The sequence below is a fragment of the Peromyscus leucopus genome, chromosome 6 (assembly GCF_004664715.2).
Source record: "Peromyscus leucopus breed LL Stock chromosome 6, UCI_PerLeu_2.1, whole genome shotgun sequence".
In the NCBI taxonomy this organism is placed as follows: Eukaryota; Metazoa; Chordata; class Mammalia; order Rodentia; family Cricetidae; genus Peromyscus; species Peromyscus leucopus.
The window spans coordinates 72623966-72695367 of NC_051068.1; the positions used below are offsets into that span (position 1 = coordinate 72623966).

Consider the following 71402-nt stretch of genomic DNA (forward strand, 5'->3'; position numbering starts at 1 on the left):
CATGTAAGAGTACGAGTTCTTCCCATCTTGAGCAGGCTGGGAATAGTGAATATGATCTGTGTGTTTAATGTGCACTGAACAGCCACACACAGGAAGAATATGATTCACATATTTAGCATGCACATAAATAACCACACATAGAGATCTGGATGTTATTACTTTCTCTCATAACAGAGGAATGGCACTCTTCGTATATCATTATGATTTCTGATCAACATGATACTGTGAAATTATAATCTAAAAATGCAACACTCATACTCCCATCCCATCCTCACCAGGCTTCTAGGGCTGTGACAGAACTCACAAAGCACTTCTGAAAACACAGAGAAGTTTGGAAAAGAGGGAAAGTGATGCAAAAGTCCCCCACCTTCTCTCATTTCCTTTCCCTCCCTAGCCACCTGTTTCAAGGGTACTGCTAAGAAAGAGTAATTTAGGCAAACATCTAACTACATTACATTTTCCAGTTTTAGGACCTTTCTACCCCAGTTTCATCATTTAAAAACCACTTTGAAATGCATTATGATTCCTTCTTTTCTGACAATCTTTTACGATTGTTTATATGCAAATGTAAATGTACATTAGTAAGACAAAAGTCATTTAGATAAAAACACAGAAACTGGAAGCTAATGGGTTTTGTGGGCACTCTAAGTGTTGTGCATTGTCCCAGGCATCTCAATATATTGAGACTGGTCCAACAGACACATATGGAGCACCACCTAAGAGAAAGACCTACAGATAAAGATGTACTTGAGAAGAGATAGCCTGTTCATGGCCACAGGCCTATAAATAATAATTCACCTGTTCATGGCCACAGGCCTATAAATAATAATTCACCTCCCCTCTGAGAAATGTTATTGGAGAGGAAGGGGAGCTGATGAAGGCTTGCAGCTCCCATCATGGTGACGGGTTTTCTGCTGTGCCTCTTTCTACAAGCCATTTGATGCTTTCTGACTTGGTAGAGCTTTCCATGACTATAGACAGCAGATTGCCTGTGAGTGGGGAGGGGGATGAGGGCTGTCACTATGCCCCCTGACCCTTACTTGGGATCACAGCGAGGGGGTAGGAGTCCTGTGGTCCCCAGGCTTCTTCAGGCTGGCTGTAAAAGTTAATGAACTCTTTCATGGTGACTCACTTCCTCTCTCCTGGTGGTAGGATTTGCTTTAATATCAGCTGATAGATGGATGTTGTACATCTTGCTTGAATCAATGTTCATGGTCACTATCTCTGTCAAATACAAAGAACAAAGTCTAAGACCATAAAAATTTGCATCCTATAAAGGTAGGTGTGTGTGGGAGGGAATGATTGTTTTATTTTGTTTTGAGACAGGGTCTCATGTAGCCCAGGTGGGCCTCAAACTCTCTACGTATCCAAAGTTAACCTTGAACTTCTGACCTCCCTGCTTCTACCTCTCAGTGCTGGAGTTTTCAGCATGCACCACCGTGACCACTTAACACCTCCACGCCATGCTGAGGATTAAACCCCGGACTTTGTGCACACTAGGCGAGCATCTACAGACAAAGCTAGATCTCCAGTATGATCACTGTTTTAAAAGTAATGAGTAAGTCGGGCGGTGGGGGTGGGTGCCCTTAATCCCAGCACTTGGGAGACAGGGGCAGGCGGATCTCTGAGTTCCAGGCCAGCCTGCCCTACAAAGTGACTTCCAGGACAGCCAGGACTACACAGAAAAAAACCAGTCTTGAAAAACAAAACAAAAAAATCATGCTGTTTTCTTAGGATTTAGAACTGGAAAATAATCAAGGACCCCCCCCTCCCTTCATATGACCACTTCAGCCCTGCCATCTTTCCACCCGGTTTCATTTTTTCATTCTCTTAATATGCAACATTCTTTGTTCGTTTTCTCTCATTTGTTGCTCCTTATGTACTGCCTGCACCCTCGCTTCTGCTCGGCTGAGGTTCTTGCTGATGTAATTTTTACATATGAACCACAACGACAACAGCACTCGCGAAACGCTTCTAGCGGAGCAGACAGTGAAGCAGAAATGCTTCAGCAGTTAAAGTAGGTACCAAGTGAGTCCCTGTCACTCCAAAGCTGGCTACAGTTTGTCCTTGACTTCGAATGAAGAAGCAAGAGCCACCACTGGTCTCAAAATGGGAGTTTGTTGGTCACCACTGTTCCAACATCAGCCAGGAAAAACGGAGTCAGGAAATCATGCTGTAGATATGATGAGAGAGCCCCTGGATGACAGCCTTATTTCCACAGTGTACCACAGCTGTTAGCTGAGACCCTGCTGCTTGAAGATATAAGTAAATTCAGCTCAAATCCAAGTTCAACCGCTTTGCCCCAAACCTCTGCATGGTTCCTGTGACTCCTCAGGACTTACTTGAATAGTGTCTCTGTCTCCAATCTTGCCATGAACAGAAACACTTTCTTTTGTTCTATAGGAAACTTCCTACCACCTTCTTGGTCTGTGCTGTTTAGCACAGTAGCCCCTAGAGACACATAGATTTTAAAAATGAAATTTCATGGGCTGGGCATGTAGCTTAGTTGGTAGAGTACTTGCCTAGCGTGCGTGAGGCTCTGGGTTCAATCCCAGAATGCACTTGGGAGATGAAGTCAGAAGAACCAGAAGTTCAAAGTCATCCGCAGCTACAAAATGAGTTTGAGGCCAGCTTGGGATACATGAGCTCCTGCTCAAAAAAACGAAACAAAACAAAACCCTCCACTATTTCAAAGTTTAATATTCAATTTCTTATTCTCACTAGTCACTTTCCAGTTTGACTGATAAGCGCCCGTGGTAGAGGCTCCTTGTGGACAGCACAGATTGAAGTGTGCCCATGAGCATAGCGAAGTCTGCCTGACAGTCAGACTGATACATCATGAACTGGTGAGAGTCACCGAGTGTTTGGGGCAAAGGGGGAAAGATTATATTGTTTCATCAAAAACCCACTTTGATCTAATCCCTTTTCCTTTTCTTCTTTTGGTGTCGCGATTGAACCAGGCTCTCTCTCACCAGCTCAGCACCTGTTCTTGCACTGAGCTAGCCCTATATAAGCGCAATTAATCAGCTGCCTCTTGTCAGAAGTGTGCCCTTCATGATAGTGATGTAGCAATGAGTGTGTTTCTATTTGGAGGAGACTTTGGGGAGGCCAAATTGAATCACGACATTGACAAGGGTAAGAGGCTTCCAGTGGGCTTCAAGTGTAAGATCTCCCAGCAGAGGAAAGAAACAGCTCTGGTTAGAAAGCAAATGTTTCCAAAAGAAATTATTAAGTGACACTTTTCTCTGTGGAGCTTAAAAAAAATAAAGGTGTTTTGGGGAGGGGTTTGACCTCTGGTCTCTGTACATGCCTTTGTACACACAGGGAAGTATCTTCCTGTCCCCTTTCACCTGGTACCTACATCTACATATCCAGATCCTTGCACTTGGTCACATTCAATGTTTATTGAATTAACTAAGTAGTTCGTGTTTAAACATGACCAAATAAGAAGAGAGAAGAAGAATGCTGCAAACAAGAAAGACCTGAAAACTGGCATGGCGGCTTGTGGGCAAGCGGGCATGTGGTGTTGATGGAGCAGTGTCCCAGTGCAGGAAGCATGAGTGCCAGGGGCTAAGACATGGAGGGCTTGATCACTCATGCCCAAAGTCTGGGTAAATATGGGGCTCAATGGCAATTTTCTTTTTCTTGAAACATTTTTTTTTAATTTAAAATTTTTATTTTACATATGAGTGTTTTGCCTGCTATATGTATGTATGTGCACCATGTGTGTGCCTGCTGCTTGTGGAGGTCAGAAGTGAGTGAGGTGTCAGGTCCCTTAGGACTGGAGTCACAGGTAGTTGTGAATCTCTATATGGGTGCTGGGAACCCAACTCAGGTCCTCGACAAGAGCAGCCAGTGCTCTTCACGGCTGAGCCACCTCTCCAGCTCAGCTGTAATGTTCAACAGGTTTTCAGAGTCAAGAATTCTGAGAATACACACACTCAGATATTTGTGTGTTTGTGATTGGGGGGTGGGGCACATGCTGATGTGGCGGCCAGAGATCCATGTCAACTGTTCTTCTCAGTGACTTGTTACCTGATTTTCCTGAGACTGGCTCCCTCTTTGAGCCCTCGCTGGCCAGTGAGGCCCTGCGATCCACCTGTCCTCACCTCCCTCTGGGATGACAGGCACCTGGCCCCACACCTTGCTTTAGGGTGAACTGGGCTTGGTTTTCATGCTGTGCAGCCTACTCTTTACCCATTGACCCATTGCCACGAGCTCGAAATGACTGTTTTCTAATAAAGCCTAATTTTAATCAACACTAGGCCTTGGCAGCTTCAGCCTCTGTCAGCTCTCTATGCCCTTGGTGGATGCTGACTGATACTTTGGCTTCTATTCATATTGAAAAGAAAGCACTGCTAATCTTTCCAAACATCACAATTACTCACCACACTCCGCACTCCTTACATTTATTCCTCTAGCATATCAAATTCTTTGCTTCTGGAAGCTTCCCCCACTCCACCCCACCCCCAAAGACACACTTTAACAGTAATTTGGATGACTCTATTGATTACTTTTAAGTTGTTATAATTTAAATTTCACTATTTTGTGCTCACCCTTATGACTGCCTGGCCAGGCACAGAGTTCTAAATGGAAAGCCAATTCCCTTCACACTCTGAAAATCACTTCCTAAAGCTGTCTTCATTTTATTTCTCCATCTTGGTGCCATTTTGACTCTTATCTTCTTTTCTTTTGTGTGATTTTTCTTTTAAATAAAACAGAATCATATCATTTCCCCCCTTCCCTTTCCATCCACCAACCACTCCCATGTGCCTCCCCTTATGCCCTCTGGAAATCATGGCTTCTTTTTCTTTATCTCAGGTTGCTATTATACATGTGTGTGTGTGTGTGTGTGTGTGTGTGTGTGTGTGTGTGTGTACGAAACCTGCTCAGTCTATCTAGTGTCATATGTATGTATTTGTACAGATAATCATGACTAACTATTTGGTATTGGGTAACCAATTGGCAGCCTCATCCCCGGGGAAGACTGTTTCTCCCTCTCTCAGTGTTAAATTTTTGTTATTTTGCTTTATAGATGGGTGTTCTGCCTGCATGTATGTCTATGTACTACATGTGTGCAGTGCACAAAGCAGTCACTAGAAGGTGTCAGATCGCTTGAATTGAAGTTGCAGGCAGTTGTGGGTCTCTATGTGAGTGCTGGGAATTGAACCCAGGTCCTGCGCAGGAGCAGTTGGTGCTTTTAATAGCCGAGCCATCTCTCTAGTGTTCCATTCTGATTCCTGATTCTTGGTAAGTAATTGTGACTGAACTGTAACATTTTAGGTTTCTCACTTTCTAAATTTCATGTATGGTGTATTTATAAGCAGAATTTCTTTTAAATCACTCCTTTGTGGTCAATGAAACTTTTTAATTCAGATGTCTTTCTGACCCCTTATAGTCTCTGTTTTTGGAAGAGTCTCATGTAGCACAAACTGGTCTAGAACTCTGCCATGTAGTCAAGGATAGCCCTGAGCTTCTGACTCTTCTGCCTCAATCTCCTGAGTGTAGGGCTCACAAGTCCATGACACCACTTCTTTTTTTGTTTATTTGTTTCTGGGGATCAAATCCAGGCCTTGGTGCATGCTAAACAAGTACTCTGTCGTTGAACTTCATCCCTCACCTCACTGCCATGTAGCTCAGGTTGACCTAGGACTCATTATGGAGCCCAGCCTATCTGCAAATTCACGGTCCTGCCTCAGCCTCCGAGTTCCGGGATTGAGTGTGTTAGCCTCCATGTCAGACGAAGTTCCCTTTTACTCTTATGTCTCACAGTTGTGTGTGCATTCTATTGGTGCCTTGGTTTGGCGCTGACCAACGGAGGTTCCGGTGAGAGACCTCTCACAGTCCAGACACAGTAACTCACATGTTCTGACCTTCCTTTTGTCATCAGAAGTCTTAAAAACAGTGGCATACCGGTCAGAGCAGGAGTCCAGGCAGAGTCTGGGGTGGAGAAGACCTACACACTGTTTTGCAATGTGTTCCTTCTGTATCGGGCCTTTGGGACTTAAAAGGCTGGGAGTTGGCATCTGTGCTCCCCATTGTACAGTGTAGCAGCGCCTGTCCTATCCGGCTTTCTAAAGGGGCAAAGCATTGTGTACTAAACAGGTAAGCACACCTGGTAATAACCCCTTCATATTGGAATTAGGAGAGCATGGCTCCCAGAGGTTCAACACATGACCAGCACTTTATTATTTATTTATTTTGAATTTCTTTCAAGGCAGGTTTCTCTGTGAAGTCCTGGCTCTCCTGGAACTCAATCTGTAGACCAGGCTGGCCTCCAACTCACAGAGCTCTACTTGGCTCTGCCTGCCGAGTGCTGGGATTAAAGGTGTGGGCCAGCACCGCCCGGCTAATGACCAGTGCCTTATAGTGAGAGGGGACCAGAACTCAAACCCCAAATCAGCCAGACCCGATCAGAGGGGACCAGTCACCGGAGGAGGTGAGCTGGGGAAACCTTGGTGGATTTACACACAGGCTGGGGAAACCCAATGAGAGGCAGAGCAGCATCTAGAAAGCAACCTAGGCTTGGCGCAGAGAGCCCTGACTTCCCTATGACTACCACTCAACTACACTAGCCACAGCCCTTCTCTGCAGTAAGAGTTGAGCATCACTGTGGCCCTTTTCAGACCCACGGGCCTTTACAGAGCTGACTCTGTAATTTGAGATGAGCAATCTCTGGCACCCACAACACAAATCAATCCCTTATCCTCTTCACAGAAAAAACAAACCTAACGTCATCTATACATAGCTCTTTTTTCCCCCAAAACAATTGTGAATTTAGCAAAGAAATCTAGATTAGAGTGAGGAAGCCAGAGTTCTCCACACACCACAGATAAGCCTTGAGAACCCGGCAGATCACTGCTCTCTTGATATTACGTTTCTTTTATTTTTTTCCCTAAGGTTTATTTTTATTATTTTTAATTACATGTAGGTATGTGTGTCTGCATGTGGGTGTGTGCACATGAGGGCAGGTGCCTGCGGAGACCAGAGGCCTCAGATCCTCCGGCACTGTGGTTTTAGATGGTCGTGAGCTGCCTCACATGGGTGCAAAGAACTGTTCTAGGCCCCTGGGAAAACAGCGAGTGCTCTTAATCACTGAGCCAGCTCTCCGGGGGCCCCACAACTGGGCTTCTTAACTGTGCATGGGAGAAGCCTGTCCTAGCTGCCCATAGGGCATTTGGTGATGTGAGAAGGAATTTGCTATAAAATATTCTATCAGTGTAAGCTATTTTCCATAATTTGTGTGCACAAGATTTTAGTGCCTTCCGTTCCGCAGGAGAAAGGCAAACGGGGTGGGGGGTGGAGGGAGAGGGGGGTGGGTGGAGAAGGTGGGAGGGTGGGGGGGGTGTTTCTAAGGACCGTGATGCATGCTGGGAGGTGGAAACAGGCACTTGGGGAGAAGCGCCTATGTGGTCTTCAGTCAGAACCTAAAGTCAAATCTTTTCTGCAAGGATAGAAATCTAACTCTTCAAAGCAGAACATCTTTCCAGAAAAGAACGGAAGGTAGATAAAGGTCACCTACAACACAAAGAGACAGAAAGGAAAGGTAAACTACAAAACAGAGCCGAGCACAGCTAAGTGAAGAGATGGGAGAGGAAAAGGGCAGTTCTCAGACTACAGGATACTGTTAATTTTAATAACGTGGACATAAAAGATTTTGTTTGCACACAGGGAGAGGTTCTGCTCTTGGCTAGACAAAGCTCACTCTGTGTCCATTCTAAAGCTATCACTCGACCAGCTCATTTTTTGACTGTAGATAAGCGTGATTATTTGACTGTAGATAAGCGTAAATAACTCGTGACTTCAACAGGTCATTACATCCTGAGGCAAGAAAGTATAAAGCCGCAGGAGCCTGGGACCACTCAGGCTGAAGAAGGCAGAGTTCTCAGAGTGTTGGTTCCAACCAGGTAATCCTCCCTGCGGCGGGGACAGAGGGCTTTCTGTGAACACCTGTTATTCTCTGCCAGCTCCTCAGTGGGTCAGAAATTACAAGTCACAGCTCTGTTGCTTCGGCTGGGGTCTTTGTTGTAGTGACGTTCGATTTAAATTCTTTATTTTGAGCATCCTCTTCACCAACATGAATTGCTGAGTGGGTGTTTGCGCATGCGTGCGTGGCATGAGCGCATGCATGCGTGCGTGGCAAGCGGATGTTAGGGAACATCTCTGCGGAGTTCTCTCCTTCCATCTTTACATGGGTCTCCGGGATGGAACTCGGGTCGACAGGCTTGCACAGCAAGCAAGCCCTCGCCTGAGCCCTGGGTTGTTTTCTCTCTGCTCTGGCTGAAAGAGAGTTGGCTTCGGCAGCCAGGTGTGCTGGGTTCCGTGGTGGCTCTGTGGACTGGTAGCCGTGAAACTAAGGGAAGGTTACAGAATACAGTGAGCATACACGTCAGCAAAACACGTCACTGACACTTGCAGTGCAGTGTAGTTATGGAGAGGTAGTCAAATGAGATGACGTCTCAAATCCATTTAGAGTAAGGAAAGAAATGCTGGCCTCCACTCCTCCAGCCAGTCAGTCTGACTGTTGAGCGCCAGCCATTTGCATTTCAAAGGGTTTCAGGACCTTGACATTCTTTTTGAAAGGAACATTCAGCAAAGAAGTGCAGGGTTTGTGCGATAATTTAAAAAAATAAAAGCAAATAGAACAGGAGAGATGATGCCCCCTCTGTTACTGCCAGACCCAAGTGCTCATGGGGCTGCAAATTAGAGTTTCCAGAAGTCTCCAGTGTAGATATCCTATTGTATCAGCCCTCCTGGGTCATAGATTATTTGGGATTTCATTGTTTGTGTTCTGATCAGAAAGCATGGTTAAATAAGAATTCAATGATGCCGGGCAGTGGTGGCGCACGCCTCTAATCCCAGCACTCGGGAGGCAGCCTTCATTTTCCTGTTATTTCTGAAAAGCTACTAGGGTTTAGAATTACCATAAAGCTTAGGTAAGAATGAAAAGGCATGTGGATGCCTGTTTTAACCTCATGCCATGGCGGTGGCTACTGTTTGTCGTGGACATTCCAAAGATTATAAAGGAGACGACCGTGCACACGACAAAGGCGTTTTTAAAACTTGAACATCACTCCTGTCAAGAGGCCACTGAAAGATCCAGTGAGGCCCATAGCTCAGGGCTTGTTGAATGTGGTAGGCAGAGGGGTAGGGATTCCTGTGAGGAAGCAAAAACAAGGGGAGTCTTGGGGCGTTATGTTGGCCCTACAGTTGAAGTCCTTCAGAATTGTAAAAAAATAGAGAGAAAGAGATGAGAGAAAAATATGAACTCAGAAGTACTTTTAGTACCCCAATGGGAGGCATAAATACACACAAACAGTCTCACCAGTCATTAAAAGAGAACAACAAAATAGAAAAATGTCCAAAGCTATAAACTGATAATTCACATAAGAAATTGTAAACATGATATATAAAAAGATGCCCCACTTCATTGGCAGCCTTTAGGGACGAGCAGCTATTTCTTTCGAAATACCAAACTTAGTAAACAATATTTTTTGACAAACTTATTTTCATGAGATACGAGGGCAACAGCCTTGAGTTCTACCAATAGGATGGGTAGGCGAGCCTTTCAGCAGCCGGGGGTTCAAAACGACGACGGACTTAGCAGAATGAGTGAGTTCATACCAAACAGAGAAGAGAAAATGAACAAAAAACCGTGACTGCAAGAACATCCTCTGTGGCTGGTCTGTGTCTGAGGAGCAGCCGGGTTACAAGGCAGTGTGATTTAATTGACTTTAATTGACGTAAAACTATACTCGGTGCCTAGGAAGGGGTCTGTACGCTCTTCACTGAACGGCTTATCTCTGGGACATGGGCTCACTTCCCAGTTCTTGGTCTATGTTGATATTTTAATGATTCGTGGGTTTTTTGACAATGAAGGGGGAGACTAGCAAAGCTTTTTATTTAAAGTGATATCAGCAGGGTTAAGGACTCAGATCTAGTTGCAGCCGGTGACACAGAGCAAATGACCCAGGCCTTGAAAACCCCAGGCTTCTTCTCTCTAACTGTATGTGGGCCATCTGTTTACTTTACCTTCAACCTTAAAAGAAATCTCAGTACTGGAACCACTCTGTTACATTTCTGGGACTTCAGAAGGCCCCGTTATCACCGGGGAGGAAATGTGCCCAGGTCGCCCTCTGCTGTCTCTCCTGGAGATAACAGAAAATCTTCATGGTGTGGTTCCCAAACTATCTACTCAGACTGCTAAGCACTTCTGCCTGCTGGAGTTAGGGCTCTGACATTGGTTCTGGGGGGCAGGGGGGGGCTTGAAGGTTAGAATAAAATCTCATAAATTAAATGCTCAACATCTCTATGTTAACCTTGAGATTATCTTCATTGTAAAAGTTGCATCTACTTGGAAATCTACTTTAGATTTGTGATATCTCAATTCCAGCATCCTTCTCTCTGGTCCAAATTGCAGATCTAAGAGATACCAGAGACTTTAAGGGCAAACTGGAAAGAGCTCTGAGGGCCTTGGAATTAACGCATCGAAGTGTCATCTCCAGGGAAAGACAAAGATGGTTCCCAAAGGTGTTTGGCTGTTCCTCCTGATGAGCTGTGTAACTGGACCTGAAGTCCTGAGTGGTGAGTTCAGTCACTTATGGGAAGGCAGTCACAGCCAGCAAACACGGAGTACACACATCACCCCACCCCCTCACCTCCTCAGGTGTTTCAGGGAGGAAATATCAAAGAAGGAAAAATCTTGTGACTTGTCAAAGGCTCTACAGTCAAATAAAGCCACCCCAAGATGGTTGTAAGCCATACTTAAATTGTGGATCGTGGAATACATTTTGCAAGTTTGTTGTGAGTGATGGAGAGACTGTTTAAAGAGCCTGACAGGCATCAGACTGTCTGGAGCTGAGATCTATAATCACAATGTCTAAACATATATGCACTGTTCTCTTAGTTGAGCATATTACAAGGTCTAGTTTACCAGGGACCTGCAAACCTAGTTGCAGAGGTGGCCATTGCACACTCATAGAATAATCACCAAGGACAGGGAGCGGGCCAGTGACAGTATAGGATCTACAGTAGAGGAAACAGGACAAGGAAAGTTTAAGGATGCTGAGAAAAAAAAAATACCGTGGAATATTAGAACTGGAAGGAGATGAAATGTGGGCTCCTCTGACGTAACTGCTCTGTTGAATCAATGAGGAAAATGAGAGCAGAGAAAGACAGATTTGCCAAATGTCACACCGCCAGCCTATGTGGTGCTCTGGCCAGCTCCGAGTCTTGGACATCTCCCACAGTCCTTCATAGCCTCGCTGGGAGGTGGAGGTGGCAGTGTAAGAATTGCTTGCTTGAGCATCACCTCTCTTGAGAAAAGAGGCCACCAAAAGATCCATTGAGGCCTAAAACTTCTTGAATGGGCTTGGCCAAGGTGAGGAGTCAGGAGAAATAGTGCTTTGGGGTCATCCATTGAAGGCTGTGGTCCTGGCCATAGCCTGCTCTTGACACGGCTTTGTATGGTACTCACTGCCCCCAACTCCTCATCTGCCTCTAGCCACCAGTTCTCTCACCATTTATGGTTGCTCAGGACCCAGGAATTCAACCATTTCTGCACCCTGCAAGAATGTTCAGAATGCCAGGAGCTATCCCAGCCCCTGCTGAGCTGCCTTCCAGCTGTTCCTATATGCAGCTTTGGGGCTGCCCTGACCTCTGGTGTCCCTTAAGGGCTTGGCATTTACCCTGACTATGTTCTGAAGAATAAGATATGACTCTTCAACTGTTTCCCAGGACTTCACTAATCTCTTTGGTTCTCTCTCCAGGAGTAGACAGAGCCAAAACATATACCATGGGTTCTTTCATGGCTCTTTTCCAGACAGATCTTCTTCCCAGCTGTAGAAAAGCTTTCTGTTGATTGTTACATTCCTGAGAACCGTGCTTAAGACAGATCCCATATATTCTTTACACAACAGCTTATGGAAAAAGTCTAATCCTGCATTTAGAGGAGATTCAGAGAATTAGAAATTGATTTTCTCTTACAACAGAGGCTGATGGCCAAGATCATAACTCTGTTGTTCCCTCAATGGTTTCTTGCCCTGGCTGTGGCTGTCTGTGACTCAATGAGGAGAAACAGGGAAACATTTAGAGACAATGGGAACTACATCTGGTTAGTGTTTTCAGTGATATTCCACCTCGTTATCGTAATAATGGCGATGGTTTTTAAAAGTTATAATTCTACCTGAGTCTGAAGATGCATGCCTGGAATCCTGGCTACTCAGGAGAACGGAGCAGAATGATCTCAGAGCCCTGACCTGCCTCCAACACAGAGTTCAAGGCCAGTCTTAGAAGCTTAAACAGACCCTGTCTTGGGTTTAAAAAAAAAAAAAAAAAGGCACGAGTTAGGGTGTAGCTCGACATACCAATCCCCGTATCATAGAAGAAAACTGTAGTGCATTCAACCATTGCTGTGTGCTAGGTAGGCAGCGTGCTCACCACTGTGTATGCATTATGTATGCGTTATCCCACTAACCCTCCAAGCAACCCTGTGGGGAAGTATGTACTGCTAGTTCATTGTGCAGACACGGAACCAGAGTTAGAAGAGATTGGGAGGGACCACTAGAGAGCCAGGGAGGCTGGATGCTAGGACCTGTCCCTTCTTGTCACCCCATGAGGAATGTTGGCACTTTGGGTAGAGATGTGAAAGATTCTGGGCTGCTGAGACAACAGGGCCTTGCCCCAGGTCCCACTACACTCCTGGCTAGTAACCATTCTCTTCTCTCCAGTGACCATACTCATCTCTCCGGGAGAGTCTGGCTGTTAACTATGAGTAAATGTGAGTGGTTTGTGGTGCTTTTATTTATGTGTTTGTTTGTTTTCAGTGTAGCTTGACCATGGCTAAGATGGCTGGAGCCACACTGTCTAGGTCACATCTTAGCTCTTTCTTGTTTGCTGTGGGAGTGTGAGGCACAACAACTTCTTTCTGCCTTTTTTTCCCCCACGTCTGTGACGTGGTGGTAATATCAGGAACTACTTAATGAGGGGTGGGGTGGGTTCTAGAGTATTAGTAAAACTGCCCGGAGCAGGACCTGGTACCAAGGAGTGAGGGGTAAATGTGTGGCATGGTAGAAAGCATTACAGCTCAGGACCTCAGAAGCATTTCCAGCGGCTGAGATGTTGCCACCAGGGGGCGCATGTCGGTACCTGCGAGAAGGCTGGGCTAAGGTGAGAAAGGACGGGGAGGGGCAGAGGGGAGGGGAGAATGCGAGGCAGAGGGGCCAAGAGTGGCAGACAAAGGCAGGGAGAAAAGCAAAAGAGAGAGAGGAATCGAAAAGACAGAGAGATCGACGCAGACGCAGACGCGGAGGAGCAGAGAACCTGGTGGGAGAGGCAGTGTGGACTGCCTGGCTGGAGGCATCCTGATCTTAGGTCTCTACACTCTGACCCCACTGGATCCTCAGCTGTGCCCCAAGATGGCTGTTCTTGTGACCTCACGCCAGGGGAAGCGAATGCCGTGGTGGAAGAGAATCTTCCCCGTGTGTTTGCCCACAGAATATCAGGCCGATTCGCTACAGGTCACACGAGAGAACCAAGTGAATTGTGCGGGAGCAGTGTCCTCAGGGCTCTGGTACTTACACTCAGTTGCAGGTGCCTTTACACGATTGTCCAGTGGTGTGTCCAGTGGTGTATCCAGCCCCCAGGTCCTCACACTTAGGGTTGGAGATTTTTGGCTTCTGCTGCCTCTCTTCCTGCACATTCTCAGCAGCATTGGGTTAAAAGGTATGCCACCTGTGTTAGTTACTTTTCTCATTGCAGCTCGGGGGAAGGAAGCGTTTCTTTGGGCATACAGTTTGAAAGATACCGTCCGCCGCCATGGGGAAGGTGTGGTGGCGGGAGGGCGAAGTGGTCAGATGGCCAGGAAGAATAGAGTTGACAAGTCGTGAGGCTGGGCCACCCAAGGCCCGCCCCTAGGGATCCACTTCCTCCAGTGAAGCGCCACCTCCTAAAAGTTCTACAGGCTTTTAAAACAACGCCACCAGCGCTCAGACACAGGAGCCTACGGGGACATTTCATTGGTTTGGAAACTATACCCCTTCCCAATGCTGTGTTGACGGTCCTTCCCGACGTGGGCCCATTTCACTACTCAGCTTTTTCAGAACAGTAACTGATGATCAGCCTTGCCCTAGTTGGGGTTCACTATTGCTGTGACAAAACACCATGACCAAAGGCAAGATGGGGAGGAAAGGGTTTATTTGGCTCACACTTTCACATCGTGGTCCATCACTGAAGGAGGTCAGGGCAGGAACCTGGAGGCAGGAGCTGATGCAGAGGCCATGGAGGGGTGCTGCTCACTGGCTTGCTCCACATGACTTTCTCAGCCTGCTTTCTAACAGAACCCAGGACCATCATCAGCCCAGGGATGGTACCACCCACAATGGGCTGGGCCCTCTCACATCAATCACTAATTAAGAAAAACATTTGCAAGCCAAGCGGTGGTGGCGCACGCCTTTAATCCCAGCACTTGGGAGGCAGAGCCAGCCAGATCTCTGTGAGTTCGAGGCCAGACTGGTCTACAGAGCTAGTCCAGGACAGACTCCAAAGCTACAGAGAAACCCTGTCTCGAAAAACCAAAAGAAAAAAAGAAAGAAAAAGAAAATGTTTGCCTACAGCCTAATCTTATGGAGGCAGTTTTTCAACTGAGGCTCCCTCCTTCTTCTATGATGACTCTAGCTTAAGTCATAAAGTTGACATAAAACTAGGAAGTTGGCATAAAACTAGCCAACACAAAGCACAAAGCTCCTTAAAAAGCTTTGGTTTCCAAAGTCATTGTGTTCACAATTCAATTTCTATGGTCTAAAACAAAACAACAACAACAAAGGTTTGGTTCCTCAGGCTTTAGCGCCTTCCTATAATCTTAGCACACAGAAAGTTGAATCGGGAACATCTGTTGAAATCCAGCCTGGGCTACATAACAAGACACTCTTTCAATAACTTTTTTTTTTAAAGAAAAAGAAAAATATTTAGTGTCAGATTCAAAAATTAAGATTTCCTTTGCTTTTTAACTCTGTAATCATTTGTTGCTAAGTTTCTAATTTCTCATTTTTGCATATTCATAAATCAAAGGTCGGAAGGGTTCCTGGTAGAACATGGGTTTTTTAGGTGGTAAAACTGAATCTAAAGTGTAGCTTTTCTATTTTCCGGTGTGAGACTTTTTGCCAGGTTACCATTTCATCCTGTTTCATCTTCCTGAATTATTTTGATAAAAATAAAGGCTGAGTAAACTGCTTAGCCTGATGCCCAGCACGGGCCAGGCTGGCAATGGTGGCTACAGCCAGGGTCGCAGTGGAATAAACATTTTCCTTTTACTTAATGTAAAAGTGTGTTTCTTCTTCTAACAGTAGAAATAAATGAGGATCTTTGTTGCTTGGTATCAGTCTGTTTCAGGTCATCCTCAGAGCCCTTTTGTGACAGTTATTCTACATTGTCAACTAAACTTGGAGTCACCTAGGAGACACACCTTTGGGTTTATCCAGAGAGGGTTAACTTCAGAAGGGAGATTTAGCCTAAACGTGGACAGCACCATCCTGTGAGCTGGAGTCCTGGACTGAATACAAAACAAGAAAATCAGCTGAGTACTAGTGTCCACCTCACTCTGGTTCCTGCTTGGAGATGTAGCATAACCACTTACATCGTGTTCCTGATGCCTGGCCTTTCCTGCTTTGAAGGACTGTATCCCCTCAAACTACAAGCCAGAGCAAACCCTTTCCTCTTCCAGTTGCTTTTTTTCACAATAAGAAAAATAATTAATATGTTTCCCTTCCATTACTTAGCTTGGTTAGTGATTATCCATCATTCACAGATTCAATCATACGCGCAATAGATCTAGATCTGTAAGAAGCACTGTGTTCCAAATCAGCTGGGACTGGTGCCTGGGAGGATGCGGCTAGACGGGGCAAGGAGATTGAGCTGAGAAAGGCGTAAGGGCTAGCAGCATGGCCCAGTTGGTAGAGGGTGCATCTAACATGCATGAAACCCTGGGTTTGATCCCCCACTGCTTTGTAAAACCAAGAATGATGGCCATGCATGCCTGTGATCTCAGAGGCAGGAGAATCAGAAGCTCAGTCATCCTTCCCTACATAGTGAGTTTAAGGCCAGTCTGGGATACATGAGGTGTCAGGGGAGGGGGGGCAGAGGAAGAGGAAAAGAGGGAGGGAGGGGGAGGGACCACTAAGGAGCAGGGAGCTTATCTGAAATCAGTGTGGAAGCTCTGGAGAGTTAGAGGCAGTAGATGAAACAGTACAAAGAGTCAAGTAAATAAGTGACACACAGCCATCTGACCCGGGAGAGACCTTAGCACTGGGCTAGAGTGCAGGTGTGCAGCCACATTGTCCCAGGGCTCAGGCTGCTAGTCTGGCGTCCCCTGGGTCACTAGTCCCTCTGCTGTTCCACTCATCTCTGCTTTCTCAGCTTCCAGCTCCGGTACAGAGGCACTTGCCAGCTGGCCAGTAGCCAGCCCGAGCCTCCCTGAGTCACAGCCTCCTTTGCTGCAGGCCTCTCCCATTCCTGTTGCCCATGTTGTCCTACAGATCCCCTGTACTCAAGACAAACTTAGGGGCTTGCTATTTCTGCACACACCAGGCACAGTCCCGCCTTCGTGCCTCTGCCCAGCCCATTCCTTTTCTCTGAAATATTAATAGTCCCCTCTCCTCGCTGTTTATGCACAGCCCACCGTGATTACATTTCAGCCCGGTTGCCGTGTATCCCACTCTCTTCCAAAGAGGCTCTTTCTCCTAACAATGCCCCTGACTCCCAGTCTACATCTGTCCACTCCGCGAAGCCCTGCTGTGTCCTTCTGCCGGTTGCTGGAATTTGTCTACTGCAGTTACGCACCCAGATCTAGGGGAATGGTAACAGTTGAGTGGCGTTGACCCTCCAGAACACACATTGTGACCCAAAACTCCAATGGCTCCACAAGCGCCTTCATTCCTTCTCTGACAGCTGGGCCACGGTCATATTTGGGTTTCTTGGAATTACTGTTGGTTCAGAGTGTGGTTCAGTGCTCAGTACTCCCAGAAAGCTTGATTCCCCCGTCCCAGTAAATAGTCCTCTGGTAAAAGGTCCTTTGATGAAGGCTGGGAGAAGAGTAATAATAAAAATTTGGGGTTTAATTTTGTTTGTTCTCTCTTTCTGTTTTTCTGTTTCTCTGTCTGTTCTCTCTCTCTCTCTCTCTCTCTCTCTCTCTCTCTCTCTCTCTCTCTCTCTCTGTGTGTGTGTGTGTGTGTGTGTGTGTGTGTGTGTGTTTTGAGATGAGTCTCATATAACCCTGGCTATCCTCAAACTCACTATATAGCCAAGGATGGCTTTGAATTCCTGATTCTTCTACTACTTCCTCATCTGAGTGTTAGGATTACAGACATGCACACCACACCTGGCGTACACAGTGCTGAGACTCAAACTCAGGGATTTGTGTGTGCAAGGCAGGCATTCCACCGATTTACCTAGATCCCTAGCCCCACACAGTATATATATTTTTAGTAGTGCAGCAAGGTCCTTCTAAAATGGACTCTTCCTTTGCTTTAAGGCATTCCAAATTAAAAACAAGTATGATGTGTCTTATCATCACACCGAGTTTTGTGACATCACAATCTGTAACCGCCTTTTGTTTCTGTACAGCTGTCTTGAGACCCAGCTGTCGTCCAGGATGGTTTCTCTACAAGTCCCATTGCTATGGATACTTCCGGAAGCTGAGAAGCTGGTCTCAGGCTGAGGTGAGAAGTTGGAGCTGTTGGTTTCTTTTAGAGAAAGGGGTCAGCCAGAGCTGCAGATCATATTTGACTTAAAGTCAAGGGTTCTTCCTGGGACCCAAGGAGAAGAAGCCTTGTGGTTAAAATGGAGGGGGGATGTGCTCGTCTCCTTCAATTTTGTGAGCATTGATGATGTAGATGCTGTGTGTTCAGACCCTCAGTGGGCTTCATGGAGTAGGAAGCAGCCATGGCTCTCAGAAAGCCAGAAATACACATATCAAAGGAGCATGAAGAGTTGAGAGACTTGTGCAAAGAATAACTGAATTCCCCTATGAGACTTACCAGAGAGCGTGACGTGGAAATGCCTGAAACGGGTCTCAGGAACACTAGGCAAAAAGCCAAGAAATAGAAATGAGAGGTGTCCTCGCTTGACACAACACGCACATGCCTGGATTTTATTCTTCCCAGCGATGTGTAGGACATTTCCAAATATCTAAATAGCCAGTCCAAGTAAGTGGAGAATTGATGTTGTCTCTCCAGCTTGTGACAGATTAGCACATAGAGATGCAATGTGGCATGATCCAAGCCTAGAGTGGTCTCAAGTGTCCTGTGTGTTACTCACAAAGGAAGGGAAGGAACGAGGGTGGCGTACTCACCATGTGATACCTAGTGAGTATCGGGCTGTGTTCCCTGACTTCCAAAACTGTGAGAATGGGGCATGGTGGAATATTCCTGCAACCCTATCTCTTGGGAGCTGAGATAGGAGGTCATGACTAGTTTGAGGCCAGCCTTGACGACATGGGGATACTTGCCCTCAACAGACAAGTGACACGTGGAAGACCTGTGTGGTTGTAACAGCTAAACAGAAAATTTCATTTCAGTGCAAGCAAAAGTGATTTCCTTTTGATTAGACCAAGAGAAGTAGCAAAGAAAATTCAGGGAATGAAATGCCTTATTGAGTGGAGACCTGAATAACTGGGGTCAGACAGAGAGCGAGAAGAAAGATGGAGTGAGCAAGAGGTTGGGGAGAGGAGGGAGCGAGACAACCCCAGATTCTGTAATTACTAGGAAATTGTGCCTCAGAGAGGTGAAATGACTTGTGGAGGTCCCTGGGACTCCGTCTACTTCCTCTGGCCCTAAATCTCCTGCCCTGGCCTTGAGCTTTTGCTTCCTAAGACCTGACACTGTGGGGTTTAGATCCCTGTTGGGGGGGTGGGGGGCGGGGAGCGGGGGGCAGACAATCCATCCTGCTTGGCACACCAGGGCTTCAAGGAGAGAGCTGTATACTCATGACATCAATAATGGGAACTCTCCTTGCAGCTGAAGTGTCAGTCATATGGACATGGATCCCATCTGGCATCCATCTTGAATAAAAAGGAAGGCCAAGTCATAGCAAGGTTCATATTTGGCTATCAAAGAAACCTGCCTGTGTGGATTGGCCTGCATGACCCAAAGAAGGTAAGCCCATGTTTAGCTCATAGAGCCTCTTGGAAAACCCAAGATGCTAACCCTTTCCTGAGAAGTGGCCTCCTGGCCTACAAACAGGACGAAAGTAGTAGCCCTTCAGCCAAGCACCTCCAATGATCAAAAACAAGGCCTGAAGGTCAGGGACCCCATTCTTTCCCTCGGTAGAAGAAATAATTTAAACAGCTCTGTTTTGTGGAACTTTGAGTTAATGTCCTCCTAGATCTTCAGACACAAAAATTACCAATGTTTTAGAACCGTCCCCAAAAAGGAGAGAGAGACAGTGTGGGAGAGAGAAAGCATGCAAGCCAATCTTCTAGAAGATTCAGAGTAATTTCATTGCCTTTAGGTCTTGATTGAAGATAAGAACTTCCAGCTCACCTTTTTCTGAGATTCTGTCACTTTTTTTAAAATCGTTCATAATTCTTTCCTCTGGATCCTTGCTGTCCTCTCCCTCAGCACTGGACGATGAGAAGTACCACGGCACGTTGGGATTTATGGATTTGGGGTGGGGTGTCTCTACCTAATGGAAATGGGGTCACAGGAGGGAAAGGCCTGCTTCCTGATCCCGATGATGTAGCTGGAGACACCAATGCTTAGATATCTTATTCCATGAACATGGAGTCACCCTTCAGTACTTGCCTAGGAATCAAATCACACTTTGTCTTTTGAGTATTGCAGAAAACCAAGTGATTGCTTTTTGTTTTTGTTTCGCTATATAATATATACCAGATACTCAGTTATCTGTTTTAAGTGTTCTTTATTTGACTTGCACAATTTTTACTTTTAAAATATTTTTTATATTTTTACTGTCTATGTATGAGTATGTACCCACATGTAAGTGTGTGCCTGGTACCTGGGGAGGCCATAAGAAGGTATCAGGTACCCTGGAACTGGGGTAACATGGTTGTGAACTGCCATGTGGATGCTGGGAACCAAGCCTGGTCCTCAGTAAAAGCAACAAATACTTTTAACAGCTGAGCCGTCTCTCCAGCTCCTCCACTTTTTGAGACAAGAGTGTCACAGCTTACTGACCTGGAACTCCCTACATGAACCAGGCTGGCCTCGAAATCACAGAGATCTTCCTGCCTCTTCCTCCCCAGTGCTAGGATTAAAGGCCTGTGCCAACCACATCTGGCCAACTGTTTCATTTTTTTATGTATTTACTTTGTTGCCAATTAAAGCTCTGCTTTCAGAGACATGCTATATATTTACATCTATTTCTGTGAGATGCTTTTATACTTTGATTTTTTTTTTTTACATGTGTGACTAGGAGACACAAACGACAAACACATGTTCTAAAACTGTACTCTATCGCTAATAATCAAGGAAATGCAAACTAAAATGATATCATTTGACCTAGATTATCAACATTTTTCCTTATATCATGAATAATATCTTGAGGGTGTAGAAAAATGGTCCTTGTACCTAGTCAGTGAGCACGTAAATTTGTACAAGTGGGCAGTTTTTGGAAAGTACTTTGTTAATGGATACTGATAACCTCAAAACAGTCACATTGTTTGACTCACAATTCTGATTCTGGAATATATTAAAGGAGATAATTTTGAGAATACAGAATGATTTTCAACAAAATTAGTCACAGCAGTGTCTTTCATAGTAATTGGTAATTGGGAACAAAATATTCAGTAGTCAATAGAAGATTATTAAGGTAGACTATTGTAACTAGAGTTTTCCTGCCTTGCCCACAGTCAGGACAAATCTTTGTCACCCGCCAGTCCCACAGCTGCTCAGACCCAACCAAGTAAACACAGAGACTTATATTGCTTACAAACTGTATGGCCATGGCAGGCTTCCTGCTAACTGTTCTTACGGCTTAAATTAATCCATTTTCATAAATCTATACCTTGCCACATGGCTCGTGGCTTACCAGCATCTTCACATGCTGTTTGTCATGGCAGCAGCTGGCAGTGATTCCCTCTGCCTTCCTGTTCTTTCTTTTCTCCTCTCTGTTAGTCCCGCCTATACCTCCTGCCTAGCCACTGGCCAATCAGTGTTTTATTTATTGACCAATCAGAGTAATTTGACATACAGACCATCCCACAGCAGACTATGGTACATCCTTGTGTTAAATAAGGGTTTAGAAAACAACATGAAAGACTTGAACATATGTATTCTAAAGAGTACAGTATTTTTAGTACATTGATAATCGGGTTCCATCAGAAGTAAATATGCTAAAACATTAGTGACGTTTTCCTCTATCACTGAGTGGGGTGACTTTCCTAATTTTGATTCTTCAGACATTATATGCTTTGCCCCATGAAAGCCCATTTCACTGGACTACGGGCCTGATGTGGCTGTGGGAGGGTGGTCTGACTGAGTTGCACATTCCCTCCATTTCCTGTCATTGCAGAATCAGCTTTGGCAATGGATTGATGGGTCTACACAGGTGTACGATGCCTGGAATCCCACGACGAAGAGTGAAGCCAGGCACTGTGCTGAGCTGAACCCCAAGAATAGTAAGTTCCCTGTACCCCTTCCCTCCCTCCAAGCTGCAGATCTGTCCTTTAACCCATTAAGAGCAAAAGGGACATCCTTGTCCTGCTTCCCAATGCCGCTTTCACTCAGCAACACTGCTTACAGGACGGTGACCTTGACACACAGTCTATGAACCTTCATCCATCTGCGCCCATTCAGCAGTCTTTGCCAAATCAATGGAAGGAACTTTTTAACAGCAATGGAAGGGGGCATGAGGCACCAGACTATGACAGAGGCATCAGAGGCAAACAGCTGGAGAGGGGAATCTCTCAGGCCAGCAGAGCCCACACTGCTGCTTTGAAAGGCAAGTTAGGCAGAGCACAGGCAAAGCCATAGGTTTGAACTACTAAAACAAGGCGGCTGTGAACAGTTAGCACCGTGCAAACCACAGTGAGCTGCCTCAGGAGGCAGTGAGAAGACCACCACCAGAGTCAACAGGGGAAAAGGTGGACATTTTGTTTACATTGTAGTAGAAACTATGTTAGAAAAGAGACTGGAAGCCACAAAGATAACTGAAGAACGTTCCAACAGAACACCTTCCAGGGGCCCTTGGACCCTTGGCATGAGGCCCTCCATATCTGCCTTTTAGCCAGACCAGCTTTGGGGAAGCAGTTGACCAGATGTTTCCCTAGGCCCCTGACATCCCCATGGTCCTGGGCTTCTCGCTGGACGAAGTCCTCAAGTCCTGTTCTGTCAGCAGAATCCCACCCTGAAGGAGCCTGTGGCACAACCGTGAGAAGTGGGAGGCTGAGTCTTTTTATCCCACCCTTCCCCTTCGCTTGGCTTCGCTTCGGCTCCCGGCAATCAGAACACAGGCTTCAGACACAAGGAGACCCAAAGCAGGGGGTCGGGGAGGTGGCTCAGGGGCAGTAAGCTTGCAGGCGCGAAGATCTGAGACTGAATCTCCAGAACCCACATAAGGCTGGACAAGGTAGTGTGCGTGTGTGATCTCGGAAGATGGGAGGCGGAGATTCCCTGGAAGCTCACAGGTCGGTCACACACATGGGGCGGGGGGACACATCAAATTAGGTAGTTAGTTAAAAGCCCAGGGAAAGGTACAGGGCTAGTGAAAAGCTGGAGAAGGGTAGAGCTTAAAGAGAGAATCTTCATGAGACACCCCCGCCCCACCCCAGTGCTATCTTGTATCGGTAGAATGAATTTTTGTCTATGCACAGTCATGCATGAACTCTGCTCTCTGTGACAGGACCCGTTCCCGTTTCCTCGCTATTTAGGAAGGACTGCTGGGTATTTTGTCCCTCGTGTCCCTTTGTCATTCTTTTGGGGCTCTCTACTGGGTATCATCATCTGTTTTGTGACCCACTATTTACTTGGGGACTGCACACTAGCACAGGCCTATAATCCCAGTCCTTGGAAGGTTGAGGCAGGAGCCTCATCAAGTTCAAGGCCAGACTGGACTGCCGAGCGAGTTCAAGGCTAGCCCGAGCAATGTAATGAGACCCTGCGTTATAATATTTAAAAAAAAAAAAAAAAGGCGAGAAGAGAGCGGAGGCTATAGCTCATCAGTAGAGCAATTGCCGAGTGTCTTTGAGGGCCTGGGTTCAATCTTCAGTGCTACAAGGAAAAAGAAAGAAGGAAAAAAGACAAGCTATGTTCAGTCTGGCTTGGGTCAAGGGCAGGAGCTCTGTGTTCTGTGTGACCTTGTAGAAATACGGCATCTCCATCTTGCTGAACTGCCTGTCCTGGCGCAGACTTCTTCCTTCTCTGTGCCTCAGATTGTCTCCTTATGGAAGGGAGAAGGCAGAACCCTTGTCATCTTGATGTTTACACAGTGCCTTCATCTATGGGCTGAGCTCACTGCCTGGGTTGGGTGTGCCCACACTGCCCACCCCTCCATTCACAACACTTCCCTCTTTAGTGTTGTGGGAGGGAGGCAGGCAGGAGGAGATTAGAATGGGTACCCGCCTAGGTGGCCACCCATGGGTAAGCCACTCAGTCACCTGAAGCTGTTCTTCCAACTCTTCTCTGGGCTCAGTAGATGTACCAAAGGACCCTACACAGCACGTGTCCAGCCGGCCAACCTGAGTTCCGCAGGGCAGGTTCCAGGCTAGCAGGCTTGCGCCATGCTCTTGGTTCCATGCTAGGAATTACTCAACAAGCCTATGGTCCCCATTTCATCATGTTCTGGTGCTCCAACTACAGGCCCCTTGAATTAGGACATATGCACGACTACCCTTTGTGTCTCTGGAGTATGGGGAATAAGAGCAAGTGACAGGCTCAGACCTGCAGGCTAAGACCCAAGCAGACACCAGCTAGGGGGAAACTGAGCATTCTGCCACAACCTCTCCAGGATGACAAGGACTGAGGAATTCCATTTTGAGGACAGAAATAGTTGGACATCTCCTACAAATATATATTTCAGTCCCCCCAAAAGGTCCCCGGTTTCTGGCTCAGTCCTTCTTTCTAAGTGAGTAACCCATTGTTGGGACATGACTGGCTACAAAGGCTTGCAGGTCTTTGAAGGAGCTTCTCAGAAACTTGGAGCATCTCAGAGCTTGCCTGTGGAGTCTAGGAAAGCCACCCCCAGGTCCTTGATGCAACCATGTCAAACACAAAGAATGAGCTGGAGGGCTGGCTCAGCAGTTGTCTTAGTTAGGGTTTCTACTGCTATGATGAAACACCATGACCAATAGCAAGTTGGGGAAGGAAGGAAGTCAGGACAGGAATTCAAGCAGGGCAGGAACCTGGAGGTAGAAATTGATGCAGAGGCCATGGAGGGGTGCTGCTTACTGGCTTGCTCATCATAACTTGCTTAGCCTGTCCTCTTACAGAAGCCAGGACCACCAGCCCAGGGATGGGCTCCATCCACAATGGACTGGGCCCTTCCCCATGAATCACTAATTAAGAGAATGTCCTATAGGCTTGCCTACAGCATGATCTTATGGAGACATTTTTTCAGTTGAGGCTCCCTCTTCTCTGATGACTCTAGCATGGGTCATGTTGACATAAAACGAGTGAGTTCAGCAGTTATGAGCAACCGCTGCTCTTACAGAGAGTGGGAGTTCGGTGTCCAGCACTCACGTTGGGCAGTTCACAACATCTTGTAACTCCAGCTCTAGGGGACCTGATGCCCTTTTGTCTCTCTCTCTCTCTCTCTCTCTCTCTCTCTCTCTCTCTCTCTCTCTCTCTCTCTCTCTCTCTCTCACACACACACACACACACAACACACACACACACACACAAATAAAACTGAAAAATAAATCTTAATAAGCAACAACAACAAATAAACCAAGCACCACACAAATGGAGCCTCCCCTGGGTCTATATCAGATGCTGCTTCCTCCCAAGTGCTGAGGCAGAGTTTGTACCATCTACCGTGATTTGAGAAAGTGGGTGTGTGCGTTAGTCAGAGATCCCCAGAGAACCAGTAATGGGAAGTGGAGATTTGTTGGGTCGGGGGGCGAGCTGAAAATTACTGCAAAAGTTGATGTGGAAAGACTGAGTCCAGAGCAATTAAAGGGAAAAATCTTGTGCTGCAGGAAGCCCTTCATCTGGCCCGCTTTATTCAATATCTTTTGATCTGAGTATCAAGAATATCTACAAAATACCCACAGAGCAACATCTAGACAGCTAGGCAGCTAGCAATTGCTGGCCGTTTGGACTAAACAATACCATATCCTACCCACATTGGCTCCGGAAATAACTGCGGCCGGCCCTTGTCCGGGACTCCAAGAACAACACAGATAATTCTGGTAAATTCAGTACTGAACTCGCTTGGTTTAAGTGTCTGTTTATTTCCTTACAGAATTCTCAAAGTGGGACAAAAACAGATGTGACGAGCGACAGCACTTCCTATGCAAGTACAAGCCATAGAGCAGGAATCAAGCGTCTGCCAGCCTTGCGCAAGCTCCTTCGTCCTCCCTCTCACCTGGTGGCTGATATAATCATTATCCCCGAGAGTAAACGCAGCAGCGAACTGTCAGGCTCAGAGGGCTTAGCATGGTGGGACAGTGACTTCCGGTCTCAGAGATCTTAGCATGGTGGGACAGTGGCTTCTGGTCTCAGTGTTCACTCTACAATCCTTTCTAATATTCCTCTTCCCTTGGGCTGTCTCCAACAAGTAGAAATGTGCTTCCTGACCACTGGGTCTTTGTCATACCAGTAAAGTTTTGGAGCCAAGAAACAAATAGCCAAGAGTGAGCTTCTGTCCCCTTGGGCCCCTGCAACCTGCGACCTCCGTCTGTTGCCCATACGCGCCCCCGACTTCCCTGCTGTTCACCCTCTTGCCACGGAATGAAGTTCATGGGTGGAGTCCCTGCCAGTCTGAAGTGGACCATACATTCTTTCATTAGATAGTGGTGTATGTGTGTGTAGGAGCCTGCTGAGTGCCAGGGTGGCACTGATGGCAAGGGAGAGGCGAAGTAAGACCCAGAAACACTCCCGAATGTCTGTCCATCCCCCTCCTCCTTGTCCCTGCCCCCTAGGTCTCCAGCAGCACTTGGATTGAGCAGAGAGGTAAATGGAGCGAGGTTGATTGAGTGGAGGTGGTGCTTAATTCTGAGTTCTTCTGGGCCTAGGCTGGGAGGTGACAGTCACAAGTGGTGCAGTGGACTGACCCGGAGGCCCTGGGACTCACCTCTTCTCTGCCACTGTCAAGCTCTGTGTGTGGCCTTGCTCCCTTCTCTGCGCTCAGAGTTTGAGCTTCCTTAGAGCTTGTTTGCTCCACTAATGCAGTAATCGAACCGTCAAACAGATGCACCCCACACCCTAGGTCAGGAGTCTGCAGGGCAGTAGGAGAAGAACGTAGGACTTTCTGTGGTGTGGTGCTTCTGACCAGGTCCATTAGAAGGAAAGTGTCCACCTAACCTGGCTGCACGGCCAGGCCACACACTTTATCCTTGTGACATGGTGTTAGTTTTCTGGCTGCGTTGTGTTCTTACCCTGCAAGGAACGTCACGAAACACGACAGAATCCGCTTATAGAGTTTATTAGAAACAAAGGATAGAAAGTGCGCAGGCCTGTGGGAGAGACACGTGCGTGGAGAAGGGGGCTGGGGAATATGGCGCCGGACTTTTAAAACGGCTGGGGCGTGGCAGTCACGTCACTACTCTACGTATGTACGTAGGCACATGGTGTGCCGCGCGCTGCATCACCATGCCGTCACGGGACTCTGATCACGCGAGACTTGGCCGGAACTTGATGGGTGGAGAATCCGGGACGGTTCTAGCTACGGGACGCTCTGATGCGGAGTGGGACGGAAGTGTCGGCCCAGTAAATGGAACCGCGTTGTGAACCCTTCACATGGCCAAGCAGTGAACACAGTGTGCCGCCCTGTTCTAAGTATTCTCCTTTGCCCCCAGAGCCATCCAAGGGCTGGCTGAAGGACCACTGAAGAAAATGGTCAGTGAGGAAAGGGGTAACGGATGGAACCCTTCTTTTTGATGTCGGAGAGGAAAGCATCAGCAGCAATGTATTACTCTAAAGGGGCCTGTCGACCCCTAAATAAATCCTAACAGTGAGATTTCAGAGGAGGAGACAGGCAGGTACAGAAGGGTCCTTTTCACTGAAACGGCAGCCACCCACTCTCAAGATGGATCTGGACAGATCACTGCCCAGAAAGTAAAAGCGTCAGATTCCTGGGTAGAGACGATCAATAGATTGAGAGTGCAGCCGATGGGAGCCACCTAGAACCCAAACCAGAGCCTGCAGCGCTGCAGTGAGAATTGGAACATAAGTCACAGGGAGAAAATCCCCTCGGGAGAGAGAAGGCCTTGATGTTTATGGAATAAGATGCAGGAGAAAGAAAAGAACCCCGGGCCCACCTTCCCTCCTCATTCATTGACTGCAAAGGAAAGAGAAAATAAAAATCCAGACAGTAACTGATAGAAGTATATTTCATAAACACTCGGAAAGCTCTAACATGGGTTTGAAGTAGTTCTGTGTGGGGATCACTGCCATTTGGGGACAGTCTTTGCGGATGACAAAGCGCCCTCCCTGAAACTGCTGCAACACTGGGAACCGGCCCACCCTCACGGGCACACGGTGGGCGCCCTTCCACGTGGACAAATGGCTCCGCCATCTTGTTCTAAGGGAGGCTGGCCCACAGTTAATTCTAGAGCTGTGTGACCTTCCCGTATGCATACAAAGTTTCAGTAATCCTTAGGAATTCACCTGGGCGTGGCATTTCGCAAATCTCCAGGAGTCCATGCTGGGTGCCAAGAGCCAATGCTTGGAGTCTGGGAGGCCATTGATAAGCAAAGTGGATGATCATCTTTGCCATCATGGATTGTATCTTTTAGCAAGGCCGGGGTGGGGGTGGGGGTGGGGGATGGGGGAGTTGGGGGGTGGGGGTGGGGGTGGAAGAAGACAGAAAAATAAACCAAATGAAATCAACAGGCATGAAGAGGGGACAAAGTCTGTGGGGGAAGGGCAAAACTGATCAGGAGCAGAGGCAGGGGGATGCCTCCGTGTGCAAGGCATCATATATTTCTTATCCATTACAACTGATAGCCAGACTCTCCCAAATAAAAATGAGAATTTATTGATTTATGATATGTAACAGTTCATAAAATAATTAGATTGATGTATAACTGGGCCAATGGCTAAAGATAGTCCTGGGATGGGGTTTTCTCTCTTCTTCATTTTATGGCTGTTTTGCTGGGAATTTAGCCTCATTATTCGGCTTCATCTAATAAGATAGAAGTAACGACTCCGGCTTTCACCAACCCAGAAAAAGGTCCACAGACCACACACAAAAGCTTCCAAATGAAGCCTGACTGGCCCAAAATAGCCTGGTGTGAGCTATGTACTCAGGGCTCCAACCAGCCGGTAGGGCCAAGGGGACAGAATGTGATGATTAGCTTGGCTAAGTCACACTGCATGTAGTTCTCCTAGAGATGGGGGCGAGGCTTGGAGAGGACCTTTGCTGCCATATATGGTGCCTTCATCGAAACTGAAACGAGGCTACTCCTTTATCGTGGGAGACTCGGCCTCAAGGCTCCTGGAGACAGAGTGGGCTAGATGTTAGTTTGTCCCCTTAGCTCTGTGCTCTTCTGTCGCCCACAAACTTCGGGGCCCTGCCCTGTAGCCTTACATGCACCGAGAGGGGCAGATTGCTCCCCAACCCAGGTGGCCAAGAGGCTTCCTTGGAATAATTCTGTCCTAAGGCCCCACTCGTAAGGCCTCAGAGTCAGGAGTCTGAGCTGAGACTGGAGAAGCACTCGATGCAAGAAAGACAGCATTCAGTGTGGTATTATTTCGTGAGACATGCCCTTGGTCTACAAGTTCAGCCATAGCTGCGGCAGTTTATCACAGTGAGAACAATGACTATGGACTCATGTGGCCCTGGAGCTGACTGATTGGTGCAAGTGAGCTGTCATCTCTTCTCAGGGATTCGAGGATTAAGTTAAGGGATGTGAAGTGTTTGGAGTGGGGGCCGGGCAATTCTTAACAAATGCTATCATCATCTATGCAAGTCCCACAAGTTGTCACAATTAGCCGCTCAAAATACCATGGCAAATTGTCATCTCACAGACTCTACGGAGCATGGGAACAGAAGCAGAGGAGTCTTGGTCTGTAGAGAGCTCTGTGCGTGAGCCTGCCTGGCTTGTAGGAGAAAATCCAGACACAAGACAATGAAGGAGATACTGTACACCAGCGTTTCACTGCAGTGACAGAAATCCCTAAGAAAATCAACTTAAAATACAGAAAGGTCTAATTGGACCATGGCTTTGTGCTGTGGATATTGCTCTGTATAAATAAAACACTGATTGGCCAGTAGCCAGACAGGAAGTAAATAGGCAGGACTAACAGAGAGGAGAGAGGAAAAGGAGAGGAAGGCAGAGAGAGGAGACACCAGCTACCCTTCAGGGAACATCATGTAGAGGCAACAGGTAAAGCCACGGAACACATGGCAACATATAGATTAACAGAAATGGGCTTAGTATAAGAGTAAGAGGTAGACAATGGTAGGCCTGAGCTAATGGCCGAGCAGTCTAAATAATATGAGTCGGTGTATTTATTTTATAAGTGGGCTCTGGGACTAGCGGGGTTTGGCAGGATCTGGAGAGAAATTCTCCAGCTACAGCTTTGGTCTATGGTCACTTGGCCCCATGGCTGTGGGCCTGTCACAAGGCAGGACATCATGTCCAGAACATGTGGCAAAATGAAGCTGCCACATGCTGGCTGGAAAGGGCTTGAGACCCAGATGTTCTGTTCTGTGGTTTTGATATGAAAGGTCTCATCAAGGACTCATGTGCTAGAAGCCTGACTCCCAGCTGGCAGACTTAGTAACAGAGAGGTAATTGGATCCTGAAGGGTAATCCCTTGATATTTGACAGCAATATGGGGAAGTGAGGATTAGCTGGAAGTCAGTGCCCGGAGGAATGCTTTGGAGTGTCTTGTCCCTTGTCCTCACCCTCTGCTTCCCGCCACCATGAAGTGAGCAATCTGCTTCCCATCACTTTCCACCATGATGCTCTGCCCCATCTCAGCTCAGAAGCAGAGAGCCAGACAACCACACATGTGAGGCAACAGAAGGGAACCTTTTAAGATGATTTCTTTCTGGTACTTGTTATATAGTGACTTAAAAACAAAACAGGAAACTGACGAACACCCTATAAATCCGTAAGTGGATTGGTTCATTCATGAAGTCAGAGCCCTCGTGGCCCACAGCCCAGAGGCCCCATTTCAGAGTCCAGCTGCACTAGGGACTAAGGCTTCCACTATATGACTGCTTGTGGGTATGATTCAAATCCTAACAGGTGCACGCTGAACGTTCATTCAGAAACATCAGTGTGTACTTAGTACGTGAGAGGCGTTGGCAGTCACTGAGCTAATGTGTATGTACAGAGGAGACTGAGATAAGCTTGAGGACTCTCCCAGAAGTCATGTGTATCCATGTTAAAAGTGAATGAATATCAGTGATCTCAGGTTAGATTTCTTAGGATTCAGAAAGCATAAGCCATCTAAAGAGAAACATTGATTAATTTGGCTTCGAATTTTAATATTTTTGTGTGTATGTGTGTAGGTGTGAACACTCATGTGTATGCAGGTACATTTATGCAGGTTCACACACATACATACATATGCATACACAGATGTGGAGGCCAGAGGTCCACCTTATAATGTTGTTATTACTGTTTTTGTTGTCTTGTTTTTTTGAGGCAGTGTCTCACTATGTAGCCTTGGCTGGCCTGGAACTCACTATGTAGACCAGGCTGGACCTAAACTCATAGAGATTCACCTGTCTTTGTCTCCCAAGTTCTAGGATTAAAAGGATGTGTCACTATGCCAGGCCTCGGTTTTTGTGACAGACTTTCTCACTGAAATCTGGAGCTCGCTGATTAGGCTGGGTTGACAGGCCACCATGCCCCAGGCATCCAGCTCTCTCTGCCTCCTCACAGGTTTATACCATCACACTTTTCCTTCACGTGGATGCTGAGGATCAAATTTAGCTTCTTACATTTGCACAGTAGGCATTTTACTACCTGGGCTGTTGCCATCAAATTTAATACTTTGCTTTTAAAATAGACTGTTGAAAAAATCTAAAAGATATGCTGAAGAATGGGGAAACATGTGAATGTCAAACTGATTACATCTGTGTTCAGTACCCCTCAGCTTTAACTATGCCAGAAGGTTTTCCTATTCCCACCCTATCCATCACCATCTACTCTTTTTTTTTTTTTTTTATAATTACAAATCCTTTTTTTTTTTTTAAAGATAAATTATGAGGGCACTTAACCCTTTCAGTGTTTCAGACCTCCACAAAATAAAGTGAGTAGACCAATCACCTCCCCTATCCTCACACTCATCATGGCTTCTAACACATATTCCTAGAAAAACATTTTTAAGATTTATTTCTTATTTTTAATGCTGTGTATGTATGTGTCTGTGCACACGTAGCTGCAAATTCCGGCAGAATCCAGCAGAGGGCGTCAGATCCTCTGGAGCTAGTGTAGAAGGTAGTTGTAAGCAGCCTGACTTGGGTGTTGGGAGGCGGACTTGGGTCCTCTGCAAGAGCAGTATGTGCTCTAAACTGCTGAGCATTCCCCCCCCCCCCCCAACTCTCTCGCTTGTTGTAGAAGAGTTCCAGTGAGGTGACTACCCCTCCCCCAGGGGCCTGTTCTGTGCCTGCTAACCCTTTCCTCCTAGCTTCTGGAGCATGTGGCCTCTGCCCAAGCCTCGTTACCATTTTAAATATGTGTTATCTCGATGTGTTTGTCTTCCAGGCTTCACTTTCTCTATATGATGAGAGCCTTGAACTGATACTTCAAGGTCTGGTTTAATGTGGACAAGTCAAGTGCTTCCATGAAAGGCAATTAGGACTTTAGCCTCAAATTCATGCCTTTCAACTAAGTCCGAGCCAGGCCAAGTAGGTCTGCTGACCTTTGCCCGTGGGGGAACGCGGATAAGCCTGGAATGAACAACTCACCCTTTGTCCAATACGTAGTTCCCTAAGTCAGGGTCAGTCTCTGAGGTCACCGGGACTTCAACAGACAATAACGGTAAACACAAAAGCAAAAGAATATGCATAGTAACGATGGGTCAGGGTATCCTCTTGGAGGGCAGATCCAGTCAGGGTATCCTATTGGGGGATGGACAGTACAGGTGTATAAGCAGGTCTCGAAAGTAGAGTTTATGACCAAGATCAATATCTGTCCTGCAGCCAGAGGGCCCCATGAAGCCAACTGGAAAAACAGTTTAGGGACAAAGTTCAGACAAAAAGGAATCTGCAGGTGGAAGCCTAAACTTGTGGGCAGATTGGAGTTAGAGCCTCTGTAGATTCTAGAACAAATCGCCGCACAGTAGCAAATATCCTATGGACTGACTCCTCTGTGTCCAATTTCAGTTATTCTATGACTTTGTTTTTATTTGTGTTGTAAGTGTGTGCATTTGTGGAGGTCAGAGGTCAATGTCAGGTATATTCTCCAGTCATCTACCACCTTATTTTTTTTTTAATGCAGGGTGCCCATTGAATCTACAGCTTGCTAGTTTGTAGAGAGGCTGGCCAACAAGCTTTAGCATTCTCCTGCTTCTGTCTCCCCAGTGCTGGGATTACTGGCACACTTGGCCATGCCTGGGATCTGAGCTCAGGTCCTAATGTTTGAGTAGCAAGTGCTTTATCAATCACGCCATCTCCCTATCTGTTAGGTCCCAACCTCCAACCCCTAAGTGCCACTGAAACAGAAGGATTGCTGACAGATAAAAGTTTACACTCAGCATTCCTCAGGAACCTGTGAGGCGGGTTTCTGCTTGCCAGGAAGAGTGGCTTCCCTTATCTTCCTCTATCTCTGGCAAAAAGGACATCTGGCTCCTGATCAGCACATAACCGTAACAAAGCATAGCAAAGCACCAGGCTAGCTCCCAGGCTGTTCTGCCTTTCACATCTCTCTCCCCACAGCTACCTGCTCTCTGGCAAGGCTCTCCCCTGCCTTTTTGTGTCCCCGAGAGGTAGCCATGGCAGCTTTGGACTCCCCAAATGCCTCTGGCTCTTCTCTCTTTGCCACCAGAGAGCCAGCCCTGCAGAACTTTCATGGTTACAGCAAACCTTCTTCCCGTCCATGGAGTGGTCTGGTTTGATGGTTACTGTAAGGAAAGGTAACCATGGCTCGTGATTCTTCCGCAACCGCGGCATCCAGTGCCCTCTTCCAGTATGGCCGCTGCGGGCGGCAGCCAGCCACCCTAGCATAACCCACAGTTACTATGCTCTCACTTACACTGTCCTGCTGAGAAAAAATCCAGAGTTTAGAATTAGACAATGAACAGGTCTGGAATATGGTAACCCAGAAAGGTATGATATAGACATAGCATAAATTTTCATTAAGATGTATGTTAGTAATTAAAGTAAAATCTTCAAACATCTGATGAGTAGATGTCACAGAAGTAAAAATGTATTAATATAAAAAAATAGCTGGATGTGGTGGTACTTTTTTTTTTTTTTTACTTTTTATCGATTCTTTGTGGATTTCACATGTATCCTGTTCCCATTCATCTCCCCATCACTTTGTATCTGCCCTCTGCCCTTGCAACCTCCCTTCCCTCCCCCCTGCAAAATAAAATAAAATTTAAAAGGAAAAAAAAAAACAGAAGCAAACGAACTAAAAACAAAAACAACAATAAAAAACCCAATCAATAAAATCTCGTTGTGGAAGCTGTAGTGTGTCGCCGTGAGTCACACAGTATATCCTTCAGTCTATACATCTTTACTTGCAAATGTTCACTGCAATGAGTCATTGGTCCGATTCCAGGCCTCTGGCTTCTGCTACACCATCGATACTGGGCCCTCCCTGGGACTCCTCTTGGAAAGATATCCCATTGTTGTCCTGTGTCATGGAGAACCTGCAGCTTTGGATCTGCAGGTCCGGCCGCTTCCCATGCTTCAGCAGTTCATAGATGAGGTGTGTGTTGGGGTGGGCTAACTCAGAGCCTTTGTTCTGAACTTGGGTGGTAGCTCTGTTGGTCAGTCCACCAGCTGTCCCTCATCGTCACCACCAGAGCCACCAGAGCGAGCTCTCCAGCACGGCCCCGGCCAGCTCACCCAGTGCAGCAGGCAGCAAGGAGCAGGGCAGTTCTGCTCTCATGCCCCACCCCAGGCCACCTCTCCCTCCTGCTGCAGGTGACGAGGGGGGGGGCATCTTTTTCTCACCCATGCCCACATGGCATATAGGGAGGGCAGGGTCAGCTCTCCTGCTCTCACACCCTCAGGGCTGGCTCACCTGTGCCCCCAACAACAGGGTCAGCTCTAGTGTGCCCTACGGGCGAGCTTCAGGATCCACTCTCCTGTGTGCTACAGCTGGTGAGGGAAAATGGCAGGGCCAGCTCTCCACGCTCATGACCTCAGGACAAGCTCTCCCACCTGCCACAGGCCCTGAGGGGCAGGGTAGAGGAGCGGGCATCTCTCCACCGCATGGCAGATGAGGGCGTGGGGCCAGATTTCCCATTCACATTCGAGGGGCCGGATCAACAGGGTCAGTTCTACTGTGCTGCCCAGATGAGATGCAGAGCCTGCTCTGACAAGTGCTGCAGGGTGAGGGCCGGGGTCAGCTCTCCCATTCTTGTGACCCCAGGACCAGCTTTCCTGCCTGCAGCAGGTAGCTAGAGGCTAGGGACAAGGTGGGGGGCATCTCTCCCTTTCCCACACCATCATATGACAGACAGTGGGGTTAACTCTCCCATAGCCATGCCTTCAGGGCAGGCTCACCCTCACCCCCACCCACAGGGTCAGCTTTACTGTGTTGCCCAGGCAAGGGGCAGGGCCCACTCTCCCCAGGGCTGCAGTTGGTGAGGGGCAGGGCCAGTTCTCCCCAGGGCTGCAGCCAGTGAGGGGCGGGACCAACTCTGTGCCGCCCTATCCTCACTGTCCTGAACAGGAGCCATGAACATCACCCCAGACCCCAGCTGCAGCAGGGCCACGGACCCAGACATGGCCCTGGGCAGCAGCTCAGGCCCAGAAGACACCATGGCCCCAAGTGGCAGTGCAGGCCACTCAGATCTGTATGACTCTGGTAGCAGCACAGTCCTGGGACACTAACATGGCCCCTATGTAGCAGCCCAGACCCTCCCTGGATGTCCACCAGGCCTTTGATGGCAACACGGGCCATGAATATCAACACAGACCCCAGCTGCAGTTGGACCACAGACCCAGACAGGGTCCTTGGCAGCAGTTGGGGCCCAGCTGTCACCATGGCCCTGGTTGGCAGTGCAGGTCACTCAGATTAGCATGGACCCAGCAGCACTGTGGTCCTCGAATACCAACATGGTCCCAGGTGGGCTCACAGATCCCAGGCATCCAGTGTATGCTTTTGATCCCAGCACTCAGGAGGCAGAGGCAAGGGAATCTTAAAGAATTTGATAACTGTCTGGCCTACAAAACAAGTTCTGGGCAAGCCAGAGCTACAGAGTGAAACCCTGTCTCAAAAAGCAAAAGCAAAATAATAAATAAATAAATTAATTAAAAGCAAATATGTACCCCAAGAGGAATTTCCCAAGGGAACCAGGAAGGAAAATTAGAAAAATAATTCCTCGCTCACTCAACAAATGTGTTATGGATACCTGGTATCCACTCTGTGCTCCACTACCCAAATGAAGAAATGTAAGGAGACCTAACAGAATTCTAGAGAGAAAAAGAAAGTGTTTTATTTTGGATCAACATCTCCCAAGGCCTATGTATTGGAGGCTGGACCCTCAGCATGGCTCTATGGAGAAGTGCTGGGATTTCTAAAAGGTGAGGCCTGAGGAGAGGTCTTCTGATCATGGCCTTTGGCATTGGCAAAAAGGGGATTCTAGGATCTTAGGGCTTTGTTTTGTTTTGTTAATTAAAAATATTTATTTTTTTTATTGTATGTTTTGCCTGCATGCATGGTTGTATGTAAACCACACGTGTGTGCAGTGACTACAGAGGCCAGACATGGATCTCCCGGAAGTGACGTAACAGACTGTTGTGAGCTGCCATGTGGGTGCTGAGACCCATACTCTGGCTCTCTGCAAGAACTCGAGAGCTCCTAACCGATGAATCATCAGGCTTTAGTCTCTGGATATTTTTTAATATTCTGAACCATGAAAGGAGTGGCTTTTTTCTCCCACTAGCTCACAGCACAAAATGCCAACTCAGGCTCACAGGGGCCTCCTAAAATAAAGCCTCACGCTGAATCAGAATGAGCCCTTCCCTTTAAAAGTTGTTGTTTTCTTGGAAATCTATTACAATGATGGAAAACGAGCAAAGCATTTAGCACCGGGGCTGGGCTGTGTTTTAGTGCTAGAGTTTGCCTGGCATGCTGAGGCTCTGGCATTGATTTCCAGCACACAATAAACAAACAAGGCGTCACCAAGATATAGCTAGAATGGAAGTAACCGAAGACATGCTGAAGAGATGGCTTAGCTCTTGCAGAGGACCTGGGCTGTTTCCAGAACCCACAGAGCAGCTCATAAGAGTCTGTAGCTGCAGTTCCAGGTGATCTGGCTTCCTCTTCTGACCACTGGGAATGCACATGGTACACGTGCAGATATACAGACGATACACTCATACACATAAAATAAAAATAAATCTAAAAAACAGAAAAAGAAATAATTGAAGAGAGAAAAGTATTTCTTCTTTAAAAGATTTTATTTTTAACTGTCTATACATACCCATGTTTGTATGAGGGTGTATGCGTGTGAGTGCAGGTGTCTGTGGAAGTCAAAAGCAGGCGGCAGGGTGGGGTGGGGGGGGGGGGGTGGATGGGGGGGGGGGGGGGGGGGGGAATTGTGTCCATGGAGCCGAAGTTATAGGCAATTGTGAACCACCAGACTCAGGGTTATTGGAAGAGTAGTCCACACTCCTAACTGGTGAGTCACCTCTCCAGCCCTGAGAAAAATATTTCTAAGAAAACAAAGATGACCCTGTTTCAAAAGATGGAAAAGGAAGAAAAAAAAATGGGGTGACATGATGAGCTAGCTTGAGGAAACCACACAAGGAAAAGATGCAAACCTTCTTATTTCAATGCGTAGAGAAGTAGTTCTTAACCTTCCTAATGCTGTAACCCTTTAATACAGTTCCTCATGTTGTGGTGACCCTTTAACCATAAAATTATTTTCATTGCTACTTCATAACTGTAATTTTGCTACTCTTATGAATCATAGTGTAAATATCTGCTATGCAACCTCCAAAGGGGCCATGACCTATGGGTTGAGAACCATTGGCTTAGACAGAAGACAGTAAGTGTGGAGGACACAAAAAATATGTGGTATTTCTGTTCCTGTAGAAGAGAATAGAAGATATATAAGAAAAGAAAGATGAAGTATAAGAAAATGTGAACTAAATTTGAATGTGCTCACTGAAAAGACAGATGATTCCTGGAAAAACTGGTTTAATCTGAGAATGAGGAATCCAGGGTTACATAGGCTGACCTAAAATCACACATGAGTTAAATATCTGGATCCCATGGGCGATTCCTGAGAAAAGTCACTGTCCAGTGATAAAATCCAAGTGACTTAAAAAGGAGACAAAATAGAAGGTTTAGGGGAGGCAGTATGACTGAAAATACTAATAGTGGCAGTCGTTCAGATTAAACTATTAGTGGCCATTGGCTGTAAAGCCAGACAGAATTACTGGGGGTCATAGAAGACATGAGACTCTTTCAAGACTCAACAGCATAAAAATTCCTAGTGACACTAGAAATACAGAGAGGAAGTGGAATCTAACACGACTGTTCACATTTCCTCATTTTGTAGGAAGGCAATAATAAAACACCCTGCTCCCGCGGCATGTCACCTGCCATAGAGCATGGGCCGGGGTTCTTTTTATGAAATTTATTATTTGTTTGTTTGTTTATGGGTATCTGTGCGGTTGTTTGAGCATGCGCACTGTAGATGCCCTCCAGAGGCCAGCAGAGGGTGTTAGATCCCCTGGAGCTGGAGTCGCAGCTGGATTGTGAGTGGCCCAACAAGAGTGGTGGGAGCCGAACTCTGGAGGAGCAGGGCAGCAAGCTGGGAACCACTGCGCCAGTCTCCCAGCTCCTGGCTCCTGTTCTTAAGATTAGTTTTGATTTTTAAATTTTAAAATTAAATGTATTTATTTATGTGTGTGTGTGTGTGGGGGGGGAGGGTTATGTTGTCATTACACATGTGTGGAGGCCAGAGGACAACTCTGGAATCAGTTCTCTTCTTGCATCTTGTGATCATTGGCCATACACACACACACACCTTCACTTGTTGAGCCATCTTGCTGGCCTGAGGTTGTTTGTAAACGCTCCTTTTGATATGAGTATTTTCTGTTACAGAAGACATTTGTTTAAAGATGGGATTCCTTTTGCTATCTGTGCTTATTTTCTATTTTAAAAAAATCAAATTTAGTGCTTTTATTTTTAAAATTCTCTAGCTGTTACAATACTTTGGCTGTGAGATTATTTCTGTCTCCCACCATCTGCATGTGTGAAGAGAGATATTTACCACCCTGTTCTCAAAGCCAGGTGTGGCGGTGCGCGCCTATAATCTCACCGTTTGCAAGACTAGGAGGGAAACCACAATTCAAGGGCAGCCTTGGCAACACAATGAGACTTCGTCAAAAACTAAACAACCACCACAACAACACAAAGAAACCTACGTTCACCATTATTGACAATTTTATCTTTGCAGTGCTGGGACTGAAGCCATCTTTCAAAAGTTGCTTTCTCTGTATTTTTTTTAAAACTAACATTTATGCTGATGGTAAACGGCGCTGGTTGGTTGGTGGAAAAGTCAGGGACCACGGCCATGACTACCAGAGTTATAAAGAGCTTTATTAGAAAGAAGAGGCGATAGGAGGGAGGAGCCAGGTGGGGGGGGGGCGGGGGAGGGAAGCGAAGAGCAGAGCAGAGCAGAGGGCAGGGAGGAAACAGAAAGAGGGGGTGGGGGTCCCTGTCCCACTTTTTAAGGCCGGGATTGCGTGACCACGAGGTGTTCGCTGATGATGTAAGACTCAAGACGCCAGGCCCTGAGCTGCGCATGTACAGAATCCTAACATATGCTTTTTAAACTTTACTTTTCTTTTTTTTTTTCTTTCTTTTTTTTTTTGAGATAGGATATCACTAAGCACACTATTCTGGCCTTGAACTCACAGTTGTCCCCCAGCTTCAGATTCCTAAGCACTAGGGTGACTGACATGCACCCCCATACCTGGCTTATTATTAAACATTTTAAAATGTAGTTCTTGCTTCTGAAAAAAAGACCAATGGAACTTATATTTTAGCTTAAAATTGCTACATTTAAACTGTTTTTAAATAGGGGAGGTTCCTGTGGCTTCCCAGTTGTGTAAGAAGCTCACCTTGTGTGAAGTAAGTGCAAACACCAACTCGGGACTATATTCTTTATGTGTAAGCCATGAAAAAATGATGTAATAAATAGAAATAAACTCATTTTAAATAAAAAACAATCAAACTCACATAAGTTTGACCTAACAGAGAGAGTGGGTTTGATGAAACTAACGCTAGCTTGCAAGAGTCCTGGGATGTGGTCCAGATTCTTTGGGAGTTCAAAACCGGGACTCTGGCTCAAGTACAACTCAACTCTTCTCCATCCACCCACCATGCATCCGTCATCCTCTGAGAGGCCTGCAGCCACACTCAGCTCTGCTCCACACCAGGACGCCTAGGAAGCTGGCCCGCACTGGCTCCCTGGTCCTCACAATCGAGGCCAGCAAACCACTGGATTCTGTCACAAAAGCGAAGCGAAGCTTGAGGATGTCATGGCATTACTCAGAAACCAACGGTGATAGGTGTTTCTCAGCCTGGCTGGGTGGAGAGATGCCTACAAGGTTTAGCCCCGCACACCTCTGGGTAAGTCTGTGAGGGTGAGTCCAGAGAGGAGTCAGGGGAAGACGTGCCCTGAGTGAATGTGGGTGGCACCATCCCACAGGCTGGAGGCCCCTAATGGAGACACAGAGGAAGGAGAGAGGGGGCCAGCACAGGCCTTGAACTGCTGCCCGACTGCCCTTCTCGGTCACACCCTCCCTGCCTCGATGAACAGAAACTTAAAAGTAGGAGCAGAGTCACCTCCCTCTCCTCCATCTGCTTGTCCTGTTTGGGTCACTGTCACAAAAAGTCCAACACAGCAGTGGAGGGTGATTAGGTTTATAAAGCAATCTATATGTGTTCTGGCAAGGGCCGATATTCCATAAATCTCCTCTGGACTTTAATCTTCCTTTTCTGGTAAATCTTTTGTTTACATGAAGTTGCAAAACTTGCCAGTCTGGAGTGGCCGGCCCCATCCCCCTGTCTTTCATTTCCTAGTTCCTTCAGAACTAGCCAGTCTTGAAAGACTGTGAGGTCAGAGGCCGGGGAAGAAGGGAAAGACAGTCAGTCACCTAGTCTAAAAACTAAGAGAATGCCCAGCTCTGGAGCGCTTGCTAGCTTCTGGGGCAGCCTTTTTGTAAAGAGCAATTGCCTTGCCTGGCTGTGTTTGTATGTTGCTTTGTGCAATGCTGAGATTATCCCTTTTTGTTCTCAACAATGCTGATAGACAAGGAAAGAAATAAAAAACCAACAACAACATGAATTTTGTTGTCAAACATGTTTCCAAGCCCAGATCTGCTGACTAATAATGGTGTGGCTTTGAACAGCTTGCCAGATCTCTCTGAGGCTGTTTTCTCATGAGTAAAACAGAAATAAACAAACTAGAGGGGGGGGGGGAGGTCATTGAATAGATTTCATGAAATTGTCAACAGGTATTTACATTGGGGAGCACAGCAACTTGTGTCCCTAGATGCCTGGTCAACAGAGAACAAATTTCAATGGCTGCTCTCCTTATATTATCACTGGGTAATACTCCAGGATTTAACAGAAAGCTTTGCAGCTTGGTTAAAATTCCTGAGGGTCTCAGTTACCAAAGCTGTCACAGGACAGAGGTAGGTGATCTGTGTCCAAAACTTCAGAGCGGTGACACCGGGCTATGTCCCAGAGAATGTAAGGTGGGCAAACCCAGCTTGGGGCTGATTGTGCAAAGCCCCGGAAGCAGCTCTGCCAAGAGTGGCTGTGCTTCCGGGAACCCTGGCTGAGCATGGGAGGGGCCCGTGGGAGCGATGAGCCAAAGCATTGAAGAACAGACCGCCCCCCGCCCGCCCCCGGCCCCGCCCCCGGAAGCCTTGACCAGTCTTTGCTTTCCCTGGAGGTGGACGAAGGCATCCCGACCATGCCGTCCACGCTCCGAACGCTGAGCCACAGAGAGATTAGAGACACACAGGAGGTTCGGATTCACTGCTGACTTGAGGAATAGCTGTGCCCTGTGATAGACGGAGCTCAAAGGAGCGTTCTGGAAGACCACTCTGAAGCAGGGCAAATGCAGAGTGGTTTGCAAGATGACTCAGAGAAGGGCAATGGGACTTTATCCGGATATGGAGTTTTCAGACTTTCAATCAATGTGGCCGTGGAGAAGGAAAATAGAGTTATTGAGGAAGACTTATGAGGCCCACTCTAGCTGAGGAGCTATGGGAGTTAATGGCTACTGGGAAAATGGAGCTGGTTTTCTTCTCGCTGCCAAGGTGTCTGCGCTGTGGTTGGCAGCTGCACAGCCATGCTCACACACGAAAGCAGGAGGTGGGAAGGGGACTTGTGGAGAAGAAGGGCCCCATAGAGGGACCAAGAGGAGGGTAAAAGAGAGGAATGGGGGCGGGTAAAAGTTCTCTCTCCTGGCTGTGGTGTCTTTAATCCCAGCACTCGGGAGGCAGAGGCAGGTGGATCTCCATGAGTTCAAGGCTAGCCTGGTCTACAGTGTGAGTTCCAGGGCACACATACACTGTGTGTGTGTGTGTGTGTGTGTGTGTATAAATGTATTCTTTGACAATTCCATATATATTTATTAAAACATATTTTATCAGAAACTTGTAAATAAAAAAAAATCATGTATCAAAATTAACTAGACCCAAAGTCTAGTGAACTTCTATACTGTTAGAATAGCCATTCTGAAGCTGTGGAACTTGTCATTGGATTTTATACTTTCACTACTGAATATATTTTTATGTACTTATCCACCACTCTAAAAAAAAATCTGTCAAGTCCATAACAAAGTTAAAACTAGAAAAAAACAAAAACAAAAAACAACCTAGCTTTATATCTTTTTTCATAATTTGACTGTCCATGATCTGCATTCAATCCATCCTTAATATTGACTTAATATTAAATAATAAAATCTAAGAAACATGTTTGACTGGCCATGGTGGTGCACTTGAGAGGCAAAGGCAATTGGATCTTTGTGAGTTTGAGACCAGCCTGGGCTACATAGGACATGCCAGGCCAGTCAAGGGCTACACACTGATGCCTGGCCGAAAGAAAGAAAGAAAGAGAGAGAGAGAGAGAGAGAGAGAGAGAGAGAGAGAGAGAGAGAGGAAGGAAGGAAGGGAGAGAGAGAGAGAGAGAGAGAGAGAGAGAGAGAGAGAGAGAAAGGAAGGGAGAGAGAGAGAGAGAGAAAGGAAGGAAGGAAGGAAGGAAGGAAAGAAAGAAAGAAAGAAAGAAAGAAAGAAAGAAAGAAAGAAAGAAAGAAAGAAAGAAAGAAAGAAAGAAAGAAAGAAAAAATTAGAGCAAGTTATTAAGGTCCCAACTTTCATCTGAGTATCTTTAAAGAAGAATCCTTATTATGGGACCTGAGTGGTCATGGTACTGGCCTGGCTTACCAAAAGTGTGCTTGTGGTGCATGCTGGGAACTATGAACAGCTGACTGCTGGTTGTCAGGGAAAGTTCCACTCAGCCAAGGTGCCAGCCATCAAGTGGCCAGAAGAGCTGGCCCCACCATCCCTCCAGGAAGTAACCCTTGAATGGTGGTTGGCCCGTGGGCTTCACTGCTAGATTAATATCAGAACACGAGGCTGGTGGGGTTCCCTTCCAGACTGTCTGCAGCTGCAGGAAGCCCGGGAAACAATCAGAAAAGCTGAATGACGCTGCTGTATTCTCATAGTGCTGGCTGGAGGGTGGCTTCTACTCACAGCATCTGGAAGGACTGGCAGAATTCCCAAGTAACGTATTCAGGAAGAAAAATCTTTACATGCTGAGTTAGGACTCAACAGACTTTTGGAGTGAGCCTGGACAACATGCTGAGAGGACCTTGACCTAGTCCTGACACTGGAGAAGCCAGGTTCAGCCGGATCCATCTTCCCAGAAAGCGCTTGTAGAGAAACGCTAATGGAAAAACCTGTGCTCACTGGACACTTGATAATCCATCATAATTGTCACGTTTAGTGAAAACAACTGAATAAACAAGAAAGGGTGCCGATACTGCCATTCTCAGATGACAAAAATTGAGAGCAAAATGAGGCTGGAGCCACCTTGAGGTCAAACCCCTGCCAGCCTCTGGTCCAGACTTCTGGTCAAAACATTTCACAGGGGGCTGGAGAGATGACTGGGTGGTTAAGAGCACTGGCTGCTCTTTCGGAGAACCTGGGTTCAATTTCCCATCTACGTGCAGCAACTCACAATGATCTGTAATTCCAGGGCCAGGGGATCTGAGGCCCTCTTCTGGTCTCCACAGGTACTGCATACACGTGGTGCACAGACATGTAGGCAATATTCCCATGCACATAAAATAATAAATCCCCCAAAATTAAAAAAAAAAAAAAAAAAAAAAAAACAAAGCTAAAACCCCACCGACATTCCATAGAGGGGCTGGGGAGATGGCTCAGTAAAGTGCTTGTCTAGGACTCAAATTTGATTCTCAGAGCCCACATTTAAAAAGCTAGGCACAGTAGCCTGCTTGCAATTCCAGCACTGGGCAAGTGGAGATGGGGAGCTCCCTGGGGCTTACTGGGCATCCAGCTTAGCCTGCTTTGGCAAGTTCGAAGACTGAGGTAGTGGTGGCGGCTTGGTTTAAAAAAAAAAAAGTAGAGCCAGCTGCTGGTGGTGGTGGCGGCGGCGGCGGCGGCGGCGGCGGCGGCGGCGGCGGCGGTGGTAGCGCACGCCTTTAATCCCAGCCCTCGGGAGGCAGAGCCAGGCCGATCTCTGTGAGTTCGAGGCCAGCCTGGTGTACAGCCAAGGCTACCCAGAAACCCTGTCTTGAAAACAAAACAGTAAAAAACGGCAGCTGAGGTGGTTCTCTGGCTCATGCATGTGAACATACACATACCTGTGCCCCACACAAAAAGACTCCACAAAGGGTGTATTTATTTTCTAATGCTACATTTACAAAAAAAAAAAAAAAAATCACAAACACACTTGATACAAGCGGCACACATTTGTGATCTCAAACTTTCTGTGTGTCAAGAGGCACATAACTTAGCTGGGGTCTCTCATAGGCTGCCATGCAGTATCAGCAGGGCCAGGTTCTCACCAATTTCCAGACTCACCCAAGTTGTTGCCAGAATTTATTTCCTTATGGTTACAGGATGGAGGTCCCTGGCTGTTTCGAGACCTAACCTGGTTCCTAGAGGCCACCTGCTGTGTGACTTTCCCAGGCACCTCAAGTGGGGTAGTTTGCTTCCTCCCATCCAACAGGAGACACTCGCTATAGTCTGCAATCACAAAACCCATCACAGGAGTGACAACTCACTTCTCTTGCTGCATCTTCTGGCTAGAACGAAGCCATCTGTCACATCCCCACTGGGACTCTTTGAAGGGCATGACTCACTGCGGATTGCCCTTGAGGCGTGTCCTCCACACACTAAAACATGTGTGTGATGTGTGTACACATGGCTTGAATGCAGGATTCTGAGGAAGTCAGAAGACTGCAATGGTTTGCATTTTCTCTAGGTGAGACTAGGAAACCAGGTTTCATATGGGGCAGTTCTATTTGAGAGGTATCCCTCAGAAACATCTGCAGAGTGAGGGAGAGGAACTGGGAAATGAAATGGTAGTGGTTAAGTTGCAAACTGTGGGCAATTTGAATTTAATCTCCCCCCTCACCCCTAGCTCTCAGAATATACACAATGCAGGACCCTTCCAGTACCACATGAGGAGTAAGAAGCTGAGGTGTGAAATGAGGCATGAAAAAATGAGGAGGCCTGGGGCTGGAGAGACGGCTCAGTGGTTAAGAGCACTGACTGCTCTTCCAGAGGTCCCAAGTTCAATTCCCAGCACCCACATGCTGGTTCATGAAGGTCTGTAACTCCAGTCCCAAGGGATCTGACCTCCTTTTCTGGCCTTGGAGGGCACTGCAAGCATGTGATGCACAGACACACATGCAAGCAAAGTACCCCCACCCCCACACACATGTAATGAGAGATGCCCATGGAGGAAATTTGGGAAGGGCAGGACCATCTAATAATGTTTCTTTAACTTTTTAATGAGGTATGTAGGATATAAACAAAGACACATATATATCCCAAATCTACACCTTGGTGAATTCTCACAACCAGAACGTGTCCGTGGGAGCAGCATTTTAGAAGCTGTCTTTGTGCCCCTTCCTGTTGTGATCCCTCTTTCAAGGGTAACTGGTACCCCGAGGTAGAACTGTGTGGGTTAATTTCGTCTATTTGGTTTCCACATAAGGGAATCACACATGTACTTACAAATTTTCTTGTGTGTGTGGTATAAAGTGTCTGTGTGCAGCTGTGAGTGTGCATGTCGTGTTGGAGGCTGACGTCTGGTACCCCCCTCTGTCTCTCACCGCCCCATTGTTTTAAGAGAGGATCTATCTGAACCAGCAGGTTGCAGTTGCGGCTAGACTGGCTGGCCACCAAGCCCTCAGAGTCCGCCTGTCTCTGCCCACACCTCACTCCCACCCCAGTGCTGGGGTCATAGGTACCTGCCGCCACGCCTAGCTTTTTACACAGGTGTGAACACAGATGTGAACTCATGCTAGCATGGGAGACAGCTACCCACTGAGCAATCTCCTTAGGCACAGGTATTTATTTCTGGATGGCAGTTTGGCTCAGTCTTGTTTGGGAGGTCACCCACACTGTTACATACTCACGGGTTATGCGTCCTCATGCTGTATAATATTCAGTATTGCAGTGGTGTACAGTTCACCAATGATGGGAGTCGGGCGGTTTCTTAACAGGACTTGTGTTTGACGTGCGTTATACAGTGTTCTCTATTGCCACATGAATCTTTAAGTAACAAGGGGAGTTATGAGAAGGTTCAGTAAGGTGAACGCTAAGCCCAGTGCAGGGACAGCTCGGGATGGAACAGAAGCCATGTGTGAGCCAGCCATGCTGGCCTGCTCTTTTGTTTTCAGTGGTTTTAGTTACTCATTAGATTTCACTTAGCAGAAGCTTGAGTTGCCTGGCAGTGGATCTAGAGAAAGACCTTCAGTGATGTCTCCTACGGGCTTTTCTCTTCCATTTTTCTTTGTTATGGAAGGTTCCAAGGTCCCATTTACTTATCAAGGGAATGGGATGTGTGACTCAAAAAGACAATCAAAGCATCTTTCTTGTAAACTTAAGAACTTGTCAGCCTCTGTAATCACGTAAGCTAATTCTGGTTCCTTATAGTGAATCTACATTGACCCGCGTGTGCGCGCACACACACATGCACACACTAATAATAATAAAATTAAAAAAGCCTTAACTCAGTTATCCAGTATCCAGTTATCCAGTACTCTAAAATGGTAGTTCTTGAACTGTGTTGATGATAGAAGCGGGAGGCACCCCACCCTCGAAGATGACTGGGGTCAGCAGGAGCTGCAGGAGCTGCAGCAGCAGCAGCAGGAGTCCGAGTATCCAGCTAGGAACAAATGAGAAAACCCCTGACAACTGGAGCAGGAACAGACTCCAAAGCTGCAGGGTGGGGTCAGAGGTGAAGGACGGGGTGGTGGTCTTACTTTTTCTGGTCCATTTTCCTTGCTTGTGCCTCAACATCGAGGGAGGAGGGAGAGGAGCCAGAGAACTTGCTCTGGTTCTGGTGGGCTTTTGCTCTCCCTTCCCCGGCTCTCTCCTGATTGGTCCTCATTCTTTACTTTATTTGCATACACACAACCAGAGTCTGCCATCTCTTTAAGGCAGTGGTTCTCAACCTTGTGGGCTTTCAGGGAGTGCAATGGCCCTTTCACAGGGGTCGCCTGAGACCATCAGAAAACACCGATATTTACATTACAGTTCACAACTGTAGCAAAATTACAGTTATGAAGCAGCAATGATAATGATTTTATGGTTGGGAGTCACCACAACATGAGGAACTGTATTAAAGGGTGGAAGTATTAGAAAGGTTGAGAAGAACTTTATAGTATAAACCCTGTGCTTATCCTCTTCATTATCCAAAGGGAAGACTTCTTCTACCATTAGGACCTGCAAGAGATCCTGCCACAGGAAGGGGAACTCGGTCCTGCCTCAGCTTCTAAGATACGCTGCTCCCACCTAAAGCAGAAAATTGGTTACCCAGTACCAAGTGCTCAGTCCTGAAATCACCTGCTGCGGGCCGCAGGAATATCATAAGAACTCAGCTGGCTATGGCAAAGTCACTACCTGGAGGAATCAGGGAATTCCTCCAGAGGAAGCCAAATCCCAAGGAGTTTTTGGTGTTACTTGGCTTGTTATATATCAGCTGCATTCTGTTATGAAAATCATGTGTGCCTTCATAGTTTTCCCAATTGACTTTTCCCTAAGAAGGGCTAACAGTGTGGACTGATCACTCTCTGGACATACACATTCAGGTATTTGGAGAACAGCCTCAGGAAAGGCTTTCTCTGGAATCAGATATCTCCCTTGGACTAGCAGTAATAACAGTCCACATGCAAGTCTCCTGATTTAAGATAAATTCCACAAGGAGACACCACCTAGGTCAGGTGGACCTAAAGTAATAGCTTTACACAATTCAGCTCGGACCCTCCTTTCTTACAGCCTTACCAACTTTATAGACCGCTAACTCCTTACCTAACCACTTCTAGGAATATTTAGATAACCTCCTGCACTGACAGCTATGCTCAGCCAGAACCCCAGTTCAAGCCTCCCTGTAATTATCATTAGCAGCATCCGGCCACGTCCATCCTCAGATGGAGGGAAATACTTTATCAGAGATACCTCTGTACTCTCTAAGAACAGACTTAAGCATCCAGGCTACCTGTTTGAGAAGGCCTGGCGGATGTGCCAATTAAGCCTTACTTCCTCCTTTCCCAAACCTTACCTCCAGTTCCAGATCTCCTTTTAACTATCACCAGAGACATCTAGCTGTACACAGGTTGCCTAGCGACTGAGCACACTTTCCCCTAACCTGCAGAAAAACGGCAGATAGCTTGGACAGATAGGAGTCACAGGAATAAAGAAGACAGTTTTATTTTCCCCCATTGACCTAGCAACTTATAGATTCTTAACACTTTCTACCAAACACGTTTAAGATTATAGTTGAGCATATAAGAGCCCTCTTCTTAGATATTACCTGAATTTAACCTTTAGTTAATTTATTTCCCCATTGGTCACTTCCCTTTGGGGTTGCAAATGATAATTAACGTTTATTGCCTCCCTATGTGATTCTTATCACCCCTCCATTTGACCCTGGAAGCCTGGTTTTGCACTGCTAAGGGAATACTGCTTGTAAGTGTATATATACCAGGACTCCCAGGGCACGAGAGGACAGAGAAGAGAAAAGAGAATGGAAGAACTAGATGGGTAAGAACTTGAGAGGAACAAACTGAGATGGGGAAGAACTAGATTAAAGGGCTAAAAGAGAGGACTAGAGGAACGAGATGGAAGATGAGGAAGAGCCAGATGGGGAAGAACAAGATGAGGAAGAGCCAGATGAGAGAGAAGGAGACAGGAGAGGAGCTGATAGGGGAAAGAACTAGATAGATGAGAACCTAGAAGGGACAGAACTAGATAAAGGAATTAAGTTAGAACCTAGAGGGGATAGTAGACAAATATAGAGAAATCAGGCAAGGAAGGAGCTAGGCATGAGAGCAGAATAGAGGCTGTGTAGAGAGAGAACTATCACAGAATAATAATAAAGTGTATGAACTAAGGAGTTTCGTGTACATAGATTCATTTCTTCTCATTAAAGATTAATTATCAGCTGGTTATAGATTCTTCCCGGACCCTGGGAGGGGACTATCGAGAGGCTGGACCCCCATAGTCCTCGATAATCACCTACATACAAGTAACATTATATGGACTGAGCAGGCTTATTTACATCGTTAGGGATATATACATATCTAACAACAAGGAAAGAAATCGATGTCGGGGTGCAGAGACGGCTCAGCAGTTAACAGCACTTGTTGCTCTTGCAGAGGACCTCGGTTTGATTCCCAGCACCCACATGGTAGCTCCCAACCATCCATAATTCCAGTTCCAAGGGATCTGACTCCCCCTTCTGACCTCCTCAAGCAGGAGGCATGCATGTGGTACACATACATACATTCAGGCAAAACATTCCCATGTTAAAAAAAAAAGTAAAAAAACCAAACAGACAAATAATTTGAAAGAGCAAATGAGGTGTGTGGGGGAAGGGTCAGAGAGAGAGGAAAAGTAAGAGAGGGAATGACGTCATTGTGTTTTCATTTAAAAATACATGTTTTTAAAGAAATTTGGGGCCACTGTCTCTTGCTGGAGTTGTCTCTCCTGGGTGACTCCATTTTCCTGTTTGAACTGTTTTCCTGAGTGGTGAATCCAGTCTCTCTATTTTCCTTCTTTACTGTCTGCCTCCTTCATTCTGGGATGAGCGGCCAAACAACAGCCTGCCACTGTCTTACACCACAGTCCCCAAAGGGTCCCCGCTTCCTATCCGCCTAAGTCATGCACAGCCCTTCTTTCCAGCCAGTGTAGAGTTTGATCTGTTACCAAGGAAACAAGCCATTAAAGCTTCTCTGGCCACCGATCCCCCCCCCCACCATATTCCTCCTAAGGATTTAAAAACCCCATATTAGCTATTGTTCTAATGAATCCAGAAATGAAAATGGATAAAACATCTGTTGTGGAAAAGTACCAGAAAACTATGAAGCTGAAATTAATCACGGAAACATCCTTTGTTAATGATTTATCGGCTCTCATTTGAGCTGTGAAGGGATTGAGAATAGATAATTGAGGGTTATGATGGGGTGGTCTGGCACATACCTCTAGTTGTAAATCTATGGCAACTAGGAGGAAGTTTGGACTGAACAGAAAGTTGTTGACCGAGTGGGAGGAAGAAGCACCCACCGTGAGCGTCATAGCTTGCGTTAGACTAGTTTAACTCATTGTAGGTAGTCAGGAGTGTGGCCTCCAACCAGAACAGATGAACCAGGACAGACACGCCTTGGCTTTGCTTCTGTTTCTAGTGAGTCTGACCAGTGTGGTGGTGTATGACTTCTTACAACAACATTCTCAGGATTTCACTCAATGCTTTCCTGCTGCTCATTTCAGTGAAATGGCTTTCCTGGTCGTCAGGAGGTGATGTGGTTGAAGTGGCCACGTTAGCTTTCCAGAGCACCTTCCCCTGTTTCCTCCATGTTCGGAACCACGTCGGTGTCCTCCGTCACTCCCTGGCTCTGTTTCACTCCCCAAGAAAGGAAGAGTTCTCAGCCGTCTCCTCCTGTTGTCTCCTTTGTCCTCATTCTGCATAGTTTTGCTTTTTCTCTCAGCAGTTTGTACTCAGTGTTCAGCCAGGCCTGGAAAGGGGCCCTGGCTCTTCCCACAGCTGGCTCCCAACTTTATGTTCCTGTTGATACCTGCAGCTGATTATGACGATGATGTTTAGACCATGAGACCAATCAGATTGTTAAAGTATAAACAGTACCTGAGTGATTGTGCCGTTCCAGCCCTAGGGTGTGGAGCTCACAAACGTACTAGCACTAGTGGCCAACAGGGCTCTCGGTTTAGCTGCTGTCCCTGTGGCAGCCTGCCAGCTCCCCCCCCCCCAAGTCCTGGCAGACGATTCAGGGGTTCTCCTATGCCCAAAGCTTCCTACAAACCATTCTGTCCTTCTTACTCTCAGAGCCCAACATGAGTGTTCTGTTTTATCTCAGCCCTTGAATTTGGCGGATCAAAGGGATAAGCCATCACTTCATTTTATTGCCGGTGTTCATGAGCTTTTGATTTTCCTTTAACCGTTTTTTTTTTGTATGGGGATCAGGGATTAAAAAACTATGTCGCCACCACCTCTCAAGAAGCTGCAGACTGGGCGATGTGTAAGGTTCCACCTGGTCCCACCTCCTGCTGTGTGCAAAACCATCACAAACACTTTTGTGGAGCAGTAAACAGACCTAGAGATGCTCTTGGCCATGGTTGGAGGTTGCCTCCAGTTAGGAGGAGCATCTTCTGCTGATTTTTATGGACAGAGTCCTTCACTTAGCCACTAGCTACTGGGGGCCCGCAGGCATCTTCCTACAACCTACTGAACCTTTGCCTGCTCTCTACACCTCCAGTGTCCCCTACCTTTCTGGTCACTGTTTAACTTGTCAGATAGGAAAGCAATAATAATAAAAATTTAAAAACCGGTGTAAAACCTTGACCTTAAAGGAAAAAAAAAAAAAAAAAAAAAAAAGGCTACTTTTCTATAGCTACCTCCTGCAGTAAAGAAGTTTCCAGAACTCATGACCTCAGAAAGTGTCTCAGAATTCATGTCAGTTCCTTGTTTTGCAAACAAAACAATTTTCCACAGAACTGAATTAAACAAAAGAGTAAAGGTATCTTGAATATTATTATTTTTGGAATATCATTTTGAAAAGGAATACAAACTACAATTAAATTGTTACAACTGCATTAGTTTTGGGCTTTCTAGAAAAACAAAGAATTGGACATGTGTGCGGGCATGTGTGGGCATGTTTGTGATTTCGCATAAGGTATTAGCTTTCTTGATTGTGGACACTGATAAGTTCCCAAATCTGTGGGTGGGAAGCTGGAGATCCAGGGAAGCCAGAGCAAAGCTCTTGTCCAAATCCAAAGGCCTGAGAACCAGGAGACAGATGGTGTTGTTCTTTTCCGTGGCTGGAACACCAGGAAGAGCTGAGGGTTCAGTATGAGGCAGGAAGAGGCTGATGGTCCAAGCGTTTGCCAAGCAGGAGGCATCCCATTGCTCTTACTCATGGGAAGCTCATTATTTCTGTTCTATTTGGGCTTTTAACTAATTAGATGAAGTCCACCCTCATTAGCAAGGTCAACTACATCACTAAGTCTATTGTTTTAAATGTTAAACTTAGCTGGAAATACCCTTACAGAAATACCCAGAACAATGTCTTATTAAATATCTGGGTACCAGGTAGCCTGGCCAAACTTATATCTAAAATTAATCATTATAGCTACTAATCACTGAATACTTTTCAAGTACTAATGACTTTGAGATGACCTTGTCTAAGCCACTGGAGAAGGCTGTTCTGCCTCCAGTAGTCCGTTCTAGAAGTCCAGGGAGGGAGGAGTAGGGGCTGGGATGAATTCTCCGGAAGTGTCCAGAATGATGTCTCCCATCCCTCATCTCAGCCCTTGGAAAGCTGAGACAGGGGGATTGAAACCAGCAGAGGCGACACAGGGAGTCCCTGTCCCTAAACAAGCAAACAAGTTTATCTCCTTTAACCCGATTTTATAGAGGAGGGAGGTTAAAGGAAATTAGCTGAGATGACATAAAGAGAAAATAGCAGGAATCCAAATCCATAATTTCTCCTGTCCTTTTCTTCCCCCCTTCCCTCCTTCCTTTCTCCATTTCTTCTTTTCCATTCTCTGTCGTCTTTCTTTCTCCCATCTAAGGCCACTGCCTGAGGAAAACTGGCAGATGTTTTTTGCAGAATCAAGTAGCTCGACGTACTGACATCCGTACAACAGGCATTCCCGCTGTATCTGTTGACTGTACCGGGCAATGAATGGAAGTTTCCAATAGTCAAGGAGGCAGGAGTGTCTGCAACCGTCCTCACCCTAGCTGTGCAGCGGGACAGGTGGTGAGTGGAGCTGGCGCTGTGTGAAGAGCCACTGTGTGGATGTGGAAGTAGATGGAGGCGGCTAGGGGCCAATGGGGAAGGTGGGTCTGCCTTGAGTCGGTCAGTCCTAGAAGTCCAGGGAAAGAGAAGTGGGGGTTGTGATGAAGCTTCTGGAAGGGATCCAGAAGCGTAAGGAGAGCTCTGGAGCAAGGACGACCTTGCATAGATAAGAGAAAGCGCACTGTGAGTGGTTTGGTACACCACGTGAAGAAAATGTTGCTACTAGATGGGGTAGGAGAACCCTGCCCAGGAGAAGGGATGCCTGGTGCAAAGCCACACATTTTCTGTCTGCTGTAGGTTCTGAGCATCATGCTTTGGTGTTACGTCTTTTCAGCTTTAAAACTTCTATGACCAGGACTTATCCTGGGTACGTGAACTGGCTTTTTAGAGCCCATTCATTCCCTGTGGTGGGATGCCTTACTCAGCCGTGATGCAGGGGGAAGGGGCTAGGTCCTGCCCCAACTTGGTATGCCAGCCTGTGTTGACTACCCAACGGAGGCCTTACCCTCTATGAGGAGTGAATTGGGGGGGGGATGGGAGGAGGTGGGGGGAAAAGAGAAGGAGAGGAACAGTGGTTGGTATGAAAAAAGAAAAAAATTAAATAAAAAAGAAACTATACAGATACACAGGAAGGCATTAATCTTATGATTGAATCATGATGTTTTGTTTACTTACTTGCATTTTCTTTTTTAAATTTGTATTCTCTCTCTCTCTCTCTCTCTCTCTCTCTCTCTCTCTCTCTCTCTCTCTGTGTGTGTGTGTGTGTGTGTGTGTTTGCACATGTTTAGTGGTCAGAGGACAACTTGTGGGAGGGCCGTTCTCTCCTTCCACTGTGTGGGTCATGACCTGGAACTCAGGTCATCAAGCTGGGTGGCAGGCACCTTCACCAACTGAGCCTCATCTCATAGGCCCTTTATTTCCATTTTTCTGAGATGAATTTCATCTTTTCCTTAAGAAAAGAACAATCAAGGAGAACTCTCTTTGAGAACAAAGTCGCATTTGCTGGCCGGAGTTTTCATTAAGCCAGGTATTTTACTAATAGTTTGCAGAATTTTCACAGGCCTGGGAGTCCAAAGTCCTGGACCAGAGCTGACCAGAATGTACATGTGAGCAATGCCTGCACACTCTGTCCAAAGGCTTGCATGTTGACATTTCCTCTAGATCTATGTCACTGTAGCCAAACACAGCCCGATTTCAAAAAGAGAGAAAAACTGCATTCAAGTTTAAAAACTTTTTCTACAGAAGTCTTACGTTGTCTTGATTCAGCTAATGTCCAGATATTATTCTGTTGCTATTGTTCCAGTTTTCTCCTCGGTTAATGCTCATGTAGAGAAATGCTGCTGACTTTTATAAATTGAGCTGTTTCTGGAGAGTTCGCTGAGTCAACACAACATTTTCTGAAGTGTTTGATCACCTGTGTGTTTCTCTGCTTTGTTTGTTCTCCATGCTCCCGAACGCACTTCGTTTCTTCCCCAATTCTGTCTCCTTTACAGATCTTTGAGAACCTGAGAATGCATTTGTTGCTCCCTCTTGTGTCTGCGCGCATGGGGGAATGTTCTGGAGCTGAACTGGGGACCCTGTGCATGCTAAGCAAGTGTTCAACCAATGAGCTGTTTTCTCAACCCTGCCCCTTTCTCGGAGACAGGATCTCACTGAGTTGCCCAGGCTGGATTTGAACTTTCTATGTAGCACAGGAAGGCTTGGAACTTCCCACTCTCCTGCCTCGGCCTTGTTACTTCAATGTCTAGCTGAGCCCAGTGTTGCCAAGGTGTGGTACAGTTTCTCCCCCTTCTACTTCCTTCCTGTCTTAGTCTCTGGAAACGTGTAGCTGTCTGTCTGTGCGTGCTCCAGCTTCATGCTCTGCCTAGCTACCATTTTTTGTTCTTTGATGGATTTTTTCACACTAGTGAGCAGCTTAAAGGTTTTTTTTTTTTTAATATTTATTTGTTTAGTTTGGTGTGTGTGTGTGTGTGTGTGTGTGTGTGTGTGTGTGTGTGTACACTTGCAGGCCTCAGCTCTAGGGTGAAAGTCAGAGGGAGAAGGTTCTCTCTTTCCTGGAATTGAATTCATGTGGTCAGGCTTAGCCTTAAACAACTTTACTTCTGGACCATCTTATCAGCCCCTGGATACAGCATCTTTAGCAAAAAAAAAAAAAGGGGGGGGTTATTTTTGATTGCTCTTATATTTCCTTTTCCAGATTTCCTCCACTATATACAGCTAGTGTTATTAAAGGACTGGTAGCCTGAAATCTGCCTCCATATATCTCTCAACTGGAACCTGGAAAGAATCTTCATCGTTTAAAACATTTGGTGTGAACTTGGGAGGTATATGGACATGGATTTTTGTGTGGAGGTCCATCTTAGTCACCATTCTACTGCTGTGAAGAGACACTATGACCACGGCAGCTTATAGAAGAAAGAATTGAATTGGGGGCTGGCTTACAGTTGCAGAGGGCTCGTCCATGTGGGGGCTGGCTTACAGTTGCAGAGAGTTAGTCCACGGTGGGAAGTGAGGCCTCAGGTAGGCAGACAGAGTGCTGGAGCAGCAGTTGAGGGCTTATGCCTTATTGGCAAGATGGAGGCAGACAGAGAATGAGGCTGGGTATGGCGTGGGCTTTTGAAACCTCGAACCCTACCCCCATTGACACACTTCCTCCAATGAGGCTACACTTCCAGATTCTGCCTAAACAGTCTACCAACTGAGAACCAAACATTCAAATATATGAGCCCAAGGTGGTCATTCTCATCTGAACCAACTCAGGGGTTTGCACCTCCAGCTCCTGACTTGGTTTCGTCGTCCTACTGCCAGGGCTCTGGTGGTCCCTTGGACTGTGCCCCATCCTGGGGTTTTGGTCATCCCTCTAGTTTTGTCCTATTGTTGGGTTCTGGCTGCCCTTCCAGAGTGCTGCTGCCCTGTTGGGATTCTGGTGACCTCTCTTTTTTTTCACTGGGCTCTACACTACTCCTGGGGTTCTGCCCCCTCCTTCCCAGGATGGCTCCTACCATCAGCAGCTTGGAAAACCAAAAACCCGGAAGCTAAAAGATGGCGAAAGGAGATCCAGGTGACATCTTTCACGCCAAAGGAGAGTTAACTGAGATCCCGGTGACATCATCTTTCAGAATTCCTGGTTTCACCCGAATGTCCTTTACTTTCGTCCTGTGTCCATCCACCTGGAAATTGGCCCATTTTAAAATCCTAAACCCTGAACTCCTTCAACCTCTGTGGTAAGGACCCCACTCCTTACCACCTCCACTTCAACTAACCTATCAGTTTTCAGGTCATCTTTCCAGGCTAACTGGGAGCGCGTTGTGAGACTGTAAGCAGACGCCCACACTTACACCAGACATTCGTTCAACTCTCGGTCCTGTTCCAGAGGGCAGCTCTTGGCGAATCACCCTTCAGCTGACTCTGCCCACCCCTGTGACCTCCAGGGAAGGTCAAATTCTTCCTTAAAGACAGCCCCTTTCTAGTTCAACAGTTAGCTTGATTCACCTAGACCTGTCCAGCATGCCATGCAGACTCACATGAATCATATCCTGTTGATGCATGAATACAGATCCCAGCCCCTGACTCCAGGATTACCAACTGACTGATTGATACAGGATGGAGAGGGAGAGAGGCTTAAACCCCATGATTCTCCAGTTTCAGCAAGAAGTAGCCAGAATGGAAGTGGATACCCATACATCCCTTGAGCCCCACGGCCCTCTAACCCCTGTTCTGTGAAGTCATTTCTTTTTGTATGAAAGTAGAAGGCTGGAAAACTAACTCACAGAGGCTGTCCCAGCAGAGGGGCTAAGCCATACATTGTAGCCGATCTAGTTCCTTCACGAAACCGCTAAGCTCAGTGACCCCCATCCTCTAACGACTACAAATGTAAGGAATTCCCCCTGTTCTTTGGGTTGCTGTGGTATCCCCTCTCCCAGCTTCCCCTACTTGGAGTAGCTGGAATTATTATTAAAGGACTGATTTCCTCAAAAATATATCATTAATTCTTTCAACATTCCTCTTATGGGGCTACCCATTATTCAGTTACTATTGGTATTTACACATTTATTCTTCTAGCATCTTAGAAACGTATTTCAGGCATTTTAGAAAGGTATTTCCCCCTTTTTGGCTTTTTTACTATTGATTTTGGGGGTTGGGAGGAGATGAGGGTAAGGCAAGGTGTAGCCGATGTTGTTCTTAATTTGTGATCCTCTGTCTCCACCTCTCATGGGCTGGGATTACAGGCTTGTGCCACGACGTCTTGCCTATTAGCCTGTTGGAATTCCCCAATCCAATATTCCTGCAAATCATTTTGTGTTCATATTGTAATATTCCTCATATAGTGTATCAGCATTGTGTCCATGTGCTTAGGATTTCTTTTCAGTGAAAGCTCTTTTTGTCTTAAGCGCACATGTTGTGATCATTCTAAATGCTTGCCGGCACCGTCTGCCTCTTACAGCTGATAGGCATGTTGCTATTACATTAGATGAGCTTGGTTTTCCAGGGGTATTGCCTGCTCCCTCTGGTGCTCCGTGGAGGCAGCATTGCTGTCCAGCTTGGTCTGTACCCTTCAGGGCGTCTTTAATGTGAGAGTCAAGGTAAACACACTGTGGGGGGCCACAGATCCTGTACAAGTCCATCTGCCATCTCTGCTGGTTGACTTCAGAGGCTGCCTCTGAGTGAGGGTTCCCACAATGCTCCTGGAAAGCACAGCACTAGGAGAAAATACTGCCAGACCAGCCTTGGGGAGTAGAAATGCAAGTCTTTTCTTTTTTTTTGGGGGGGGGGGTTTATTGAGACAGGGTTTCTCTGTGTAGCTTTGGAGCCTTTCCTGGAACTCACTCTGTAGCCCAGGCTGGCCTCAAACTCACAGAGATCCGCCTGCCTCTGCCTCCAGAGTGCTGGGATTAAAGGCGTGCGCCACCTACTACCACCCGGCTAGAAATGGAAGTCTTTGAGGGACACTGTCAGGCCACCATTAGTCCATCCGGAATTCTCTTCACCATCCGGGCACCAGAGCAGAGCTTTGACACATCTTCTTCTGTTGCCCCAGCTGTGGGTCCCCTCCCAACCCCCAAACTCTAGCCCACCTCCACTCATGTGCCCCGCCCTTCCCACAGCCTTCACACCTCTCAAGGATTTCTTTTGGATTTTTCAAATACATGCTCTTCAAGTTCACGCTTCCCCCTTTTCTCTGGTGCTTTCCAGGTTCATGTGGGAGGAAGCATTCAACGGCCCATGGCAGTGTTCTGTATAGCCATGCAGAAAAGTCTCCACATGATCAAATATAATGCAAATAGAAGTCATTATAACAAGCAGGACGAATACCTGATCATTATCTATCAATAAAATTCCAAGAACTCAAAGCTAGAGGAGCAAGACCAATTATTCATGCAGTTGAGTATGTTGTGACATATTGTTTGCTAATAACATAAAATGACCGTGAGGACAGAATTGTTTCTTTTCAACCAGACTAAAGATTTGTGACGATGGAGGCTTGACAGTAGAAATGGCAGAGAAAGGATTGTGCATGGCACCAGTTTGTTTCCTGAGAATCATGGGTAACTGCACCACTTCTAATCAGGTCCCCCAAACAAATATTGAGCCCCTCCCAGGTGTGACTGCACAGCACCCTGTTCCTTATGTTCTCTAGAGGGTACAGACCCCAGGGGCACCTCCACAATCACCCAGAGGGGACTGTTTTTCTTCTGAGAACTTTCTCAGACTCCCTGCCCTTTCCCCTACTTTCCTCTGGCACTCTGACCTAGTGAGATAGGAATCTAAACACACTCCCCACAGCCTTCTCTCACCACTCTGGAGGCTTTGGAATCAAAGGTCTGCCTTTCATTCCAGGCGATCACAAAAGACAAGGCCTGGCTCCCAGGAGATAGGAGGAAACAACAAAATCAGAAACACTGCCGGCCTTCGCCTCCCACAGCAGGATCCACCCCAGGGAGATGAAAAGCCTTCACAAGTTCCAGAGGCGTGGTTTTACCCACTCCCAGCCACAGCCCCTATTCACACACCCACAAACCAGGCCATTTCATCCATCAAGTCTCAGTGTCTGAATCTTCCAAATGGGGCTAATAATCCGGGTCAGCCTCTGATTTGTTGGTTGTACGGACAGCTGGCACCTGACCTGATGGAGCACAGACTTGCATGGACTGTATCAGCAAGAGGATGAAACAGCGTTCATTCCTCAAAGTATAAAGATTTACTGAGGTCTAGACTTGTCTTAGAAATAACCCCCAACACACACACACACACACACACACACACACACACACACACACATACACTTTGTGGTTTCTGGTTCTCATAATTCTGAAAGCCTTTGCCCTTTGGTTCAGTGGAAAGTACCGCCTGCATGGGAGAACATTGCTTTGATTCCCCAGTCCCGGCCTCTGGGTAAATGTGTTTCACGGTGTTTATAAGGATTGTGGCTTTCTGCTGAAGAAGAAAAGCTGGCCTCACATGGGCTAAAGGGGATCGTTGAGAGCCCCGGGTTCTTATTTATAACTTGCTCATGAACCAACCCAGGTGGCAGAATTGCCTGAAACACAAACACTGTTTGTGCAAGACTTCATCTCTGATAATCAATTTCCCTTTTAATGTTTGTCTAAGACTTAACAGAGTTCCTTCATGGGTTCTGCTCTTTGCAAACTCTGAAGGATCCAAATCCCAAAGAAAAGTGAAAACGCCTGGTCTTCTTTAAGAAGTATTAACAGAGTCTTTCAAAAGGCCTCACGTACAAGAGGGAGCACACAGGGAGTGGAGGAGAGGGAATGGGACAGGGAGAGTGCAGGGTGGTCAAGACTGTGTGCCTCTGGGAATACCCAGGGAAATCATTGATTTGAATAGTTAGCATTACTACTATAAATAAAATAAAATATTTATAATATAAATAAATATAAATATTTATAAATGTATAAATATAAATAAATATTTATATAAAATATTATTATATTATATAAATGTATATTATATAATAATAAATATATGAATATATAATATAATATATTATATAAAATATATATATATACCTAAATATAAATATTTATAATATAAATAAAAATATAAGCATGAAATGTGGGCTCAAGAGTGAGGAGATGGCTCTCTGGGTTAGAGCTCTTCCTGTACAAGCATGAGGACCCGAGTTCAAATCCCCAGCACCCTTGTAAAAATGTATACCTATAACCCCAGCACTGCTGGAGAGCAGAGGTTAGGAGGGTGGCTGGAGCTCACTGGCTGCCAGCTTAGATCCAGGATCAATGAGAGACTCTGTCTCCAGGGAATACTGTGGGGGAGTGACAGAGAAAGACACTCACCATCTCCCTCTGGCTTCCCCATGTGTACCCACACGCATACCACACGTGCACATCCCACACACTCCCACACACCAAAAAAGTGGGTTCATTCAGTATTGAGAAGGTGGAGTCTTTTTAGGTCAGGATTGGGATCCAGTCCCTTTCAACAGTCGGGGCAATCGGCAGACAAACCAGTCACTCGATTGTACTTGAGTACAATCACTTGATTCAACAAGGTTCCTTTCGTTGTAGAAAATTACCATTTGGTGGAGTCTTGCTATGATTTTCCCCCATTTTTACTTTTCTTAACACACTTCTGTACATTTTAATAATTTCAAAGGACCCATCTAATAGGTGGAATCACCTGAAATTGATGCATAGGTCTCATAGAACTTGATGTGAGGAATTTTGGTCACCCCAGACAGGACACCATTGACAAATCAAAGAAATTCCACTCAAGTCTAGCTTGGTGAACCAATAGGTTTATTGGCGTTATCTGCAGGCACAGAAGTAACTCAGAGGCAGCTGCCTCACTTAAAGGCCCACTCCAGCAGGGGTGATGATAACCAAAGCTCCATTCCTATGCTTGAGTAGCAATAAAGGCCCATTAAGGGAAAACCCTTTGGTCAAGAGAACAGCCTCTCTGGCCTGGGTGAGTTGATCCTGGCCAAGGAAGCACCTCTCAGGAAGGGGACCACCCATAGGAAAATGGTCCACCCCTAGAAAAGTGGGTCCACCTCAAACTATGTCGAAGAGATAGGTGGAATAGTTATCCCTTTAATGAGATGCTGTACTCTTCCTCCCCAGAACTCCTACCCTGTAGTGGAGATGCTAACAGAGTACAGCCATACTCTTTTGTAACATCACCTGCTTTTCTGAATTACTCAGGAAAATGAACCTTCTCCGTTTCTTTCTATCTTTTCTCTAAGCATGTTTTCCCTCATACCTCAGGTGACCTCTTTCTTTAACACCCCTTGAAACCGTGTGGGTGACCTCCATGTGGCCTTAGCTCAGGTGGCATGCCCCTTCTCCTTCTCTCCCCATTCTCCTCCTATGGGTAGCTGCTGAGATCTACAGCTTGCCTACCCTGTGTGCTTTTCACTTGAATCCATCATTTATCTTGTGTTAGGGTTTCGACAGCTGGGCTGAAACACCATGAGCAGAAGCAACTAGTGGACAAAAGGGTTTATGTCATCTTGAAGATTACAGTCCATCGTTTTGAGAAGTCATGGCAGGAACTCAGGGAGGAACCCGGAAGCAGGAACTGGAGTAGAAGTCACGGAGCAATGCTGTGTATTGGCTTGCTCTTTATGGCTTACTCAGTCTGTTTTCTTACCGCAGTCTGGACCACCTGGCTGGGCATGGCACTGTCCACAGTGAGGTGGGCCCTTCCATATCAATCATCATGCAAGAACATGTACCACAGGCTTGCCTACAGGCCAGTCTATTGGGAGCCTTTTCTCAGTTGAGGTTCCTCATCCAAAATGATTCCAGCTTGTATCAAGTTGACATAAAACTACCTAGTACAGTCCTCAAGCTTTCATTTGAGTCTGTTCTTAAATTATTTTATTGATAAGACTAAGAACCCCAATTCAGTGGACCTGAATTTCGCTGACATCACCTGGTACTCACTCTATAATGTGCAAAGGCACTTCCTCTTTGCAGCAGGTTTCTCCCACTCTTAAAGTCTTATGAGTCTTGTGAACTTCTGAGCTTTCTGAGCCTTGTGAGTTTCATCAGCTTCCTGAGTCTTCAATCCTCTCATGTCCTTGCAGGAGGAAATGTTTTTGTTCAGAGGCAATAGCTACATACATTTCTGTTATGTGGAGAGCTGGATTCCTGCATTCAGAGATCATCACAGGAAGTGTCTGTATCACCTCCAAAATCTTAATTTCATTTATTTGTCAATGCAAAACAAACAAAACACTGTCACCTCTATTCTAGAGCTAAATATGAGTGACTAGGGTCCAGGAATGCAAACGTAGGTGGCTGCAAAAGTTGTGTTCCAATGTGATAATAGTTTTATTCAATTTCTTTTCCTTTTATGATTAAAAAAAAATTATTTTGTGTTAGAGTGTTGTGCCTGCATGTATGTATGCACACCAGATGACTTCTTTGTGCCCACAGTGGTCCGAAGAGGACATCAGATTCCCCTGGAACTGGAATTATGGGTGGCTGTGAGTCACCATGTTGATGCTGAGAGCTAAACCTGGGTCCTCTGTAAGAGCAATACATTCTCTTGAGCACTGAGCATCTCTCCAGCAACAAGAAGGAAAGGAATAAAGGGGAGGAGAGGAACAGGGAGAGGGAGAGAGGGAAGGAGGGAGGCGAAGGAGGAGAAGGAAGAGAAGAAGAGAGAGAGAGAGAGAGAGGGAGGGGGCTCTGAACACCAGAAAGTCCTTTCTTTCATGTTTCCCTTGGAGGTGGGGATCCTGGCCACAGCTCAAACCCAGTTCCAGGTGGGCATTAGAGCTGTTTGCTGAAGGGGAGGAAAAAGGAAGAACGTTTGCTTACAAATTCCTGTTATGTATCAGGAGGTAGAGCTGTGCTGCATAGGAGGTGAGAGAGAGAGAGAGAGAGAGAGACAGAGACAGAGAGAGAGAGAGAGAGAGAGAGAGAGAGAGATCTGAGATCTGACAATGTTTAAGTTCTCACATCCTCATTCTCAGCTGAACACTTGGACTCTTGTTTCCTGAGAACACAGTAACTATCCAAAAGGGCGGCCGCCCTTCCCCCTCCGCCCCTGCCCCACCCTCTTGTCACTAGAGAGGAACCGGGCCTGCTTTGGGCTCATGGCCGGTCACCACTCGTGCGGTGATTGTGTTGCCTCTTTCCACACGAGGGCCGTGCCACAGCGCTGCCCTCTTCCTCATGCCCAGTTTCCTTCCCTACTGGTTGTTCTTATCATACTGTTCCTGCACAGCTCCATCTCCTAAAGCTCTCTTTACAAACCTCTGTTCTTCTCTTTACCACCTAATCCGTGTCCTCCTCTGTAGCAAATTCATTGTGTTACAATCTCTTTGGTCCCCAGTGCTCCATTGCCATTGAAATCTCTCCTATCAAGGTCTCCAGTGACTTCCTCATCATCAAATCCAATGGCAGGTCCTGAGCCTTCAGTGTCCCAGACTGCTGGGGGGACAAATGGCAAGGCCATTCTCCCTCCTTCTCATGGCACTACCAAGCCAGACAGGTCCACGTCCATCCTCTGGCTGCTTCTCACACTCTGCCCTCTATATTTGGAGGAATCCGGGCAGTCCTCACATGTGGGAACCCAGCTGGAAGACCGACTCCCACATTTTACCCCAGGGTACTCTTGAGGAGTGAGGGATAAGAGATTTAGATAGGATAGAGGGGAGAGAAACAGAGAGAAACACAGGATAGCCTCGGGAGGGCCTGGATCCTAATCCACTGGCCCCTTCTGTCTCTTCTAAACGGCTATTTATAGGACTGCCAAGGGGTGGAGCAAAAGACCTCCCCCTAGCTCAGCCAAGTGTAGATTCTTCCAATCGCCTAGAAACCATGCACATGGTCAAGCAATCCTCTAATGCAGCTCTGCTGGGTAAAGCAAGCTCAGATCTCACTAGGAAACCTTTGTGGGCCTCCACACTCACATACTCCAGATGTCACTAAGATGGATGGAGCTGAATAGAAACCTTGGGCTTTTGTACAAACCACACAGGACTACAAATATGTAATGCACTAATTTGATGAAACTAGAGATCATAAACATCCAATCTAATAGACTTTGTGTTGTCAAAAGAAACAGCCCTCCTTTCAAAGGAATAAAAGACATGTTTTGTTCTGGAACAAAATTTGAAATGACCCTGACCTGAGGACACATATTTAGGTCTCCCCAAATATAGTGTCCAACATGGAAGCAGTTTCACAGAGTTTTATGGTAACAGAACAAAGAAAGTTATAAATCAAGGTATTTTTTAAAATACATTGGTAGAAACATCAGAGAGACAAGTTACAGTAGGATGGGGAAGCTCTGCTATTGGCCTTGGATGCTGTCTTTCAACACTCAACCCTTTGCTAAGTTTAGTACATTCCAGAGGCTTCTTACCTGTCAGATGTTAGGTTCCGGCTGGTAGCAGGGTGTTAAATCTGTCACACAGTGGGGCAAAGAATGACTTATTAGGGTGCTAGAGATCACCCCGGATAAACTGTTATGTGGCTCTGGCACGCAACATTCAACCCTCCACATCACTGAAGTTTCAATCATCAACCAGCCTGTGTGGACAGATTCTAGCCTGGAGTTCTCATCCTGTGAATGTAATAAATAAGGAACTCTCATAAGCGTTCCTGCAATAAAGACAGATTGTTGCCTTCAGCAACCTAAAGAGTTCTTTCAATTTTTTCAAGGGACCTACCTAGACTCAGGCAAACATTGGCTTCAACACAAGAAGGACTTTCTGGGCAAGTAAGTATGAGGCAGAATTGGGGTTTATTAAAAGACCGCTGGGGTAGGTGGTTGGGGAGATGACTCAGTCGGTAAAGTAAAGCTCCGATCTCCGGCACCCACATAAATAGCTGGGTGTGGTGATGTGCCTGTAATCCCAGTGCTGAGGATGAGGAGGCAGGAGCATCCCTGAGGCTTGCTGGCTACTCTGTGAAGCTGAATCAGCAAGCTCCAACTCCAGTGAGAAAATATAAGACAGAGCGATGGGAGAGAGAAAGGGCCCTACTTGGACCTGTGGCCTCCACATGGACCCTACCACATACACATATACACACATAGAAAAAGAGGAAGGGTTTTTGACATGGATTTTAAGCAGAAGAGTCAAGGGAAAGAAGATGTTTGGGGGGAAGTTGAAACACAGTAGGGGCCATGGGTCCGGGTTTCTCTAAGCGAGCGTTGCATCGCATCTTTCAAATAGCCATATAGTCCAGTTTGGTGAGGTTGCCAAGGAAACGAAATGAGATCGCAGGTCCGAGAGACAGCTGACAGGACTTCAATTGAGCAGGCGACTCTCTAGCACTAAGGGATGCAGGAAGGCATCTTCACTGCACAACAGTCTTGTTGGAGATCCCCACACAATGTCTTGGAAAAGGAACAAGGCCCTTCTCTTGACATAATTATGTCTAGAAGGAAGGGGGATGGTGTCTTCTTGTAGGCAGCCTTCACAGCAAATGGTGATGTGTTGGAATCTTGATGCTCAGCTAGAACAGGCTTTAACCAGACTCAAGGCTGAGGGGCTCTTCCCTTCCCATGTTCCATAATTCTCCGTGTCTTTTTGTCCTGCTCAACAAGCATTAGTTAACAGATTAATCAGCTTTATTTCCCTCCCTCTTTTAAGCATGTCCAAAGTAGTCTGTTTGCCAGCTTCTTGTGACAAGCATTTGTGAGGGTTATCTCAGTTAATTTTAATAAGTATCTGAGGTTGGTACTGGTGTTAGTTTCCAAGTTACAGGGGTCTGAACAAGGTCAAGATTATGACTGAGCTGGGAGGCTGAAACCATGAATGAGGAAGGCAAGAACCTGAATAAAGCTTCCGTAAGAAGCCAGGGTGAAGGTTGATGTCCCCAAAAATGTTGAAGGATCTGAGTGTAGAGAGGAAGCGCTGGCCCACATGTTTGGATACATTTGAGGGGAAGCAGATCAAGACTTTCAAAGGACTGAAAGAAATGGGGGGCATTGGGTGGCCCAGACTGATGGCCTGAACTTTAAGACAACATGTTTGGGTCTGTTTTGAGTCAGGGTCTCATGTAGTCTGGACTGGGTACTTACCTCAGGGTAATCATGGACTCCTGATCCTCCTGCTTCACCTGAGGGCTGGGTGACTGAATGCACCACCACATGTGGCTGGACAGTAGGAGGCTTTGAAAGGATGGAGACTGGCAAATACTCAATACTCGAGGTATCAGTAAAGGACCAAGAGGATATATGCCTTGTTCCACTTGTTCCAAGTACTTAAGAGCCTTGGGTGTGGGTGGCCAGAGGAGTGGAGCGTGGGGAAGGAAAAGGTCAAAAACCACCATTTGAAAGGGCCACGGGAATGCCAGCTGACTCATCCACTGGAATTCGCAGTTTGCAGACAACAAACAAGGCCATTTCAGAGAAGAGCTGGCAATAGAGAAGTCTCTTGATGACAGAACTTTGCAGAAGGCTCATGGAAGAGCTTGAGTCTAGGTGGAGACCGAGTTAGAATAGACATAAGCCAAGATGAATGTCAGAGAGGGAGGAGGAATGTCTGACTCTGAGGATTCTTCGGAGGAAGTAAGGAAGAGGAGCACGTCTAGTTGAGGTGCAGGTATTATGGAGGGGCGGGGTATGCTGCCACTGACGTCCTTGAGTCTGGCCACCTGAGTTCTCTAAACTTCTTTGTGGAAGTAAGATGCCTTGTCAGATTCTCCTACAATCTAGACCCCAGGGAGAGCGTGCTAAGGGCCTAAAGATTCATATAGACAGGCTCTTACCACAAAGAGGCTGCTGCAGGTTGGCGTGGCCTGAGCAGGAGTCTAGCTGGATTCAACAGTATGGAGACAAGAACATAAAGGTGATAGGGAGACCCAGGAGGCTCGGATTTGGGAGCTATCTAGAGCTTCTGGCTTCAGGGAAATTGACGAACCAAGAACCACCCTAGTTCTTGTGACTCCTTCCCAGAGTTGCATTAGACGTCGGGGTTAAGTGCATCAGCTGCTCAGTGAACTCAAGATCATTGTGAGAGCTGGGAGCCTGGTGCCATGAGAAGGGTGAGGCAGAGGCTCACCTAGAACATCGGATGGCAGGGACTTTGGTTTTAAGAAGCGGCGGCGGAGCTGGAGAGGTGGCTCAGTGGGTAAAGTGAAAGGGTGGGGACCCGGGTGTGGAACCCCACACCTCCAGAAAAGCACAAGGTGTAACCACAGTTCTGGAGGGGCAGAGACAGGCAGACAGACCCCAGTGGCTCTTGGGCCGGCCAGTCTAGCCCATTAGGCAACCTGCAGGCTCAGAGAGAGACATACTCCATCTCTAAGACACACACAAAAACTGAGGCTGAGAGCGGTGGAGGAAGACATTGACGTCAGCCCCTGGCAGCCACAGGTGCGTGCCCACGGGAGTGGATCTGCTTGCACGGGCAGAGTACCCAGGTTGAAGGTCACGGTGGGACCCCACGCTGCAACTCAGTAGACAGATTTCTGAGGAGAAGTTATTCCTCTCTGGCTGTCTCCAGGCTCCTGCTTACACCTCTCATTTTTAGAGAACCCGAACTTCAGGACAGTCTCAGCTCTCCAGCAGCAGCACCAGCTGCGTCTCTCTTGGAAGCCGGGCAGAGCTGTGTTGAGCATTTTGGTGGGCCACAAAGATAAGAGGAAGCGAGCCGACTCCACAGACCCCTCACATGTGAGTAAACACCTACTCTCGGCCGCTGGAAGGGCTGGTATTAAAAGAATAACAACATCCCACAGCACAGAGAGAGGGTAGGAACCAGTGGTGAGTCCCTCAGCAGGAGAGTCGGGGGCCCGGGAGACCAGGTGGGGTGACTGTTGGATGTGTTAGGAGCACAAAAGCTTCCCCACTTCCATGGCTGGGCAAATATGAGGCTGACGAAGGATGTCTCGGAGTCAGCCAGCCAGGCAGCCAGATAGCAGCCAGGAACAGGGCAGCTACGTACATGTTGGAGATGATGTTTTTCTTTGGCTTGCTCGAGTTCTGAGACCTTTGGCCCAGTTTTTCCGAAGCAGGCAGAGGCCTCGATAAGCTGAGGCGGGGCTTCCTGAGGCTGGAGCCCTAGAGACTTATAAAGCCCGACCCACAACCGCTGGGCATCTCTCCCAGGGCCCCGTGGACTGCTGCTGGCTTTCGGCTGATACCCTAGAGATGCAGCGGCTTTTGGCTCCAGCAAGGAGGGTCCTGCAAGTCAAGAGAGTGCTGCAGGAAGCTTCTCTCACCCCTGCTCACCCGCTCTCAGCAGCCCAGCAGAGGTGAGTCACCTGCTCGGAGGGGCTATGGGGGGGGGCGTCACTCTCAGACAAGCACCACAGGGGACCGACCAGTAGAGAGCAGGCAGAGTACCTGTCCGAGGAGAACTCACTAGAATCCCAGGCAAAAGCTGGCGAGGCTCGCACTCAGCCATAAATACATAAGTCAGCTTCAAGGGGGCTCTGTTGCCTCCTTTTGAGAAAGCGCCTGTCTGCTGTTGTGCTGGAAATGCCTAAGCTTAGTCTCTGATGCCCGCTGTTTAGGAAAAAGAGCATCCTTTCCTCTCCCAGCTACAGGAGGCAGCAGAACTTAGGATCCTGCAGCTGCAAACGTTAGTTCAACAGCTCACTTTATTCCAGTGCAGCAAGACCTAGAATGGACCAAAAAGAGGAAGCTGTGTTCCTCCATGCTTCAGCTTAAGAGATGAAAAATAGAAAGAAGTTGTGTGTGTGTGTGTGTGTGTGTGTGTGTGTGTGTGTGTGTGTGTGTATGGGGCGGTACATGTGCTTGTGCAAAAAGAACACACATGCCTCATTTCTTTGTAAACACCCTTTAGTCTGGTCCAAGTGCCTGTGGTTGCCCAGAGCTAATGGGATACAGCTGTGCTTCGTGCCTTGGGCTCCCAGCTAGCTACCCATCTAGATCATAGTCCCAAGGCTTCCTTTCTGCTTATACTCATGAATACCGAATATTTAGGAGAACACTTTGCTCTCGTGTCCTCCCTCGCCTCCTCTCCAGGGAGCCTGGTGTAGGTGTGGAGGGGAAGGGGCAGGGTCCTTTACCTTTCTTTTCTTCATGACCCTACCATCACCTCCTCTCTCTCCCACCCCTGACAAAACCGCTGCATTTCAATCGAATATTCCAGCTCAGAATCTGGCTTGTTGGTGCATTTGTGAGGAAGCGGTGGACATGGTTTACTAATTTCAGGGCTGGAAATGGTGACCATTCCCAGGTCGTCTCCCCCCCCCCCCCCCCCCCCCAACTCCTTTTATTGAGACAAGTTCTCTCTATGTAGCCTTGGTTGACCTAGAATTCACTATGTAGACCAAGCTGGCCTTGAACTCATAAAGACACACTTGCCTGTGCCTCCAGAGCGCTGGGATTATAGCCTGGCACAAACTTGCCCTAAGCAGCAGTGGGCCACTACCCAAGCCTCCATCCTCATCAGCGTTCTGCGGCTTCTTTGGTTCATGCTCTAGAATCCTTATTCCTTTTCCCCTTCTGGTGCCCTCATGGTTAACCCCAGTGCTCTCTGCCTGAGCTACTAATGTTCTTTATAAGTCACCTTTGCTCTAGGAGTCTGCCCCTCTAATCCAACCTGCATCAGTTTTAAATCCACCCCAGAATAACCACCGCCCCAGCATCCACTCCCCCGACCTGATATTAAAACACCTGGCTCTCGGTGTGTCTCACCTACAATCTTCCTGCTCCCCTGCACACCATCGTCTGTGAGGTTTCTCTAGCCTGCTCATGCACCCCCACTCTGGCCACAGCCCCTTCGCCCTCTTCGGTCCTTCATGGTCAGAAAACCACGCATCTGTCAGTCAAGATTGACCTTAGGGCCTGGTGAGGTGGCTCATCAGGCAAAGGTTCTTGGTGGCAAATCTGAGGACTTAAGTTCAGTCCCCAGAATGTGCAGGGTAGAAGGAGAGAGCAGACTCCTAGACTCTGTCTTCTGTCACACATGTGCGTGGCACATGTGCCCCCCACAACATTTAAAAAAAATGTAAACAAAGAAAACAAGGCTGACCTCAAATTCAGCCTCTCCCATGAAGCTCTCCTTATTTTCCCTACCCAGAGACGCTCTGCTTCCCTTGCACTACACGATTTTGCCCACGTCCCTTTCATGAGCCTCATCCACCTCCAGTCTTGACAGCTGGACTAGAGGCGTGCTCATCTCCTTCCTCACACCAATGAGGGGTTTTGAAAGCCCTGCCCTCTTCTCTGTGCATCCCCTTCACACAACAGTACCCTTCTCCACATGGCGCCCAGCATGGGATTGTTAGCGGTGTGCCCACCTGGAAGCAGGCAGGCTGGAGTGAATTAGCGCTTTTGGTGCAGTCTCTTGAGCTAGGCAGTAAGAACAAGCTACCTTATATAATGCAGTGATCATCCCTTGGGGGAAGCACAGGATGAGAAGGGGACCTTTCACCAAGTGCCTAGGTGCTTCTGGAAGCCTTTGTGGCTACTTTTTATCTCCAAGGCTCTGAAATCCACGTCCAAAAAAATCTCTACCAAGAAAGAAGGAGAGTTCCTGGCTCTCTGAACTTGTCCCTGGATCTTGTCTTTCTATATGAGAAACGAGGGAGGCAGTCAGCCCAGCTGGAACAGAGAGAGATGAACCTGCCAGGAACACAGCCACGCTGGCGGCTCCAAACACTAGCTAACCATTAGCTCTTGGTCCTGGGGACGCGCCCCATAAATATTTGAAAGTTCAAACTCCAGTTATTTGGAGGGCACCACATAAATAAGTTAGCTCCCACCCTTTCCTGTCAGAGGCCGATGAGACTCCCTCTGCTTTGGTGTCTTGTGACCACAGGATGCTCTTTTGTCTCACGGGGGTTCTTGAAAGTGACTCTTATGGTGGGAGAATTTGGGGACCCCAGAGGTGCAGGTAGGGAAGCACTCAATATGAGCCAGAGCCTCTGTGGTACAGAGAAAGCTTTGTAAGCCCAAGGCAACAAGTAGACAGTCTTTCTAAAGCAAGAAACGCTGGGGAATTACTTCACTAGTGTTTATAGCAAAGAAGGGCACTGGCTTTAGATGCTGGGCACCTGTAGGAGGAAGGCTTGCAGCTGGGAAGGGAAACTGCACCCTTTCACCAGAGGAGTTGGGAGTCGGAAGTGGAGGGACACAGGGAAGAAAGAGCTTCTCCTGACCGCCATTCTCTCTGGTCTCCATTTAGAATTGCGCTTTTGGTCCTCTGTGCTCCCACGGGTTGGCCTGCTCCACTACACAAGGAGCCATAAAATGCCTGCCGCTGTGTGGGCACAAAGGGTGTCTGTCTGTCTTACTCTGTGGTGAGTCAGCTCTGCATGGGGAATGTCTGATAAATATTGAAAAGTCCAGACAGAATGGAAGATAGCAGAAAAACTTCCTTTAGGAGTAGGAAAGTGACCTGGGCGGATTGGCACACTTTTGCAATCTCAGCACTTTGGAGGCGGAGGCAGGAAGATCATGAGTTCAAGGCCAACTTTGGCCACATAGACTTTGTCTCAAAACAAAACTAACACAGCAGCAAGTGGGAAAAGGATCTGGTTGTTCCTGTGTAGTCAAAAGAGAGGTGCACTGTAAAGAGGAGTGGAGGGTTCTAGATCATTCCCTCTGGGGCCTTACAGCATCTGTGGAAATAAACCT

General features: G+C 46.9%; 2 protein-coding genes across 3 annotated transcripts in view; both read left to right on the forward strand.

The window, feature by feature from the left end:
- The first annotated feature begins 7830 nt into the window (after positions 1 to 7830).
- Reg4 (regenerating family member 4) lies at positions 7831 to 25798 on the forward strand. Its single transcript, XM_028860923.2, has 6 exons — positions 7831 to 7907; positions 10421 to 10584; positions 17617 to 17711; positions 19008 to 19145; positions 21523 to 21628; positions 25411 to 25798. The coding sequence occupies exons 2-6, from the start codon at positions 10518 to 10520 to the stop codon at positions 25476 to 25478; spliced, it is 474 nt and encodes a 157-aa protein (XP_028716756.1). The 5' UTR covers positions 7831 to 7907; positions 10421 to 10517; the 3' UTR covers positions 25479 to 25798.
- A 42077-nt stretch (positions 25799 to 67875) lies between these two features.
- Positions 67876 to 71402, forward strand: part of LOC114686258 (hydroxymethylglutaryl-CoA synthase, mitochondrial) — a 172951-nt gene continuing 169424 nt past the window's right edge. For both annotated transcript variants that reach the window (XM_037206921.1, XM_028860926.2), the window contains exon 1: positions 67876 to 68047. In XM_037206921.1, coding sequence (XP_037062816.1) covers positions 67944 to 68047 — 104 coding nt within the window. In that variant the 5' untranslated portion in view covers positions 67876 to 67943. The remainder of the gene's footprint in view (positions 68048 to 71402) is intronic.

Coding starts and splice junctions, on each gene's coding strand:
- Reg4 (XM_028860923.2), top strand. CDS start 10,518: ATGGTTCCCAAAGGTGTTTGGCTGTTCCTCCTGATGAGCTGTGTAACT. Junction 10,585..17,616: donor TGGACCTGAAGTCCTGAGTG/GTGAGTTCAGTC, acceptor GTTTCTGTACAG/CTGTCTTGAGACCCAGCTGT. Junction 19,146..21,522: donor GCCTGCATGACCCAAAGAAG/GTAAGCCCATGT, acceptor CTGTCATTGCAG/AATCAGCTTTGGCAATGGAT.